This window comes from Nasonia vitripennis, chromosome 2 (assembly GCF_009193385.2).
Source record: "Nasonia vitripennis strain AsymCx chromosome 2, Nvit_psr_1.1, whole genome shotgun sequence".
In the NCBI taxonomy this organism is placed as follows: Eukaryota; Metazoa; Arthropoda; class Insecta; order Hymenoptera; family Pteromalidae; genus Nasonia; species Nasonia vitripennis.
Genome location: NC_045758.1, coordinates 11,724,511 through 11,796,599, shown reverse-complemented (window position 1 = coordinate 11,796,599; position 72,089 = coordinate 11,724,511).

The window sequence follows — 72,089 nt, the reverse complement described above, 5'->3', positions numbered from 1 at the left end:
AAGGGTTGATCCCTCGTTTTCTCTTCTTCGTATATCTTCAGGCTGGGCTGGGGGGCCGAAGATTGGTATCGAAATTTATTTGACGCTTTTATTTGCATTGGTTCGAGCTCGCGGGCGCGACGACTCGGAAATCTTCGGTGTGAAGAAGCAGCAGCGGCAGCTACCCGGAGGGATCGAGAAAAGGGCTGTGCGACTGCAGCTGCGGAAAAACTGTCGTGAAAATAATTGCGCCCGGTTTTGCGCGACTGCGCCCCCCAGATGCTGTCTCATTCTTTATCGCAATGAAAGCCTATAAATAAACTGTCTAATGCCACGGAAGACGCTGCTGGGGAAAAATGCGTCGAAGCGATGTTTGCAGGGTTCAACGATGAGAACTTTGCTGTTAATGTAGTTAAATAAAAGTGACATTTTGTTTATAATTTTTAACGCGGTCGATATACGGCGATAAAAGTTTCATTTCTATCTTCGAGCGATCAAATCGATAAACCTCTTGCAAAATTCAGCGGGAGCTTAACTGTGTCCTATTTATCTTTAATGGCCGGCATAAATCAGAAGCTGCTTAAGCGCGTCCATAGTGTGGATCTGGATTTTTCGATTATCTGGCAGAGCGCGCGAGGGCTTATAAAAGGGGTTTCAAGAGACCCTTGGGGTCGTGCGATAGACGACGACGTCGCTTCTTCCCTTGTTTTCTCAGAGGAAAGAACTTTGGAAAAAAGGGTTGTGATGTAATAAAGCGCGCGCGAAAGGGGGAGATCGAGCTACATCGGTAAGAAGACGCCAATAACTCATTGACAAGAATCTCATCGGCCGGATAATGGTTGCCGTTTTCTCGGGGTGAAAGAATCTTTCCCCTCCCCTTCTTGATTAAGGATTCGGCTCAAAAAATAATTATTTTTAATTTGTGACCGCGATAAGGAGAGCCAGCCGCCTCTTCTACTTCCACGCTCGCCACTCCATGCTAATTTTATTCGAGTCCCTTTGGCATTCTTTATCTTGTATAATTGGTATTTTAATCGCTCGCCGAGCAACTGCCATGCTCGTGAATTAAAACAGCCGTCCTAACACTCCCCTCAATGTCTCCTACCGACACGAATCGACGAAGTTTTCTTCATTTTTGGGTCAAACACAGAACTAATTGAATTCGGCATAATAAAGTACACGACGGCTAGTTATCTTGTAGGTCCATAATGTAATGCTTTTTTTCGCTGTTCCAGCGTGGCTAATATCACGGAAAAGTTGTGCCACGCCGCTCTCGACCCCTTCGACCACACAATGCACTGAGAGCGCGTGCTCCCGTGTAGAGCGGCGTAAATCCCCATTAATATTGTTTTTTTTGCCCTCCGAGCATCATAAATATTTATGCAGCCCATTTTTCATAGACGAATGGCTCATTCGTCGGTCCTTTTTACACCGAGATTCGCGCGCTAACGAAATTTATTATCCTTTCAGATTCGTCACGTACGGGTTGCCCATCATCTTTTCGCGGATGCGTAAAAAAAGCCGTATCAGCTGATTGAAATTCGACATTCATTACGCGAGCCAATCTTTTATCATTTACGCCGCAGTTTTTCGCGTGTGTGGACTCTGAAATATACCCGTCAAAAACGAGAATAATTCCATACACACAGCGAATTCATCAGGATTTAGCAGCGGTATTTAATTTAGCGGCAGCGGGTTAAAGTTTAACGGTCGGCCATACAGCACTGTAGTCCGCGGGAGCTTGCAGGTGGAAAATTTAAATAATGAAATTTCGCTATTAAAGCTCTGCGGGGTAGGGCAAACACATCAATTCCGCTGAATGTCTCGAGAGTGAGTTCCTGGAGCGGTGCGGCGCGAGGCACACTCACACACACACACACATACGGTCCGTTGCGGCGCGCATTCAAGAAAGGTCAGTCGTCAAAGTTCGTTCCGCGCGCTAACGTATGTTTGCGCGCTATCGCCATTGAAACGGCAAGTGAAGTATACGAAATAAATCTTGCAAGAGCCCATTCAGCCAAGACAATGGCGCGTCCAGTGCGGCATTGTGCGACCTCGGTACATATACGCCATCCCGAGCTTGCTTCCGCCGACTCTCTATACACCGCGCTCTCGGACATGTGCCCCTTTACTTCTTCTCTCGCGTTTTCCTATAGTCCTCCCCGCATGCACAGAGCTTTCCACACCCTTCGCACCTCTTAATTCAATACCCGCGCGCGCGCCGCCGCCGCAGCCTCAATGCTTCTTCGTCGCCCTCTTTCGACTCTCGCCCCACAATAATTCATTAGCCTCTGCGACGCGATTTAAATACTAATGGCCGATTCTTTAAGCCCAGTAGCCGCACGACGGACGATTCAGAGCTGAAAAAATACATAACCTCGAGCTCTCACGCGCGCGTCATTAATTTTACTTCCCAATATTTTTAAAAGCCCACGCAGCCTGATTAATCGTTTGTTTACCCGCGAAAATCGATTTCCGCGAGCGACCGAAGAATTTTCCGCAAAAAAGGGAGGGGAAAAGGGCTGCTCGGGGCGAGTAAACGGACCGGGCGCTTGTCGCGCGCGATCTTTGCATGGGGTGATCGTAAAGAATGGTGGCATTCAGAGGTCCGACGGCACCCCCGTCAGCGGCCTCTTTCGAACCCGTGTACCGACCGCACTGCAAAGTTTCTGAAGCGAGACAAGCCGCAATATAATGCCACCCCTCGGGCCGCGCCACGCCACTGGACCAACGCGCTTCTCTCCTTCTTTTTCTTCGCCGCCGTGTACTGCTGTATACACCCACCCCCTGCCGAAACGAATCCAACTCGCTGCCGTCGCACCTACAATTGTCATCGATGCTGCATTTTGCTGTTTTTCGGCGGTATTGGTTTTGCGTCCGACTTTTATTGCCTTATTTACGACGCTTTGACGCGAAATTACATGCCCCGGCATTGCATTTTTCATTCGAACTATTGGCTCCGGTCAGACGAGAAATCCGTCAGAGAGACCCTCTTCGGCGTATAATAGCGGCTTATCAACGACACGTGGACTCGGTCGTGCAGAAATCGCTGGAAAGTTTGGGATCGGTAGATCAGATCCACGCAGCAGCAGCTCAGGACGCTTAATGCGCATAACGAGGAGGGCAGCGCGGCGTGTCGTCGTTGCCGGAGAGAGAGAGAGAGAGAGAGAGAGAGAGAGAGAGAGAGAGAGAGAGAGAGAGAGAGAGGGGGGGAGAGAGGGAGGGAGGGAGGGAGGGAGAGCGGATGAGAGCTAATCCCCGCGAAATGTCAGGTGATAACGATTATTGGATAGGCTTCGATGGCAAGCAAGGACGGACTCGTGTCTCCGCACGACTGCAGCCGGCGCTGCTGAGTCGTGTATACGAGCTGATGCCGGCGGAGGTGGAGAGGGGTAATATTGATTAACGCGCGAAGGTCCCGGAAGGCTAATCCGACGCGGCCATAAACAGCTCAGGTCCAGACTAAATCCGGCGCAAATTGTTACTAATTCGCATCTTAATAATGTCCGCGTCAGAGGCGTCACCGTATCTCAGAACCTGGCAAATTAGCCGCGATGACTAATGACAGCGTACACGTGTGCTCGCGACGAGCTTGTATCTCCTCCTCACGGCGGCTAGCTCCTTCACCTGCCTCTTCGACTAGAGTTATATAGCAGTTGTGTATAGAGAGATTCCGGCGTGTTTGTGCGACGGCTGCACGGCTATGAATCCGCGGCTGCTGCTACCGGCTGGACATACCGCACACACGAGCGCCCGGGGCCAGGAGCTCGTCCATTCAACATGTGCAAGCGTCATCGTCGCCAGATACGATCAATCAAATCAATTAATTATCACATTGCCTAATTGCCTTCGCGACGCTTACGCTTGTAGTCATATTGCTCTCTTGATACGATTATGATTCGGGAAAGACATCTCGTCCATCGTGTCGTATTTTCCTGGCCTTATTCGAGTGCAATCAGTCGGATCATTAGAGAACCACGATTCATCAGCGCGTCATAAGACGCGAGGATATTCGGATTTCGGCGAGGCGTCAGCGTTGCAGCACGTATCCGCGGGCCCGGCGATGGCCGCCGCGAAACGTGATATCGAATGTCACTCGCAGGATATCCGTCATTTCATCGGGGCGATTTGACCGCATGTCATTGCGGTAAGATCTCCACGAGCCTCGCTCCCGCCGCTGCATAATTATGGTGCGCGTATTCCGAGCGCTACTGCTGTCTCTGATTTTCCGGCGTTTCATCGGCCTAGACGCGCGCAGCTGAATATTGCAATAACCGCATCAAGGTCCCTCGGCCTTGTCTATCACACGTGTCTGATCCATTAGCCCGCGAGTCTTTGCGTAACGGCTACCCTCCGGCGATCAGAATCGCAATCATCCCCAGCCCGCGAGCTTTTCTTAGCTTTAGTCCGCGGTACGACGGCGGGCGTGTGTGCGCCGGTGAATATTGTTACGTGTAATGCCCCTGAGTCGCAATCAATAGGTATTGTTTACCCGCGTCCTGGTATGTATACACGCGGTCGCGATTTGCATGTAACCACGTATAGCTATACGCACATAGAGGTCAGCGGCGGCGGCGGCTTCCTCCTAGCTCTCGCGCTCGTTCCTCCGTCGGCGCATGCATATCCTCAAGCTGACATTGTATAGATAGATACCTTCGCTTACAATTTGGAGCTCCGTAGCTCGGAGGCTGCCGCTATACACTACGTATCTATCTAATTATTGTCGCGCGCGCGCGGACTGCGGCCGGCCCTTGATATACCGCATGCTAATAAGCGGCTAAAGACCCGGGGACTATGCCTAGCTGGTCATAAATCTTAACGAGCGTTTCTGCATCGCGAGAGACTGCCGCTATCTGGCTCGTCGTCTACACGAGCGTCTTGGGAGACGCGCCGTAATTCGCGTGTGTGCAGCTGAATTTTCTATGACCGGCCGCTCTCTGATTGCGATAAATAAAGAGTTCCTGCGTAGGAAATCGCGCGTACGTGGCCCTGGCGTGTGCGTGCGCGTGCTATCGAATTCAAGTAGTCGTATTTCCCGTGACGGGGCGTCGAACGAGAGGGCTCGGCCGATGTATCAAGTGCCCGATACATGCGCGCTCACGCGCTTCCCTCGGACGCGCCGAGTCGAAGGGAAGCCGCGGGGATCATCGAGAGCCGCGCGTATATTTGCAGCAGCGCGTACGCACACTTGTCTCGCTCCCTCTCGTTCCGATGCAGCAGCGCGCAGTCCCCTCCGATGCCTGGAACTGCAGAATGCAACGCTGACCACACATCAATTCACTGCAAATGGACATCAATACTGATAATTAATACATCGCGCCTCTCTACCTCCGGCACTTTGTCCTCGCTTCTCCCTTCTCCCGTCCGCGTCGTTCCCCTCTGCTGCTGCTGCTGGCTCTCGTTGTCTCTCTCGTTTACGCAGCCACTTTTTTGCCCTGTTTTTTCCGGCTCTCGCTCTGTGGTTATCGGCTGCTCTCGCTTCATCTCGCATTCAGCCGCCGCTGCCCGATCGGTTCCTCCCTCTTCCTCTCTCCCTCTTGCGGGCATTCCGACTGGAAACACGTACTCGGCTCGTGCGAGGGATTTCAGCTGCGGATTTGCATGTAAGTGATACCCATGTTGGCGGATCCGATTGACGGCTCTACGGACGAGAGGTTGAGAAGTCAGGTGTGCGCTAATCGAACCTCACTGTATCACCCGCTGTCCGCTTAAATAATGCCGATTCCCGTTAGGACGCGACTGACCGGCGATTAGCGTGTTTGGCTTCCTCTCTTCTCTCGACTCCTCGTTGCCTTCTTCGCGCTTTTTCGAACAAAGCCGATAAATCACCGCTCGGCGATTAGTGCATTTGCATAAATAATGACTAATGATCGCGAGCTAGCTGCAAAAATGTGTTTAATAAATGATCCGATCCGTATGCCGCTCGCGCCCCCTCTCTCCCCTCTCGGCGGATGTATGGAACGAATGAGCGTGCAAAACAATTCAATTTCAATCCGTCGCGAGAAAAAGCTGTGCGCGAGTTCCTGGAAATGCAATTTATCTGCGTAATGCGATTTAACGCGGGGAAGAGAAAGCCCGCAATATGTATGCGGGCGATAAATAAAAATACATCAACTTCATCACTGCTTCTCTTCTTCGCGTGTAATTTTTCCATCTAAAATAGTCGGTTAAACGGTTCTAAATGAGCGTCGAGAGTCGTACTCGTGTATCGGGAGTTGAAGTGAAAACTCGCCGGGAGTGACGTAAAGCTGCAAGGCAGCTCGTGTAAATTGCTTATCAAAGGGTATTAGCACTCGATGCGCGTGTAGGCGTTGAAACCGCGGAGGCGATATACGAGTACCGCATAAAAGGAGAAAAACGCACGGGAAAACGAGAAAATATTTACTTGCACACTTCGGCTCTATCGGATTTTCCACTCGCGGCAATGGCCTTTTATTAAAAGCCCTCTTCAGTAGTAGCCGATATATGTGCGCGGTGCTCGATACGCTGCACTCGACGAACGGATATGTAGGGGGGAGGTGTACGGATACCTATAGAGCGCCGGCGGCACTGGCAGTGGAACGGGCGCGCATGGGACGCTTCGATAATTAAATTCACGTCACCTCGCCGATTCAACAGCTTCTCTCGATCCCCCCTTTTCCCCTGTGTTCCGGCGCTACTCTCTAATCCGGCGCGCTTACTCTTTCGCTTAATTGGCTTTAAGGTAAAGATTACCTTTTCAATTTTTGTCCGGCGTTCGGCTTGACTACGCGCTTCTCTTTTTTCGCGCCTCGTGCTCCCTCTCTCTACGCTTTTCGCACCCCGCGTGCTCTCGTCGTTACGCTAGATTGATGTTTATAGAGGATTCGATAGTCCCGCCCTCGCTGTTTTCGCTCGGCAATCTGCGATTTTTTAGCTCGTCACTCGATGATGTATGTTCTGCGAGTCCGACTTGTTAGAATAGAGAATCGGGATTTTTTGCTCTCAGAAACAACTTGATTTAATAATTTAAAATTTTCAGTTTCGTATAAACACTTTCAAAGCCAAATAGTTTTTTAAATGACAGTTCTTGCTCATCGATAAGACCGGTAAATCGAGAAATCATCGAGTGACGTTGAGCTGTTCCGTTGATTGTTATTAACTGGAGTAGGGGACAACGGGGCATCGAGAGACATGGCATATCCCCTTTACGCGGCAAATTCTCAGCACGATATTTGTCATAGGCCTCGGCAGCAGCAGCAGCAGCAACAGCAGCAGCAGCAACAGTAGCGAGGCAATAATCAATGATCAGTCTAATTGAGTGGGATTGATCGCATCGATGATAAGGACGCGCGCCGTCGCACATGAGAGATGTAGCGTGCGTTATCTCGTATTCGCATTAGTCGCGAATATGGTGACGTACGGGCCGGCGCTGCTGGCACGTCGTTAGATCTGGAATTATTAAATTGCGATTCCGAGGACGACGACGCCGAGAGCGAGATGGAGCCCTGTATCATACCCCCATCGACGTAGTCCCCGGGTATACCTATAGCGTTCGCGGAGGAGCAATCGAAAATCGATCGTCGTTACACGTCCGTCAGGGCAGTCCATTATTTAAGCTGCGTATCGCGTTCAATTGTTCGACATTTTTCGCGCCGAGGGGCTTTAAACGAGCCTCTATTTTAGACCCGCTTATTTATGTGTTTGCTATATCCACTTGACACGATGATCTGCCGATGACTCATCGGCATATCGGCTCCGATTCCCCTCCGAGCACTTTCGGTCGTCTGCTCACAACGAATACCTACATTAGAAGAAAGATTGATGGCAGCCGCGCGCCAGGCTTTGTGAGAAACGAGATTCTAAAAACAATGAGCGCAGCGGTATTTGATGTCGCGAGCAGCGAGAGAGAACACAATAGCAAAGTTGAAAACGCAGAGCCTCTGTCTGTGATACGCGTCGCCTCTGCGTCTGTATCCGCGAGTATAGCGGCGTAGAGTCTCTGGAAATGGATAGTGCGGACGCGCGCACATAGGCGAAAGAGAGCGGAGTAGAAATCACTGATGCACTTGTTCGTTCCGCTAAGAGCTGCGTGGCAGCGGCGGCAGCAGAAAGGCGCCTCGCATAAAGGGCCATCGGCACACGCATACCTATACACCTGCAAAGCTTTTCTTCCGCGAGCGGCAGCCCATCGTGCGCGATCAAAGGGTAAAACAATCCGGCGTGACAGAGAGAAGAGCGCAGCGCGGAGTGCAGTGTAACCGCGATATCCACCTGCCGCGTACTTTTCTCCTCGGTCCCTTTTTATCTGTGTACAGTCGGCAGCCGGTCAGCGCATAACGACACGCGTGCGTTCTACTATAGGATCGGTCTTTCTTACCGGATTTCTCGCGCGGCCACATCCTGAGGTTCGTATGACGCGGTCACGAGAGCAAAGAAGCGGGAGCCGGATGACAGATCACGTGCCAACATGATGGAAAAACCGCGTCTGCTAGCTGTTTCTTTGTGTATTATTCAGGGCTGATCTCGTTTCGTATTTATGCGCGACGACACGAGGCAAAAAATCGATGGAGGATAAATAATCGTCGCAGTGGCCTCGTTCCGATGTGTATCGATTGCGCTCTGTCTCTGGGAGAGAAAAACAGAGAGCTCTGCGAGCAAAGTATGAATCGACCTGTCTGGCATTGTTTCATCGCGTGACATTGTCCGAAGGCGGGCGGCGATTGATTTGCCATTGCGTGCGAAGGGTGCATCGGTCGGTGGATGACGGATCATCAGACGCGCGCCGGCTGGCTGCGGCGCGGGTATAGCGCGCGCAAATACGTATAGGGGGAAAACGGCCAGTAGCTCGTAATGCTCGTGCAAAGGGTGCAGTTTGGCGCGGCGCGCGGAACGACGAGCCGGGGATAGCAGATATTCGCCGATCGATGGTCAGCGTTACGAGCCACCACGTCGAACAAATGTTCTGGCCGGACTCGACCGGTATTGAGCAACCAATCATCGTGAAAACGCGATCCGTCATTGGCCACCCCCCCTACCCTTTTTGCGCGCACGCTTATGTCTCTCTCGGAAATTTACTCGCCGTGATGCTGACGCGGCTTTGCTCTCTCGCTCGCACGCGCGTTTTATGGAATTACTGCAGCTGGCTTTTTTCCTTAATCCATCAAAGGCGGAATTTTCATTTTACGCGATGAGAGATTGATTCGCTGCTGCTACAGCTGCTGGTACCTTCGTAATAAATTTCTGTATTATTGAGAGGATAATTTTATGATCAAAGCCGCGCGCGCGTTTTGATGAATCGCCGAGCGCAGTAGCTCCAATAGTTAATGTTTGTTTTTACCATCAACTCGATTCGACGCAACTCGTGCCGCGGCGAAAAAAAAACGGCGGTAGCGGCCGGAGTAACGCAGTGTACGCGCAGCAAGCATAGACGGTAATTGAGCTAGGTCAGTGTCGAGAGGGTCGCGCGTACGGCGAGCCCGCGGCGGCGACGGCTCTCCTCTCCCCTGCCCGCGCTGCACCGGGGGAGCTTGCAGCAGTCTCAGGGAGTAGTCGGCTCTCTCCTCAAGCACTCAGATAATGACGCGATGTTATGCATAGGATATTCGGCGCACATCCGCGGGCATATTCTCCCTGTTGATTTATCGTTGTCTTCATTATTAGGAATGCACGCGCGCTGCAGCAGCATTATACCGGACTGCGCACACACGACTGAGAGAGAGAGAGAGAGAGAGAAAGCGAGAGAGAAGGCATAGTATTAGGGAGCGTCTGACCGACCGTCTGTCAGGGCCCCGAAACTCCCGAGTTGCAGTCAGATCCCCCTCCGCTGCTTGGTCTCTCTCTCTCTCTCTCTCCCTCTCTCTCTCTCTCTCTCTCTGCGACAATACAATGTTGCGTATACGGGTCGCACATATACAAGAGGCCATTGAGACTCGCGCCTACCTCCGCCGCCAGATATAGATGGACAATTAGCCACAGTGTCGCGGCGTATATAATTCCTGGCTGCCGACGCCGCCGCGCATAATTAGAATAGATGTGACTGAGATACCTAAGATCGCTAATTTTCTAAGGTGCTCTGACAGCGGCATCTCATTTGCATAAATTATCGATAAATTAGCTAGAATTAATCTGCCTCGTGTGCGTGCGCGGGCGGCAATGCAGCGCCGAAACTAGAATAAATTTGTCGAGCGGAAAACGCGGCTGTCCGTCTCAATAGCGCCAGAGATTCACCAAGTCGATAGGTTTTTAAAGGAGCGGGATGAAAAAAAGCTCGCTCCCCGCGTGTTCGCCTCCTCGTGGACAGTGATAAAATATTCAGGCTGCGCTCGGGGGACTATATTTCACGAAGGAAATCGGTCGGTTGATTTTTATAATACTGGTCAAATATAGCCTGGGGAGCGGCGAGAAGCGGGGAGAGGGCAAGTGCCCGGGCCGAGAGCAGAGCGCACAAAGGGCCGTGGCATAACAAATAGACGCATAAAAGGGTCAATAAAGGCAGCGCGCGACGCGAGCGACGCCAAGGAGGAAGCCGGCCGCCCCCGAGGGGCTGTGCCTCCAACGAATAAATCTGAAGCACGCGTCTCTCTTTCGCTTTCTATGTACCGGGGATCGAAGCCCATCGCGACTCGGCGGGGAGCTTTAAACGCGCACGCGGACCCGTCGCGATGGGTTGCTGCATATCTTGAGGGATGATTGTATACGCGAGTACGTAGATTTTGCTTCTAACAACGGTAAATCATTTTTCGTGTAGTCGATGAATTTTAAAATCTGCTCGATTTTGCACATTTATCGAGGCAGGGTCTCGAAAGGGTATACGAAATCCAATCCTCGCTTTGCTCCCATCTAGTGCATCAATCAGTTCTCGCGCACGTATCCCCATTCGATTTGTGAAACACGTAGCGGGAAAATTGAGTCAGTTGCGCGGGTGGCTGGCTGGTTGGAAATATGGAAATGACGTTTTAAGGAAGGTCTTGTAAAACGACCCACGGGGAAGAGCCCGGCGCTGGTTTATTGAAAAGCCGGTGCGGCGGACCTCTGCGACGCTCCATAAACGTGATGTACCGCCACAGCTTCTTCGATATCGCCGTCGTCGCGCTCTCTCTCTCTCTCTCTCTCTCTCTCTCTCTCTCTCTCGATCTCCTCCTCTCGGATCGAGATTGGACGCCGACGCTCTGCTTCTGCTAGTCCCGCGGGAGCCTCAATATAGAATTGAAATTTTGCTCGCCTTCTCGTCGTCTATAACTGAGAGCTATACGGGCCAAATGGCCGTTTACATAACTCACTGCAGCTCTTCGATCTCAATCTCTTCCATCTATACACACGCAATAAGCCTTTTTCGCGAGGGTTTCTCTAAATTATTGTATTACGCGCCGGAGAAATAATAACAAAATCTCGCGCAGAGTAGGCGAAGCCTCGCAAAAACAAAGCTCGCGGCTGCTGGAGATAAAATTTAACGAAGGGATGAGCGGCCAGCGTGAGAGAATGAAAAAGAGAGGGAGTGTATGTAGAAGTGCGGGAGCTCACTCGTAATAATCTGCGCTAATTTAGCTTCCGGAATACGGTAACTGTATCGTTAATATTCCGGGACCGGTGAATAATGGATGTTGATGCGCCATTTGGGCCGATGAGATTTCGGAGGAGCGAGCGGGCGAGCGAGTTCGAGCGGCCGAAGTGGACCGCGGTCTCTGCAGCCGGTTGCCGCCGCCGCTGCTACTGTTCGCGCCGCTGCGGCTATATACGCTCGCCGTACTCCTCTTCGCTAAAGCTCGTTTGTAAATATTAGATCGCGCGCACCGACGCTCTCGCCGCCGTGGGAGAGCTACCTATCCGCGTCCGGTTTTCTTCGGCAGACTGCCCTTAATTCATACCAATTCGTGACTCTTTTCGAGCTATCCGCAGCACCGCGCCGATCGCTCCGTTGATAATCGCCTTTGCGTTCGCGACTCGTTCGTCGTTAATAAGCAAAGTGATCCTTAGTGCGGGCGGTCCGAGCATGCCCAGATTTTTCTACTTTGGCGATACGCAAGTGGCCGGGGCTCTCAGTTTTTAAAAATGCGCAAGCTCCCGTTTCGCCGAGCAGCAGCAGCAGAGTAGACTCGGACGGAGATAGAAGAGCGGAATTGTTGATTCGCGGGCGAGCGATTCAGCGAGAGAGTGAGCTGCTCCGCAGCAGCAGAGAAATATCCGCGTCCGATGCTTCGCCGCTGAATTATTGAGATCGCGAGCTTGCGCGCTCGCTCTCTCGTTGCGGATGAGCCATGTAAGCATAAACGCGGCTCTTTGCCCAGACAAAATATTTCTCGGGCCGGATGCGCGTTGTACTGTGCGCGCGCGTGTGTGTGCTGTGTAGCCGTGGAGCTCTGGGGAATAACCCGCTCGCTCGCTCGCACAATAGTGCCGGAGAAAGAGAGTGCATCGGGAGAGATGGAGAGGGAGAATCTATTTTACGAAAAGACGCGCCCCGGAATAGGATACATCCCGTTATATCCACGCCGAGCCGGGAAACGAGAAACTTTTGTCTATCGCGCCGCCGGAATGAGCTCGATTTTTCAGCTGCCAGTCCACCCCCCCCCCCCGTATCGTTTGCAGTAATCTTTTGCTGCTTATTTTGGGACAAGGCACTTTTTTTAATCGCCCGAGTATTCCCCGCTCTCGCTCGAAATTATACGCCAGACGCTGTCAAGATTGACGCGTGTACGCGCTCGGCGACGGAAAAAAAGGAATTGAAAATCGATGCGAGTCTTGGAACGGCGGATGAGAGAGCAGCGTATACTTTCGTCGTGAGCTAACGCAATTAGAAGACGAGTCGGTATGACGGAGGGTTAAAAAGAGCACGCGGCTTGTAGTTAAGCCACGTACGCCATGCACGACTTGTGATCCGATGCAGCATCACGTGGGGGCCGAAAATTCGGAGTTTGAAATTCGGCCGCTAAAGTATTTAAAGTGTCGGTGCTCGCTGCTGCAACTCCGTCGATCGTACGGCTCCTGCAATAAGACAGGCGGGCTTTGGACGCAGGGGGAAGCGAGAGCCGGCTCGCAAATTCAATAAGCGATAATCAATGTCAGGCCGACACGAGCGTTAGGAGCCGCTTCGAGTAAAAATCGTTCAAACACGAGTCAATCAAAAGAGCTCTTCCCCGCTCCCGAAAATCAAGCCAGCGCCGCTGCGCAGTTTCATGCGTACTCACGACGACGAAGGGGATCGAAAAAACGGCAGGCGCGAATTAAGAAGTCGGCGCCTGATTAACGAAAAATGAAATCGAAAGTCCTCCGATCGCGAAATTATCAGCCGGATCCTAACGAATTTACCTACTCTGCGCTCCTACTGCTAGATACATCTCTCGCCGCGTGTGTATAGTATACCATCGCTCGCGTCGTTTCCGGATAATAAAGGGAGGGCAGAGGGGGAGGCAGCGGCGTCGGCGGCGAGGGAGAGCGCAAATTAACCTGGCTAATGAAAACACGATGAAATTATAATAAACCAATTGCCGGCTTGATTCGGCCGGTCTCTCGGACTCTCGGACGCACAAGGAGGCCATTCAATAATAAAACGGCCGCACCTGCTCGCTCCCTCTCTCGCCTACTTGCGCGACACGGGCGTATATGTACATGTATATATGCGTGTATGAGCGCGTACCTACGTATAGCTCCAGTTCTCTCTCTACGGACTGTCGAGGCAGCGCGCAGTCAGAATTAATTTCTTGAGAGCCTTTATGTTCTCTCGGACTGGCCAAACGTTACTGCGTCTCGACCGCGTGTAAAAGCTATACCGCCGCGGCGGCGATGTATCTCCAACGTTTGCGTTGGACCACCTCGTAGTCCGCTCATTCGCTCTCCCTCTCCTTTTTTCGTCTTGCGCCGCAGCTTTATTATCTACCTTTTTCTCATTTCCATTAATTTGCACGCGCGCGCTCTCGCGCCCCTGCCTTTGTCTGAATTTTCCTTCCGCGCTCGAATCACGCCAGGCCGTATTTTTGATGTATCATTCTTTCTGAGATCGCCCTAAATCACTCGCAGTGGAATCAGCTGTTATTAAGCTGTTGAGCCGCGGTGGAATCGGCCGTTAGCACGAGAGTATCGTGCGTCTGATCGAGGGCTGTAAATCGTCGCTGCAATCGTCGAAAAGCAAGAGTCTGATTCGGGGTTTGCCGCTGCACGTATGCCACTGCCATGGAGAGAAAAGTACAAGGTAAGCTGCGTAGGTAGACACACGGCACACACGTAGATAGAGAGCTATAGATCAGGCGCAGTGGTGTAGCCTCGCTTTGTTGCGGCGCGTCGGCGGTCAGAAAAGGGGTAAGACGGAAAAGGGGGATGTGTGTTTTCGCGAATGTAGATGCGGTTCTCAAGCCCGCGAGCGTGTACCCTTTCGCCCGCCCCCGCGCAGCCCTTATGAAATTATTTCGACCCTCGCAAACTCGGCAGCGGCGGCGGGCCGCCAGAGAAAATACAACAACGCGAGTGGCAAGACTTATTAGAAAAATTAATTATTTTTCCGGTCTCTTAATTAATTTTACAATTACTCGCTTGCGTATGTGCGTACGCGCGCCTATAAATGTACACTCGCTGGCTGGAAAGGAAGAAAATGGCAGAGCTGCGAGCATAAAGGATTTCTGCGGCCGGGCTCGGAGACGACGAAAATTGCATGGACAAACAGAGAGCGGCAGCCAGTCGGTGGTCATATAAAAAAAATTGAGAGGAAGAGGAGGAAACAAAGCTGCGGCGTAGGAGCTGCGTGCAAAGCGTAGGAGTTTTCGCGTGTAAGGAAAAACCGCGCGTTCGACATCCGAATCGAGAGTTGCTGCTGCTGCTGCTGTGCTGGCTACTGCTTGATTTTGCGCGAGTCGAGCCGGTAACGCGAGACGCGACGCTTTTTCCTGCCATCTCGGAAATGCCCGGCTACTGCGGCGCTGCGTTTTTTTACTCTTTCTCTGTGCTTCCTTCTGCTGCTGCTGCTGCTAGTAGCTGAAGCGAGGAATGATGAAATTTTCCTCGGCGGCGTATCCTCTTCCCTTTTAGATTTTTTGCCGCGGTCTGCAGGCCGCGTCTCAATTATAGAAAGGCTTGCTTCGACTGCCACGGACGAATTCCAATTAGTCGCTGCTGCTGGCCGGCAGCTCGTGTCGCCCGCGTATGGGGTTTCTCGGATTCTGTACGAGTTCTTTTCATGGCCCGACTCGTTCATTTGCCTTTCCTCCGCTCTCGCTCGCCCTCCCGCGCAGCTCGTCGCTCAGTTTCTCTTTGCTGCGTACGTACGTACGTACATATCGCGGTCCTGAGCTTCGGCCCCCGCCGTTTTACACAGACTTTTTCGCTCTCTCTTTCTCTTTATTTAGCGCTTCTCCATCCCCGCCGGCTTGTATCATTCGTTTTGCGTCTTTCTACCGGCTCTCTGTCCAGAATGCTATGCTTGATGTACGTGTACGTCTGGATTATCAGGCACGTCAAAGCCCCGGAGCAACTTGCAGCGAGCGCGCGCGTGTGAGAATAAAATACCTAACTCGCTTCTGCGCCCGCGGCCAAAAAGAGATTCCCGCTAATGTGGATCCGCCGCGGCTGCCGCACAGAAAGATGCCGCTGATTATGATTTTCATGCGCGTTGGCTTGCCTCAAAAGCGTAATTTTTTTCTGAATAATAACGTATTAGATTCGACAGCTATCATTTCTTTATCGCGTGTCGTCTGCCGTATACTGGGATATAACAAAAGCTCTCTTATTCCGCGCGAAGCACAATGGGACTGAAAGGCTTTCGAGCCAATTAATCGGCTGCGGCGGTTAATCGCTCGCTACGCTGCACGTACAAACACACTGCAGCAACAGTTGGAGGGGGCCGATGTATATACGCGCGGATACGAGAGAAAAGTACACGCGCATCTGATCGCTTTCGCATTTCCGATGCGCCGCAGGCCGATAAACCGCGGAACAGAAAAATCCGAGGGGGAGTTCGAGATAGCTCTCGGATGAGAGTCGACCTTTAATATGCCGTTTGAATCTGTGCTTTATAATATACGTATAGAGAGAGAGAGAGAGAGAGAGAGAGAGAGAGAGAGAGAGGGAGAGAGAGAGAGAGAGAGAGAGAGAGAGAGAGAGAGAGAGAGAGAGAGAGAGAGAGAGAGAGAGAGAGAGAGAGAGAGACGGAGAGAACAGCGCGCGATGAGATATAGCTCCCGGCGGCTGACGTTCCAGCTACTACACAGACGCGCTGCCGCTGCCGTGCGCTGCTTTGCATCGGAGCTTCGAAGTATTGGATGCATATGTTAATCAACAATATGGCGCGGAGTAGATATTACCCCCTGGGTCGTTGTTGCCATAACCCACCGCCGCCTCCTCTCCCCCCTCCAGCGAAGCTCGCGAGCGAGTTGTTGTGTGTGCATCCTCGCGTATCTCCGATCTCTGATTTGCGATTCGCGATTCTCTGCTCTGTCCGCTGCTGGCTGCTGCCGCTGCTGCGAACTTTATCAGGCTGCCGTCGCTACCGATGGTGCGCAGTTCCGCGCGCGTATGCGATGCGACTGTTTCGACTTGCAAATATAATGCCTTCGAAATTTTGTCGTGAAAACGAAGCGAATCATTGGGAATTCCGGCTTGTGCAAATGCCCGCTACTCGTCGCGCCACAGTCGCGACGGAAGAGACAGAGAGTTTCGAAGCGTTCCAATTGGATTCCCCGATGCGACGAAGAGCGTGAGAGGGCGAGAGACTACACTGCGATTATATGCATTGTCTCGCGGAATTCGGAAGCATGCAATCTGACGTAATGTGCATTTGGGGATGCACCCGTCGGCAATGGGCTTGCATACTAAACGCAGTTATTCAGTTCCTTCTCCTCACACTTTCGTTCGCTCGCTCTCTCACTCTCTCACAGCCCGGCGCGCGCAGAGCTTCCGCTCTCTCTTTTCCCAAATTACCAGACGACGCTCGGAGGGATAATTCCCAGAAGGTTGGCCGCCGCTAAAATAAATCTTCGATAATGCAGAAGCTCGGATCTGCGGTGGCGGCGGGGAGGGTCGTCGCTCGCTGCTTGCGATTCCTTACCGCGAAATCATGCACTCCACTGCCCCCAAATTGAATCCGAATAAGAAATCCATAAGGGAGCATCCTTTGCCAGCACTCTCTCTCTCTCTCTCTCTCTCTCTCGCACGGACTTTGATCGCTCGCGCGTCAAAAGTCGCTCGAGTTCGCCTCTGACCCTACCTCCGTCGTCGCGAGCGTCCTTTGCCGCCGCCGAGTTCAATCGGAAAAGCAAATCTTCAGCCAGTCGCGAAAACCTCAGCCTCGATAAATTCGTCAGGCGCGGCGGATTACGCGGCGCTTAATTCTCGATAAGTAGGTGAATGTTTGAACGGCTGCTGCTGCTAGAAGATCAGCGATGCGATCAGCTCCGCGCGCGTCTTTCATCCTCCGGCTTTTTCCTTTGAGGCCTTTGAGCGATTTCGACGCTTCGATTGACTTTCCCGACGAGACGCCGCGGCTTTTGCCTTCTTGTCGCGCGGAACTACCCACTCAGCCACGGCTAATGCATGAATTAACAAAATTATCCATTCATCGATTAACAATTCTCCTTTGATATCACACGCGCACAAAGAAAAAATGTATCGCAATCAATATACGGATATCGCGGTAATTTATACCCCTCAAGTTTGCGAGGCCATATGTCAGGCTATTATATAGGAAAAAATAGACGGTGATTTCGAGGTAAGCTGATATTTCCTCGCTAAAGGGGGTATCCCTTCGTGCGCATCGGACGCAATGACCCGTGGAACTAGCGCCGCCCGACTCGATCATCCCCAATATGCGGCATTACGTATTCCTCGGCTGCCTCGACTCGAGCTTCTTCCCCCTTCCTCCGGGAAACTCTCGCGGGCAAAATGAAAAAACGTCTCCACTCGACTATCAATCAACGTTCGCGACACCGATCGACTCCTTGTGCTCGGGTTAATTTATTCCTCACTCTGGTGTGTATATAAAAATAGAGAGAGTCGAGCGGCGGGTCTCGTTAAAGCTCAGAAAAAAGAGATATCGGTCGGCCGCAGCATCCCTTTTATATCCCGCCCAATCGTTCGCGATACATCGGCCGCTCGGTTTACAAGCGCACAAATCTCTGCGCGGTCGGGTAACCCTCGCCACGGGTGATTTAGCGGCTTTTTCCAGGGATTCGGGGGATTTCGTGGCCCACGAACCGGGCTACAAACTCTTTTATATCAATCGACGAGGTCCACTTAACCCTAGACGGGGCGCAGTCGATCGAGGAAAAAAAGAAACACCCACATGTGTACTTTTCAAATCCCTCGGTTGTCTCTGTTTATATTGACTGCTTTGCGTGGATAATGAATCAGAAGAGAGTTTTCGGCTCCAATTTGCCTGGCATGCAGGGAAACTCGCTCTGAATAATTTCCGATACAATAAGTTCCAATAGCAATTAGCGAACTTGTCCCGAATTCGTTCAAGAAATTTCCCAGTAGCTCGCACTCGCGGCGGGGCATAGTAATACGGCAAAGTCTATTTCGAGGTGTCACGGGGAATGGCTCCTATATCATCCGCTCTTGCGAGAGATCCACTTCGAAATTCCAATTTCGCTGAAACGTGGATATATAGGTGAAGGCAGTTTGTCATGCGATTCGCGAATTTTTCCCGACCGTTTCGCCACGTTGCCGATGGCGTTTCTCCACTCTCCGTTTTCGCGTTTTGTTTTAAAGTACGAATAATGAACAATAGTACGTGAAAAAAGCATCGGTAGTAATGGGTCTATATCTCGAAGACAAGCCCGAGCATGAAGGTCGTCGCGCGCCAAGTCATCGGTTAAGTGCTTCTCGCCCACGCTGCGACAGTGTTCCTCTTTATTTTTGCGGAAGCCCGGGACAATCGTTATATAGCTAATTAATTATAATGAGCGCGAGGCGAATCGGTCCCGACACATCTCGCTCTTTCTCTCTCTCTCTCTCTCTCTCTCTCTCTCTCTCTCTCTCTCTCTCGCTCTCGCTCTGTACTCGAGCGACTGACTGACGCGAGCAGCTTTCTTTTCCTCTTCTGGCGCGCGCGGTATCGCGTTCATTAGCGGCCGCCGGCTTCCGTCGAGAGGCGAGCAGTCAATGTACCGGACGCCAAGCACGCTGACTTTTCTGTTCGTTGACGATCGCGCGACGCGAGAAATTGCCGCTAGAGCTATGGGAAATCCCGACAATTACGCGATGTGGAGCTTGACGTGTTTCGATGCGATAATTAGAGATCCCCCCACGGCGCGATGCGTGTTACGCTCGTGGACTCCGCGCGCTATCTCATGATTTATCCTGGCTGCGGTCGTCGAGCGCTCGATAATAAACGTTATTAAGAAGACAGTGCTGCGATTGCGAGGGCTTTCAAATCGCGCATGGAGTCTCACAATAGTGAACAAGTGTTATTTGAATTATTGAGCAGTGCGCCAGAGAGGACCGGAGAAATGAATCGGGCGATAGGTTTGAATGTTTCACGAGCATTGTTATTTCGAGCTGCGAAGTATAAATGTGCGCGCGGGTCGGGAGATATACGTTATCGAGCTGCGGGGCATGGCTTATTGATGCTTCGAGGGGGCGAAAATAAATTCGTCCGAGCAGCGCGCGGGGAAGCGATCAGTCCGGCAGAGATCGATCGCCGGTCATCCTATCAGCGGCGCATCCCCCGAGAGTCAATCCAATTGCCCGCGTCCAATCATCGATCTCGTTATCCTTATCGTCGGCATTAATTCATCATTTTTCTCTTATAACTTAATATAAGCACATCAGCGCAGGCCTTATGATATTTTCCGTAATCACTTCAATCAATTTTCCTCGATTCGGCTCACACGGAATCATTTTTCTTGATTTCCTTCTGAATAGTTTGTCACTTATTGATCGTTTTGGTCGCTTTGATATAACAATACGATGATCGTCAATTGTATTTCGTTGAAAAAAATCGAGTTTGACGTTTCACGTTAAACATCGTATTATAATGTAGGGTGTTGCAAAAAAGAACAGTCGCGTGTAGAACAAGAGTGGTGGCGTCAGGGAAATAAGCAGGAAGGATAATCAAGCAAAGTGTCTTGTCGGACTAGAGATAAGTTTACAACCAATCAGAGTCGCGGAGATGCATCTGTGAAAATTAATATTAGAGTCTGCAGAATGCGTCGCTCTCTCCTTAATCGTGTTATCCTTGTCTTCCGCGACACACTCTAATATCAGAAGCTTTGCTTACGTGAGACTGCCTTTCGAAAACTTAGCTAACAAATAAGGAGCGTTATATTCGTGCGTGTATGTTCTTCTTCAAATAGTTATACTGTAAAAGTGAAGCATCCATCTGGTTTAGAAATAGCGTTAAGTTCTTTTTTGCAAATAAATTTTTCTCTCAGTTTTGGTGTGGCATTTTCTTCCCCGTCTCAACTCTTTGGCTTCCTAGTCTCTGGCTGAAGATTGAATGTTTAATTATAGCGGTGTCCCGTCTATATTAAATCGCCTTATCGAGCCTGTTTGAGATACCCATGCAATAACTGTCCATTCAAAAATCATCAATACGTTCGATCCCGCCCACTGTAAATAAACCATATATGCATCGCAGCAACCTCGCAAGCATCTGTACGCTCAATACGGAAGAACTTTTGGCGACGAACGATCGGAATTTCTAGTCTCCGGAATAGGACAATATTTTAGCGGGATAGCTCGTGAGCGTATGTGTGTGTATATACAGTAGCATCAGGGCGACATATAAACATCAATTCAATGTATGAAATCTGTCAAAATGAATTTCGCCCGGGAGGCCGAGTGCGCGGAAGCCCTGGAAACGTGACGTGGCTGTCATTTTTCTTGCCGCGGTGAATGTGATCTTGATGTGAAATATCGTTGTGTTATTGCTCGGGTGCGCATCGCGTCGTGTGTGTCTGCGGCATCGGCCAGAGGTATTCGTACGCATCAAGGGGGGATCCCGCACCCTCCCTTTTATTCTTATTTCCGCGCTAAACTTCTTCGCTTGTCTTGCAGTGTTTGCTCGGGGAATCGAATTTTCCAGATACCTTGCTTAGCATAAATTATTTGAAAAAATAATAAAACGTCGAAAGCAAATTCGAAGAAAAGGAAATCGAGACATCTCCCAGACGCGCTCGCAGCGCTTCGAAAGCAATAAGCACTTAGCGCCTCAGTAAAATCAATTAGAGCTGCCGTTGCCGTCGCCGAGGGAAACGGCTTGCGCAAGAAAACTCGCATCGACCATAACTATAACGTTCGAGAGAGAGGGCGCGAGCTATAGAGATCGTTCGGCTGCTTGTTTTATTGGTCCTGATGGCTCTCGCTGTAGTTACCCGCTCCAAGTTTCTCTCGGCACTTCTTCACTCACAGACTGCCGCCGCTGCTGTACTCTCGAGTCTCTCGCGCCCCACTTCCGCTTCTTCTACGCGTTGTCGCCGCCGTATTATTTTCCGACGCGCAGCAGCATCCGGAGCGATCGCGATTTATAGATGGTTTTATTGCGCCCTCTTGCGCCGAGTGGCATCCTTTATGCTAAACAGCTCGCGGCGATCGTTATATGGCCCGCCAAAGTCGTTCGAGTCGCTCGCGCGGAAGCGAATAAGCGCCATTTCCAGCCCGGCCTCAAACTATACGATCAATTTGTCTAACACCTCGAAGCGAGGAGCATCGGCATTATTTTTCTGCTCTCTTGTCGGCTGCAGGGCTGCTGCGCGCTTTTATCGCGCTCGTGTTCAGAGTTCTGGATGAAAATAATGATGCTTCGATTTCCGCGAGTGGACGGAACGTTTCGAATCGCTTTTACACGATTAATAAATTCCGCTGCGGCGTTCTCGCGGGAATATAAAGCTACAAAAAAAGGCTGGGACGCGCCGCGGGCGGGATAATGAAAAAAATCGTTTTTCGCCTTTATTTATCGGAGTGTAAAGCCGGCGAAAAAAATCATATATCATCTGGATCGTATAAAGCAGTGGTTCACGTGTGCGCGCAAGAAAGAGTAATGTCCGGGTGACCAATTAAATGCAAATGTGTTTGTTTATAGCCGGCGCGAGATACACGGACGTTTATCGATGTGCCGTATTAGCTTACGCATCGACGTGTAGTACACAGACCGTAGCCGAGGCCAAATGAAATTGTGGGCGAAAGATAACGCGACGCTGGCTTTAAATCAACCGGACGTTCCCGCATATGTACACGCACACACTGTCGTTTCAGCGGCAGCAGCAGCAGCGCGAAACACTCATCGAAAGCTGTTTTATGGGATTGTTCGTTAATGCGCCTCTCGCTCGAAACGGCTTGTCGAAGATCTTTAGCAGAACATTAAAAGCATTTTTCTCGTCTGCATCTCTCGACTGTTATCGCCGACACATCTCATTTTATGGTTTTCGAAAGCTGCCACGCCGCGTTAATTTGATTTATTTTTCAAAGGCCGATCCGGGCTCTCGCACGATAAACCGAAACCTCGAGTCCTTCGCCGAGTCGGTACACACAGCCGGGCGTAGTAAAATTATCAGTCGCTCGCTGCACATGCACAAAGAACACTCTTCTCGACGAAAAAGGTAGTGTGTCGGCAGGCGAGATTTCTCGGAATCGAGACTCACGAGAACGCGTGCGCTGTTTGATCGTCGGGCGCAGGGGAAACAGGTGCCGCATTCAGCGTCGCGCTGCGCTCCGTGTTTGCTTAGGGCTGACGCTGCAGCGAACGCGCGACAACATGTAAACACACGCGGAAGGGAGAATCTGAAAATTTACACTGGCCCCGTAAACTCCGGCTCGATTCGAGGAAGCGATTAGTCGCCTCTGCGATAACGGAAATCCTTGGGGCGGAAGTTGCCGGGGAAAAAATCTCAAAGCCGGAAGTGGGTCAAGCGGCGAATTATTAGATTAGCTTCCGATATATAAGACGGGTCGGCCGCGATTTATGTAGTGTTAAATGCGCGAGCGGTCGAGCTACAGCAGCGGTCGAGGCTTCTCTGTGTGCGAACTGTGTGTGTGTGTGTGTATAGGTAGTAGTGGCACGGGATCTTCGCTTAATTGGAAAGCTAGGGAGTTTCCGAACAGTTTAACTGGCCTTCGGTGTAGCGACGCCGGCATCGTAATGTTACGAGGGGGTGGCGGCGGTGACTCTCTCTCCCTCGGCATTATCGCGGCCTGGACACTGGTCGCTGATCCCTTCTCAGTTCCCGACCACCGCCAACGACCTATACGGCAAATAGATCTGTCTCTGGCGCGGGCTCGGGGACGGCGGATTCCACTTTTGGTCGAAGCCTCCTCCGGGAATTACGCGAAGAAAGCCACTTTACACTCGCCTGGGTCACTCTCTCGGCTGTTTGGGTCCCGCGAAATCTTCTTCGGAGTCGAAATTTAATTGGTCGAATAATCGTTGAAATTCCCATTCGAAATGTATGTATAATAATTGCTTTTCTCTGCGGAGATGAGAATTTTCGGAAAAACGGCGGCTATGAATAAGGGATGGCGCCTTTGGTGATTCAGCAAACGAAATGTTTTAATTGTAGGAGAAAGCCGTCGGTCGAAGGCGAAATACGCCCGAGGAGAAATGCGGCGGCGAGCATTCGTCCCAAAGGTTGTATTAGGATGCTGCCGCTCGACGTATACGCTTAATCGAAGGATCCTTTGACCATTGGGGTGGACATTTGATACGATGTTGTTTCATAGGCCGTTAGCCCGAAAGCTCATTCGTCCGCTAGTGCCTGACCCTAATCACATAGAAACAAATTGCAATCGACCTACACGAAGATGCCTCTCTTCTCTATTTCGGATTTTTCATTAGTTACGCCGCTGCCTCGGAATGGATATTAGTTCCGCATACGCTCGTGTATAAACAGCAAAAAATCGCACTGGCGGTGTATTATATTAAGTCGAGGCGTGCGTCTCCGATAACGCGTCGCGACGACAGATAGCATCGAAACAATATATAGCCTAAAGAATGAAGAAGCTGCTGCTGCTGCTGCACAGAGTGAAGGAGGAAAATTGCGAGGCTTTCCTCGAATAAGAATGCGTACACGGAATCGTGGAGGGTAGTAACTCGCGATCAGGTGGCTCGCATACTTTGCGCGGCACTCGGGCGTGCGCGCCCACCTCAGCTTATAAATCTCCGCGGCACGGGATGATCGAAAAATATTACAAGAATATATCAGAGCCGTCGGCACCCCCGCGCACACACTATATACTCTCGCTGCTGTTGCTGCCGCTACTGCTGATGCTGCCCCCCTTCGTTTCTCTTACTTCCCCCGACTGTGAAGCAGCGCGTGCAGACTCGAGTTATTCGGGGGCGCGACGTCTATATCTCGGGACAATGATATGTGACCCGAGCAATATCAATAATTTTCGCATTTCTCCGCCGTATATTTCCCGCCGATACCCGCCCCGCCGCCGCTACACCTACCCCTCAAAAGAGAGAGAGAGAGAGAGAGAGAGAGAGAGAGAGAGAGAGAGAGAGAGAGAGAGAGAGAGAGCCAAGAGACTGCCAATCTCCTTAACGGACTTTTCATTCCCACTGCAGCGCGCTCTCTCACATTTACCCGTCTAATCATGCTCCCGGCCTACTCGCGTCCCAGGATTTATTGCTTTTCGAATTACATGCAAATTCGTTTAGGTCTATATGATGCAGCCAGAGCGTGAAAAAATAACTCGCAGGGGGAGCGAAATTGCATTTTTATTTCGTCCGCGTGGTCGGAATTACGTAAACATCGGCTTATTGAGTGTCTGATTTCTTTTTAATAATGCGATTTTTCTCTCGGCCTCTCATATTGGACGTTTTTGACAGCCGCAGAGAACAGTTGTTGCTCCGTCGACGCAGAGTCCAATTGATACCTCCCGTACAACTGTACGCTCCTCCTCGAAGATCGGAGAGCAGGTCGTTAATGAAGGGGAATAATAGTTCGATAGCAATTAGCGCGAGAGCGAGTTTTCGTAGACCGGCCGTAAAAAGAAAGTGCCGGTAGGTAAGTGTAGGTAGCGCCGCGGCGCGCCCCAAAGCTCGAGAGCAGAGAGAGAGAGAGGGAGAGAGAGAGAGAGAGAGAGAGAGAGAGAGAGAGAGCGAGAGAGAGAGAGAGAGAGAGCGAGAGAGAGAGAGAGAGAGAGAGAGCGAGAGAGAGAGAGAGAGAGGGCATTAACTACCCCCGCGGCGCTCGCTGGGACTGGCCGACGTTAATTGAACGCACCGCTCGTAACGGCTGCGTCGCGAAACACGCCGCGAGAGAATCTATACCACTTACTTTTATGGCCGGAGGTCTGTGCCTAGTCGAGTGCACGCGCGGTCAGTTTTCCGCAGCGGCAATAAAATCCCGGGGCAGCTACGCCGGCATACACCGACGTGGTCTGGCCATCGACGATTGGCCCCGAACTTATGACATAGCCCGGAGTGAGATAGAGAGAGAGAGAGAGAGAGAGAGAGAGAGAGAGAGAGAGAGAGAGAGAGAGAGAGAGAGAAAATTTAACGAACCCTACGAACTTTACGGCTCTCGCTTCCCGATCTGCGCTCCACTCGTTAGCCTCAAATGGCCAATAATCCCGCGGCTATTTCGCTGATCCCTCGATTACCGAAAAATGCTTTTCGAAAACGTCGCTCCGATTTCCAGATCGACTCGAGTGCATTAGCTCCGCGGAGAGGAAGAAAAAAGCCCAGTAGATATCGCGCGGTCTCGCGCTGTGTCCTTGTCTGCGCGCCTTCCAGGCTTGTTCGCGGTTTTAAGGGCTCGCCGCCGTGCTCCACACAGACAGAAAACTTTACGAGCGCTCATCCGCCCGCCTTTTTTTTGCTCGTATATCAGCCGCTGCGGTTTCGAAATTATTTTTACGCCCCGGCGTTCAAAGGCTGCGCGCAGCGCGATATCGCAAATCGACGAGACGCCGCCGCCGCCGCCGCCGTCGCGTACAGTGTGTATACATAAAGACAATATTGCGCAGCGCCGAGATATACTCGCCTTATGCAATCTCAATTTTCTCCGCGCGCCGTAAAAAAGCCATTGCGTCAGTCGGAAACGCCGCGACCGCAGCGCTTTTTAATTAAGCTTCGAGTCCTCTTTCTCTGTAAAATCGATAGATCCTATCTCCGAAGCGCTCGTAGATGGCGATCTTATTTACTTCCGTCCGCGCGTTTTGTTTGTTTATACGTATCAATTAACGACGAGAGAACGAGCGGCTGATAAAGGAAATTGCGTCTTCTGTCTACTTTCTTACGCACACACTGTCACCGAGAGAGCGAGCTAAGCCGCGCTTCCTCCCCGCCGATAAATCAGCAGTCGTAAATAACATCGAGTGTGTGCGCGGGACTTGTACTCTCGTCTCGCGCGACAGACTCACCGCCGGGGGCAAGAACGACCGACGAAATAAAGCGGCCAATGGACTAGCGAAGGGCACTACGTCTTCCGCCGTTTTAGCCAGCCTCGAGTGTGTTGGTATAGGCTACTGTGTGCTCCTGCTGCTACCGCTACTTCGTCGCAACGTGACGACGCCCCCCGTATACGCGACATCTATCAAGATGACTCGCGCGATCGGATTCCGCTTAACTCCGCTCGGATCAGCCGCTGCTGCTCTCGAAGAGAGAACGCTGTCCGAGCAAGAGAGTAGATTAGACTTTGTTTCCTGGGGATTATTATAACGCTTGGTGTGTCTTCTTCGGCGTGAAATTAAAATTGGTCACGGGTGTACATATACTATTTGGGAAAACTAAGCATTCAAAAAGCACGTCGAGGTGGCATGCCATATATCGCGAGTAAAGCTTTATTTATACCCCTCGCGCGATTCAAAATATTACTTACTTTCATCGGAATATACCTCTAGAAGCAAACGGGAGAAACAAATGTTCCCAGATGAGCAACAGCAAATCGCTCTATGTAAAGCAAAGGCTAAAAAAGCTCCAAGAATGCAAGTGAGAGAGGCGGCAAGAAACGCTAAAGACTCGGCCTATGGCTGTTATACAGCCGCGCGGCAGCCAAGTGACGCATTGCTAGGGCCCTCGGCGAGGAACACGATGCGCTCTTAAGTGGGAGCCGTGTGTCTTGCTCCTCTCGAAGCCTGGAATCGAAGGGTCGTAGTCGCAGGCTCTTACTCCCTCACTCCCTTTCGGCTGTATCTCGCGCATATACGCACACGCTGAGAGAGAGACACAGCAGAGCAGTCGCAAGATTTATGCCGAGAAGCAAGATTTATAAGGAAGAGAGCGCGGGATTGAGTCGCAACACGGCGCCGACTTATCGCGAGTGGGTAGAGACGGCGAGCTCGCACATACTTACTTTCCGCGCGCGAGAGAGACTCTTTTCCTTCGATGCATGAGAAAGAGACTGCGAGGCTCTCTCTCTCTAAATCGCCGCGCGTCGCTGTCGCACGAATCGCTCATCGAATCAACCGCGTGGATTTATCGCTTCTGCGCTCGACAAGCTTCGAGTCCATACATCTCTCGCGGCGTCGCTTATTCGAACGGAATTTATCCCCACGTGCGCGCGTGATAAATATTTTTTGCAATAATCGATCGCGCGCCATTTTTCCCCCTCGCGATGACGGATGCGCATACTGCACGCGGACTAAATGAAAAGAGTGTGTGTAATAGTCTATGGCGAGTTTATTGCCGTACGCGGCGCGCGAGGACTAATTACCGTGCGGAGAAATATTGAAGGAACGAATCGGGCGTGAAAGGCCGCGCTCGCGAGCGGAGCGACGCCGCGAGCATAATGAGCCGACCGCACGGACTATCTTTATTGGTAGTTCTGTACTTTTGCGAGACCGCATTTCGCGGTTTCCTTTGGCCGCGCGCCGCGCGCACCGACAAAGTGTCTGCAGCGTCTCTGCCTTCTATTAATCGCGATCGCGCCTGCAACGCCGTCCGGCGATAAGTATCAATTAGCCAGCGCCCACGTGACGACTGCCTAATTGAATCTTTAATGGCGCCGCAGCCACGATTTACTTTTAACTTAAGTTGCTCGCGTATACGCGTGTATGTAAGCAGCTCTTGAGAAATGACGAATCGGCCGTGGACGAAGTTGACGCAAAGATTTTTGCGCGCGATAAGGTCTCCTCATTGGCAGCTATTACTTATGGGCCGATAAGCGTTATTAACGTCGGTGTATCGCGACAAACGAGCGCCGGGTCACTCGTGGGCCCGCAGCGCGCGCGCGAGAGCGAGAGATGCCACCCCGCCGCGGACCGGTTCCCTATCGCGATTCGAACCGCGAGCTCATTAATTGTAGACGGGATACCCGGACAAATTGGTCGATAAGGCCCGACTTAATAGCATTTTCTAGATGCCTCGCTGCAGCTTCAAAGAGCCTGCTCTCGCCTTTCGAAAAAAATACCCAACGCAATTTCTCCTATTCGCTAATCAATCAATCTTCCGCTGATGCTGAATCTTACAATGCCACGCGGGAATGTCCCCGAGATGCAGAATCGATAATCGCGTTTGGGACTTTGAGTTGTACAGAGTGGGTCGCCGAGATATATCGAAGTGCTCGGAGGCTAATCGTGCGCGGCTAGTTTACATCCACCCGGCTTAAAGAAGCGTCGCGCGAAAAGCCCATTGAATTAACTTACGAGCTGCGCACGAGCTCGCACCGAGGAACAAACGATTTGAAGTGGTGCTCGTATCTTAGATCGCCCTCGCCCTGTACGCGCGATGGTCTATGGCAAGTTTTTTCTCACGTAAGCTGACCTTTGTTAACCATTCAATTAGAATATTGTATCGAGAATTACTCGCGCGGAGTCGCTTGCTGTGTATGTGCAAAAGTTTGTGTTTCGCCTTATCAGATCGGCAGCGGATAACGGACAAATAATTAAAACCCGGCGCTTTAGTTTTTGCAACGAGATAAGCAAGACAAATTTCCGATGCACACGTGCGGTGTAATCGGTCATTAATCAAATCGATAAATAAAATTCGCGCGGGCACGCGCGAGCATCTCGCGAAACTTTTATCTCGTTCGATTCGCACAATAAACTATCCTGAAACCGGAACATATCTCCGGCGCGTGTGCCTGTATGTGTGCGACAAATAAAGCATTATCGCATAGCGACCGGGCGACAAGTTCTCTCCGCGAGCTATGCTCGCTCCGTCTTTGTCTGGGCTGGCCGGGAGAGAGAGAGAGAGAGAGAGAGAGAGAGAAAAAGTGCTCGACGCGCGAGTGAATGAAAGGCGCGAACCCGGCCGAGGAATGCCTACGGACATCGAAACATAGCAATGCTTTATGGTGGTCCGCGGCTGAACCTGATTTATAAGTGCATTACCGCGCGCCGGCGGTGCGCAGAGAGAGAGAGAGAGAGAGAGAGAGAGAGAGAGAGAGAGAGAGAGAGAGAGAGAGAGAGAGGAGAGCAAAAGCCACGATGGAAAGGGACACACACACGTGCAAACTCGCCGCAAAACAACCTCCTCTTATTTCTCAGCTATCTGCGCGTTAGTTGTATTGCTCGCCCCCCCTCGCACACACCCCCGCCGCAGTCGCCGAGAACTAGTCTTTTCTGCGCGTCTTCTCAGCCGAGGAGACATACTTACCTTTCTGTATCATTGGTGCGCGTTGTTTTTCGACGTTTCGGTTTGAAAATCGAAATTTTTAAACGGTCAAGTAGAAAGCGGTGGGATCCGGTCAGACGGTGCTTACTTTTGTTTTGTTATTGCCTCGTCGTTCCCGGATTACACTGGCTCTCGGGAGATTGAAAATCCTGCATTTTACGTTAATCTTATCCTCAATTAGCCCAGATCAGTTTAAACGTCCTCAAATGTATCCCGATGTATTTCGCATCAGCCTTGAGAGTTACACGCGGCAATGAGCCATCGGTCTGATATCACAGAAAAGTGTGGAATTTCTGCTTCTCGATTTGGAGAAATCGTTGGTGGCATGCTCGAGGACAGGGCCCCACAGCAACTTCCCGATCTCTCGAGTTAGAGGGTCTTTCTCTCTCGCCTGCATATGCCTACTCGCGCGATATCAGTCTGGTATTATCGCGCGCGACATTACCCAGGCTTTGACTAATGTCCACGGACAAATGCCTACGCTTTGCCAATTTATAATGCCGGTCAACGAGATGTGGACAAACACCGCGCGCCAATATATTTCAGATTATGGCTAAGCTCTCCGGAGAGCCGACCCTCTCGCTCATTCTCCTTTCCCCGCGAGTTAAGAACGCCAAATCTCCGCGCACAGATATATGGATCGTTTATTTATCTCTAAATAATATTTATATATACGCGGCTCGCGAGAGCATACTTCAGCCGCAATTTGCGTTTCGCAACGAACAAAACGCGACGACGGAGTACTGCTCTTAATTCTTATCTCCTCCGACGCGATATACCCGCGCATATTCTGTATCGGAGCTTATATGCGAAGCGTGTTTTCGGCTTATTTCGCAAGCTGCTAAATGTACCTCGACAGGAAATTGAGGAACGCGCTCCCCCCTCGACCTCGCTGTTTTACACACATTTCTCCAAAGCGAGGAAAACGCGCAGCTTTTCCAGCGCAATAAACGGGAATTTCCACGCAGCGTTGTCCGCCGTGCGCATGTGTGCTTGGAAACATCGAAGCAGCGCGACGCACATCATCTCGCCGTCGCCCTGTGAATTCGTAAAATAGGGATTCGCGAGACACTGGTCGACGAGGCAGCTCCACTGGGTGGTGCGTCGCGGTTCTCTCTGCACCGCGAGCTGCGGGAGAAGGCATGTGTCCCAAACGACGTATGCACGCCGAGACACGTAAACGATATATCAGAGGGTTAGCCGCTGGGGACGGATGAGCCGAGCCATCTTTCTTCTACTTAGATACACACCGGCAGTGGCAGCGCGACGCTCGCTCGCGATGATTACATGCGCAAACGTGATACAGCGTATAGAGAGATCCGCCGGAGGATACGGCGCCGCGAGAAGGAAGTAGGAACGAGGCGCCGGCGCGCGAGCTGTAAATATATTAAGCTTTGACGACCGGGTTGGGACACCGACAGCCCTTTGGCCCAATCCCCGTGTAGGTGCAGCGAGTCTCCTCTTTTCTTTTTTCGCATACGATCAACGCGAGTCGGTCCTGGAAATTCCGAGAGGAAAGACCCGCCGACTCGAGCCTCTCTTTCGCGCACGCGAACATCACACCTCCCCCTTCTACTGACTTTTGTATCATTTTACCTGCGCGCGTGTACTAGCAGAATGTCTAAAAATATACGGATGCGACTATGTTTCCTCGTTTGCTTCGCGGTGAAATGCGACCTTTAATGCCCGGGAAACTTCTCCTTCTTCCAGAAATAAACAATATCGATTCGGCGAAGTATAATAGTGCAGGGCTCTTTAAAACTGGAATAACCAGTTCGCGCAATTAATTGAAAATCCCACAGTGTTCCATATTAATAGCTTACTTTACGAGGCGTCGGCGATATAAATGAAAAACTACTCGAATATAAATGCAAGTTTTATATCGCGATCGTCGCGCGAGGCCGCGGAGCAGCGATCGGTAAGCGGCGTTCGGCGAAAGCGAATTTAGGCGTCGTTTCGCAGAAAAGACCACCGCAGGTGACCTAATAGCCGGCGCCGTGGGGGTCTGGAACTTGCCGAGGGCGATGAATCGTCGGCAGCAACTGCAAGCGCCTGCATTATTGCGACCCTATATTATATTCGCGACGCAGCGCTGTACGGATACCGCGAGTCTGGCGCAAAAATTTCTAGCTCCGCACAATAATATCTGTGCTGATGAACGAGACGCATAAGCGCATACACGGCCCTCGGTCTAGCGTCTCCTCGGCTTATTCCACTTTTGCAAAGATGCATTGCGAATTTAATGCTTTACAAACGACGACGCGCTATCTCGGCCGAGACGCGCGATTCTTCAGGGAGGACGTCTAAGCTCTCTCGCCTATCAGTGACGATCTTCCAAGGACTTTAGACGACTAATTTTTTACGCGTAACTTGAGATTTTCAACGCCGGCCGTGGAATCCGCGATATTCGCTCAGATGTAATGCAGCGCGAGCAGGAGACACATTTGTCCGCGATGGGGATGTGCACAGTATACAAGTTTGCGGAGTATAAAAAGTACGCCCGATGATTGCAAGCGCAGAGGCTAAGCAGATAAGTCCCTGATGTGCATAACATGTTTTTAATACGCGCGCACACTTGGCCCGCGAGCCGATTATGGATGTATAGACGAGACTCTCAGTCGCGCGCCCATCAACATAAATATTTAGTCTTAACAGTATATTCCGAAATCTATAAAATTAGTGATGCGCCGCCGGTGTTTATAGCCGCGTAAATTCCGAGGGCAGTAAAATTAAGAATCGCTAAACTGTCTATACCCCGCGTAAAATTATCCGAAAGTATCGGTGTTTTAAGGAAAATATTTTTACGACTTACTTATAATAATGCGCGCGCGCGAGCGCTCGCTCGCATATAATAATAAAATATTCGAAAAGATGCCTCCTCCGCCCGTTTTCCAAGTCCGCGAATATATGGGCGTGTTTAATTTTGTTTCGCCGATAAGACCGCATAATTTGTCATGGCATAATGCAGATATATTGATATATTATTAACTAATGATCGTAATTTGCAATAATACCAATCGCATCGCAATAAATAACCTGCTGTCCCGCGATATTTCACTGGCGTCCATACACATTGGAGTGTGAATTTAAAAGTCTCGTCGGCCGGCTGATGCAAACCGGTTTAGCCGATTTCGACGCTCAAAACACAATAATGCGCTGCTGCTCTGCGCGTCGGCTCTCGCCTTCTCTCGTTCGCATCTCAGCTCGCGTATGATTTTGAACTTTGGGCAAATCCCCAGAAATAAGCCATCGTTCCCTGTAATAAACGAGCGGCGCGCTGGATCGAGACGTACGTCGAATAACAATGCGATCCGAATTCACCGGTGATGCATAGTCTTACGTTTCGTTATTTACGAGCGCCGCTCGCGGGATATATACTTCTCCCTTTTTTCGCTTTCCTCGCGAGCGGAGAGGCTTCCTCCGTCTCTCCTTTTTCTATACACACACTGCTCGCGCTATCTGTATTTGCGCGGAGAGCGTTTTTCGCGAAATAAGAAGCAGACGACGAGCGAACTTTTGAGTCGGGAGTGATAAAAATGAATTTATTGTTCGGCGCCCGAAATCAACGAAAGCGCGGCTTATTCGCTGTGCTGCCGAAGGATGCTCGACGAGGACGTTTTCGGTATTCTTCGCTCTTTTTTACTCTCGGCTTTTTTATTGCCGCGAAATGCTCGCAGTACTTTCCTGGCGAAGCAAGGAGAGGGAGGAAAAAAGATCCTCGGCGGTACCCAGGACGTTACAGCCGCGATATATTTTGCAAATCTTTTGCTATTTATCACGTTGAGTGCGAGCGCGGGCGCGATCCGCAGGGTCCCACGTGCACGTAGAACGTAGCTTTTCCTAACTGGAGAAAGAGAGAGGGAGAGGGAGAGAGAGAGGGAGAGAGAGAGAGAGAGAGAGAGAGAGAGAGAAAGAGAGAGAGGAGTTAGTGCGCGAGAGCGCTTTCATATTCTGTTACCATTTTGCAGCCGAGAGAGGTGACGCGAGAAGGGCTCACACGAGGCTCTGGAGATTTTCAAAATTGATCGGACGTGAAGATCTCGCTGGTGATAAAGAAGACGGGAGACTGCGCAGAGTTAGAAATTCAAAATTGCAGTACACGCTTAAAATTTAATCCCCCCTCGTTAACTTGCTCCACGCGGGCGCTTTGTCAACGAGCTCGTAATTGTTATTTACGCAATTCGTTCCCCAGCTGATTCCGTTTGAATGTTGCGCCGCGAGACTCGCCGTAAGAATATACGCTCTGCGCTGTTCGATTAATTTCTGAATATAAAGAGAAGCGCTGAACACTGTGTGCCCGCGGTCGTCATCGAGTCAATGACTGAGCGCACACGCGCGAGCGGGAGGCCGATAAATTGCGATCACGTCGAAGATTAGCCTCTATGTCACGACCCTCATAAATATCCGGGTATTTTTTGCATTACATATATTTTCGCAGCAGGTTAAGCCGATTGCCTCGCCTCGTTCTCTCCGCGTTGCTTCGATGCCTTCGAAGTCACTCTGCATCTCTCTCAGTCTCTGCTGCACATAACTGCTGCACAACTTCAGGCTCTCTTATTGCTCCGCGAAGAGATTAAAAACATTCATTGTGCGATTCTACTCGGCATCCCCGATTTTACTTCGTATACTCAATCTGCCGGTATTCTGATCGCCTCGAATCGGCTATTGTATGAATTGGATCAATTTTTTCCGTTCCATTTCTATGAAATAAAATTATTCACTTTGACAGTTTCGACGCAAAAAGGGAAAAGAGCCGGGCGACAAAGAACGCAGTTCTTTTATTTAGCAGAAGTAAGAATCAACGTCAACGAATTCGATCGACCCCACGCTAATCCTCGAAAAATCGGGGATCGCCCCCTCCTTAATCCCCGGTAAGGAGCATCGAAGCCACAGAGCTACCGGCGCCGCACTGCAGCAGCAGTCGGACTGCGGAGGCTTGCTCTTTCGAAGATTTTGCGCGAGATGTAGGTATATCTCGAATTGGTATGCGCTTCGGTCCGCCAACAATACGACAATTTATATGGATTTGGTAGAGTCCCGTGAGTTATCCCTCTCGCTCTTTCTTCGGCAGCGATCTCGAGTGTTACCTTCCGTTCGCTTTCAATAGGGCTTTGCACTTCTTTTGTCTCACATCCCTCTGTCTTCACGCATCGATTTAGACCGTCTGACAATTTTTTCTTTATATCCCACACTGTGGTGATAAAATATCTTTCGAACTTATTCTTGAAACGACAGGCAACATAAATAATGATGATTCGTTTTATTACTAAAATACAAATTTTTAATTCTTATTCGTGAGAATGCGAGAAATTTATAAATCGACTAAGTGTTATGTAAACTTTCGCGAAGAGCCTGGAAAGTTTAAAATTTACTATCGGCTATACGTAAATAGGTATAAGAAGCGCTCTATGAATGCAGTAGATACTGCAGCCTGTAAGTATGCTTTGGTAATTTAAAGGTTCAATTTTATACGGTGACAGATACCCTTTACAGTACCCAGGTGTGTATTTCCCGGCGTCTAACGATTTTGTAAACGGCTTTTCTATGCTAATATCGATAAGGTGGAGGAAAAGCTAGCATGGCGCAGTGTACAGTCGCCAAGGGATTTCTTCTTCGCATAAATACAACGAAAATCACTTGCTTTGATCAGAGCAGTCATTAAATTTTAAAAGCACTGTTTTAAAATAACATTTAATTATTTCCTAGCACGTGGTTTTATTTATACGATTACGTTATTATATCCATAAAGTTCAACTCCAGAAACAATTTATTATTGTACATTAATTATACTGTGTATCACCCCTATGAACTAATTTTTTATTATATTTTTGCATATTCGCAGTATCATGTCGATAAGAATTACAATTTAGCATTATTTACGTAGTTTACAAAGTTTAAAAGTATCCCCCAATTGAGTATCACTGACTTGGTTGAAAGTTCGGCCTTATGCCAAGAGATGGCGCCGGCAGTCTGGTTAAGCTCCTTCACCCGCGTTCTCAGCTTTCTGGCGAAACTGTAATGAATTGCAATTGAAATTTTTGCCACAGACTTAGATTTACACATATTCGAACTGATCAATCACGCGATAATATTTGTATCCAGATTTTATATAAATATCGTAGAGCAATGATTCTCATTATTTTTTTAAGCCTATATGTCCAAAAATAAATGATCAATAGTTTCGGATGAATGATTTTTCATCAAGTTTTAAAACAACTACGCATTTTCTTACCCAGGTCTATTGATTTTGCCATAACCTGCTTAATTTGCTTTAAGAAAACCGTCTGAGATTCCGCGTGTCGCGCATTATTAAAGCAGAACTACCGTAATGACTCATCTGAACTTGAAGTCTAGTTTTCCTTAAAGACCTATCGCCTGTATTTGAAAATCGTAAAAACTGTTCTTAAGCTGCTGCACGCACATATTTATCCAGCGCCACTTCTCTCGTGTACATGCACCCTTTGTCTTCGCCGCTGTGTACTTTTTAACGGCTGCATCGATGAATTGCAGATATGCAGTAGCACGCAGAAATTCCGGAACGTTGTACAACACGGCGAACTCTCGGAGGCGTTCAATTCTGCATAATCGACGACGACGAGGACGCGGGCGTGCGGCACGGCAAGAGAGAGAAAGAGGGGGAGGGAGACGAGATTCGAGCTCTACATAACGAGAAATGCAAAGTCGGTACACGATGCTTAGCTTACGTGCGCCTACACATCCGCGATCGTCCCCTAAGATCGGCACGCGCTCCGCATGGCCGATATGATTTCGCGATATTTATTGGGCCCGCGGAACAATGGATCGATATTGTTTTCTGATTGGGTAAATCGGCGGCTCTTGTATGCACCCGAAGACGCTCTTACATGCGCGCGGTCGCTGTATACGTAAGCTACAAGGGCGCATAAAGCCCGCGCCGCCGACGACGACCCCCGCGTATTATTTACCTATACGTACACACGTACACGTATACTGCGCGCTACAATGTAGTGGGAGCGTATGGGGAATGCGCGCACATAATGCTAGCGGTAGCCACTGAATGTTTATGCCGTTCGCCGGCATAAATAATATTTAATATGACAGCCCTCGCCGGCGGCCTTTGTGCGATATATTTGGTATAGAAATGTCAGCGATGCCGTATCTTTATAGGGCCGTGCGTACACTTAGCTGGCATAATGCGCCTAGTTACTATGCTCCGCAGTACCTATGTAACAACATCGCTTATCTTCGAGCCGAATGAAACGTGTACTGGCGAGAGCTCGACTCTTTCGTTGTGCAAGTACTGCACGAGTTCAGCGTGTGTATATGTGTGACGTATGTGTACGCACGTTTACGCCCATGATTCGACTAATGAGCTCGCCGGGATAAACTTTCTCGCGCGCATTGTTCTTATGCGCCTGACTGAGTATCATAGTAGTGCGGGAGAATCCGTTTAGCGCGCGCGAGAGTCGATTTATCATTTATTGCCACTTATATTGTCTCTGGGCCGCGGCGCTGGTATATACCACGACAATTACACGGCCGCACGCGAGTGGAACAAAAGGAGTATTTGAATAAATCGATTTGCCAATCGTGTGTCCGGCCTGGCGCAGCGATCGAAAAATTGTCGTCGAACAAAAGATCGCCCATTTGAATATCAAATTGATGCGCGCGTGTAGCGAGCGAGCGCGCTGCACCGATCGCCTTATCCATAATCGTATTTAAATGAAGATCGCATAAGGTATAAGAGTTTAATGGGGGTTACGTCGGTATGTGCAGCAGCAGCAGCAGTAGGAGAGTTTCTCTCTCTCTCTCTCTCTCTCTCTCTCTCTCTCTCTTTCTCTCTTTCTCTCTGTTTCTCATGCTGTCCGTAGAGCATCAGAGCAAGAGAAAAATAAAAGGCAGCGCTGGCTCTTACTGCCGAACAATAACGATAAACCATATAATGGTTAGTCGCGCGCGACAAATGCACGTTGGCATGGATGCTCTCACCGCTCGCAGCGGAGGGCAAGCGAGTCTCTCTCTCTCTCTCTCTCTCTCTCTCTCTCGTATATGCATACAATTGATACAGATATACTATCGTCGGCCTTTATGCCGCTACGTCGTTACTTTACGGCGCTGGCTCGCGTGGCTGAAAACGAAAAGAAGGAAGAAAGGCAGCTGCTGCTGATCGAGGAATAGAGGAGGATATCACGTGAAAGCGCACTAGAGTCTGCGACTTGCCGCTGCCGCAGGTATACACGAGCTCTGTGTGTGTGTGTGTGTGTGTGCGTGCGTGTGGATCGGAGGGGCTTATATGGCGCCTTCGCACAAACTAGCCGCGACAAAGCCTTGTAGACATCTGTTCTTGTCATAAACGAAGATTTAGTCGCGGCGTACAACCACCGCCGCTTACAGCAGCAGGGCAACCGACGAGTAGTGACCTCGAACTTCGACGAGAACACTCGCGCTTTCTGCCTCCAGAGACGGACGCGCTATCACGTCTTATTGCGGAACCATCTCTTGCTCACCGCGGCTTCGTTAGTGTAATACACTGGGGTCTCGGCAAATCGTGTAGAAGAGGAAAGCAACTCTGCAAACAATTCGGACAACAACAAAAGGCAATTTAGGCGTAAGCGTGCCTGATCAGCATGTAATAAAAAAATTTGTAGCGACATAAGTTTACAATTTCTATTTCGAATGTCTCCGGCTCGCGTCGATGACGTTGACTGGCACACGCGTCGCGCGAGGACACATAATAGAGCGCGGGCCGACGTGCTGCGCGCTAACAAGGCCCATTGCCACTTTATTATCGCGCGTCGGATCGGCCGGGAATAGCCACAAATCACCGGAGAACTGGTTATCCACGTACAGTCACGTGGTATACGTGCGCCCGTCTACCTGCCGGCAAAACTGCGCAGCTCTGCAGCTCGCTTTGCTTTACTTAATATGAGTTACGAGGCGCGATCGCGGCCAGAAGGATCCCCGCTAATGGTAAGCGGCTTACACGTGTTTCCCCGAACACGCCTGCCGCGTTGCGTACCGCCTGCTCGTGGCCAATAGCGGGCATTGACGACACTCTATGTGCGTGCGCGAGGAACGTTTAATTACGTGCGAGTTTTCGGGATCGCTTGTCGTGTCGGGATTCGCAAATGGGCCGCCCGTCGTCTACTTGATTTGACGTTTTCCCACGCCGTCTTGGAATGACCATTAGATAGGCATGAACTCGAGCGTTTGGAATTTTTTTCGTATATTTCAATTACTTAGATTACACGGTAGCTCATTACCGGAACCATCGACCCGAATTTGCATCTTTCCCATCAGCGGCGAGCCTGGAGATAGAGGTGGCGAAAAAAATCATCAAACCAGCCGGCTAATTTTAGCGCTACGAGGAAGCGGAGAGAAAGATCTTCGGTGCCGGAATTCCACTGGTTTTCGGTGAGTGTCGTTAAAACACCTCGTCGGCTCGTCCGCGAGGTGTTGCATCAGAGCGCGGCATCTTGATTATCGGCCGCGCGCGCTCTTTTCCAGGAGAGTCTCAAGCCACGAGCGGTAACATAACCCGGCAACGCTCGTTTGCTCGTCCTTTGATCCCGCGAGCGGCTCTCCGGACGATCTCGCGATTCCTGGGAACAGTAGCCCTCCTCCCCCCCCCCCCCCCCGCCTCGGACCATTGCTCGCGCAGCCAAGGTAAGGAGGCCAGTCTTGTATACTATTGTCCGCAGCGCTGCAAGCGTGTGTGACTCAGAACTCGCCTCGGGCGGCGCTTTGCTCTCTTTTTCCTGCTCTCCCTCCCCTCGCGCACGACACACGCACGGAACTCGTTGTTTGTCTTACTTATTAGCCGCGAAATTTACTATCGCCGCGTTTGACGATTCCGTACTTTTTGCTCTTCGCCTGCCGACCGCCTTTTTAAATCCGTGTGTAATTTCGCCGGAGATTTACCATCGCGTTACACGCTATTGCGATCGAGTTTTTTTCCTCCTGCGGAGAGAGTCTCTGGAAGTGGGAAAGAGTTAACAACCCCTCATTCCGCGCGCACGTGAGTTTCGAGGAGGCGAAAAAAGGAAGGGAAGGAAAGAGGTGCATCGGGAGCGCCAGACACAATGCAAGCTCGCGTTGTTGTATAGCTGCTCGGAGGATTCGGCGTGTGTGCGCGTGTGTGTATGAGTGTTGGTAGGCCTGGCTTCTCGCTGGTACCGCCTACCAGACTGATCCCTGTCCGGTCTCGGACGTGCATGATTCGACTGCAGCCCCACCAGCGATCGGCCGCGAGCGAACACTGCAAATAAACGACTCGAGCGTGCGCGCGCGCGAGTCCCGGATGCATCGAGATCGCATCATCACTCCCTTCAGCCACGCTTTGTGCGCTCTCTGACGTTCAATCTAATGAAGAACGTCAATCATTTTTCTGCAAACTCGCGATTACGCCTCCTTTTTTGCTTTTAAATTTCGAAAATGCGAACGTGCGCGCATTCCATCGTGGAATTTGCATTGCCGATCGAAAAGCGCCGAGAGGCAGTTGCGAGCGCGTATCAAGGAGTCGAGACACGTTCCTCGCTCCAGAGAGAGAGAGAAAGAGAGAGTCCATCTGCTACTGCCCTCGAGGAGAAGTCAGTCCCGGCGACTGTACTCTCTACTATATCTCGTGCGCATGGATCAGTAGGAGACTCTTGCGTATCCGATCGGCGCATAATCGAGGTGCTACCGCGCATTCCTGAACGTTGTATGGAAATGATTTGTCCGCTCTCGGAATGGGAATGTATACCGATGCTTCGAAATATAGTGATATAGGCACATACGTATATCCGGGCGAAATTTAGATGGATACATCCGAGCCGCGCGGATGAGAGAGAGAGAGAGAGAGAGAGAGAGAGAGAGAGAGAGAGAGAGAGAGAGAGAGAGAGAGAGAGAGAGAGAGTCTCGTTACAAAGCGGGCGTATACGTGTGCATAGTGAGCGCACACAGATCGTAAGGAATGGTGGGCATTAGTTAAGAGGATATCAAAAGCATATCCCGGCGGCCACCAAGATTCTCGGCGCGAGACGGGAGACCCCACCCAGCTGACGGTGTAGGTGCTGGCGTCCGGGAACCAAAGCCTCCGAGTTCTCCGCGGCGAGCACGGGGAATACAATGCCTCGAACCCGAGACTCTATCGCGATATCATCCGGTTATAAATTGGAACACAGCTTCGCTCTGGCATTATGATGTCTCTAATATGTCTTTTTCCCCGATGCTGCTGCTGTGTACGTGTGTGTGTACCAGCGTTCGTTCTTATTTCAGGCGCCCCCTCTATCACTGCTTCTTCTTTTTCGTATCATCTTTTCATTCATCCAATCTGCTTCGATTTTTGTTACTCATTCTCGCGCGAGTTTCAACGGGAAGTTGTTTTTGCGCGCTCGGCCGCGCGCGCACTGCGTTTATTAATTGAATATCGAGGAAAGTATATTTCGAGCACCATCAATTATACGCAGGCCGGACCAAAATTGGCTCAGGCTACGGTTTTTCGCAAATTGAAGAGGGTGTGACCAGCCGATCGTCAGTCTTGTCGTGCGCTCCTCGCTGAAATCGTTGAAAATCTAGCTCTCGAGATAAATAACTTTTACCCGCCCCCTGCGCGATGCTCTCTCTCTCACTCGCACGCGGAGCTCTTGGCGCAGCGTGGGTGCTGCCGCTGCACTCGTCGCGCTCTTTTTCGCTCTCTTTTCGGATGTTTAACATAAGGCGGGTAATCATTTACGGGAGAACCGCGGCGACCTCATAATTCAGCCGTATTTTTAGAACGTAACCCTTTCGGGGCGTCGAATTAATCTTTTTCATTCTCGGATTGATTTTTCAGGATTATCTCGGGCTCCAATCCGTCACCCGATAAAATCGCAGAGGTGATCGAGCGGGCTGCGCGTTATCGATCGACTACCGGCTATAATCTCTAGCGGCCGGTATAAAAGTGGTCGGGGCGTATAAAGTATACGGGCGGCATGGGGCCCCCCACGGCGGCGGAGCGGCTCGTGACAGTAGCCGTGTACGCGCCGCGGGGTTAAACAATGCCGCGCGCATTAATACACTTCATATTAGCCGGGCTTAATGCGTGTTCGCGTCGGCCATTGTGAATGAGCGTCACTGTTTATCACCGGCCCCCGTGAGCCGAAAGAGAGAGCGGAGAGAGAGAGAGAGAGAGAGAGAGAGAGCCACCCCTACAGTCTTAATGCGGCGCGGCCGGCAACTTCACCGCCGGGGGTCGCATTTGTCTCGAGCGCCACCGATCGCGAGGATAACGAATTCGTCGGCCGTCTCACTCTCTCTCTCTCTCTCTCTCTCTCTCTCTCTCTCTCTCTTTCTGTTTGTTACGTAGGTGTGGGTTTGCGCGTTTGTTTGTTTGGGCTTGTGTATACACCATATCCGCGGCTGTACTTCCTCCCTCGTCGTCGCAGTCGTCGTTTGCCGTTCCCTTTTTACTTCTCTCCTTCTTTCTCTCAACTACCATTAAGATTTATCAATACTCTCTCCCGCGGCATTGTTGCTTGTCGTGTGGCTCGCATCCGACAGAGGCCTCTTTTTCTCGCATTGGAAGTAATCAAGTAATCATATATTTTTTAACGAAGCTAAAACACGCAGAGAGCACAAGACAATAGCAATTAAAACGACGGCGGCGCGTATTTTTTCGCGGCAATAATGAAAACAGATAGTGTGGCATAAAATAACTGGTACGAAAATAATCATCTCAGCCGTAGACGCGCTCTCGGATCAAAAGATAATTTCTGGAGTAAGAGTGCATAAAGCAGAAGGGTATACGTACAAATCCGGAGAGAGAGGGAGACAAATATAGTTAGTTAGTCGATGATGTCTCTGGCGGCGCTGCAGCCTCCACCCTCTCTCGTCTCTCGTGCTCTTTTTCCCTCTACACCTCGCTCTCGCTGCAACTGCGCTGGCAGAGCTCGCGCATATTATTTCTGGCATTGACTCCGCCGAATATACAAGCCGACGACACCATCATCGCCTCGTGACTCACTTCGCCCGAAATATTCGCGATCGTCGTGGCGGCGGCAGTTATTTCTCTCGCTCATTGTTTTCGCACAAAGCGCGCCTTTTTCACGCACCGAAAATACAATTCAAACTCAGTGGGTGTCGTTGCGATCCGCGCGCAGCTGATCCTCCGAAAACGCGATATTGGATGTCGTTTGGCCGATTAAACGTCGACGAGCCTGTATAGAATGCATGCGTAATAATATAAAAGCGGCTCGCCGTGCGCGTAAATTCAACGTACTGTCACCCGCTTGATTTCAATGCGCGAAACAAAGACAGCGGCGGCAAATCGGCGCCGGCTGTTTTGAATAAGCTGGAAATAATCAATGCTCGGTCTGTGTGTCCCACGCGCTCCCGCCGCGACGGCGTCGGCGGCGGCTCTTCGACACCGGAGATCGCGCATACGTATATAATACGCTCCGGCGAGAGTATAATGTGTGCCTCTTTGGCTTTGTGGTCCGTCTCTCCCGCTCGAATCTGCCATATTTATGCTTTGTGTTGCTGTCGGACATAAAGAGCCGTTATACGGCCGCGCGCGTACGTGTCACCGAGTATTTCATGCCGCACTTTTCTTCTCCTTTCGTTTATCAGCGATATTAATGTTACGATTGCCGCGAGATCTTAGGGGCCGAGGGCGCCGGGAGCGACGCGCGTGCATCATCTCCGCCTCGCGGCGATTGAAACGTTCGAGCGGCTCGTTCGTCACCGAAATTTATTCCCGCCGTAAAACCCGCGGCAGTATCTGCAGCTCTTTGATTTGGTCCTCTACAATGTCGCCCTCGACGTGAACTGCGGAACTTTTTACTACTCGCTCGTCCGGGGTTCATCGCTTTGCTATTCACGTGCAGGCGGAGGAGCAACCTCTGCCTCCCGACTTTATTATTGCGCTTTATTAAGGAAAACGTTTGTAATGGCGGCTTAGGCGCGGACACTTGCGGGCATACTAATCGCCCGGCGTTTCTGTATCATTTTCTCATGCGAACCATCGCGAGTATCGGTGCAGCGCGGCCGTGGCGGCAACGGACAAAGCGCTCGCGGGTATGCGTCAGAAATAGAAGTTAGCGCAGGAGGAGGAGGGCAAAGTGGAAAGAGCGACGAGTGTATATAGCGCGTGCTCGAACGCTGCCGGAATATTAATGCGGCGCGTTCGACTCGGAACGAATTGCCGGCGCGCATCGCAGCTGTCAGCGAGCCAATCCGCGCGGCGTTTTACAAGTGCCGCTGACTTACCGCTCCGCGACGCGCAAATTTATAGAAACGTAGCACACGCGCGCGTCACTCGTCTTCTCCCTCTCTCCTCTCCACTCCTCCTCGTCTTTCGTCGCTGTCTGTACTGTTTTTTTTTCGGCTGACGCACGCTCGCCCGATCGTCCTTATTATTCAATACGCGCGCTCTTTATATCGGTGCGGGCTCTTTTGTCTTACCGACGACGATTTGGACGTTGTTTCGCGGGTATCTTTAGTTACCTCTGATACTATTGCGATCAATCGAACACGGCGTCCGAAAAGAATGCGAGCTGTACTGAATAATGCAGGTTCGATTAAAAATCGCTGTTTTTGTTTGGGGGGGGGGGGGGTCATACAGTCTTCGACGTCTCTCGGAGGTATCGGTGAAAGGAGAGCCGCAGAACAAAGGGTGAGTAAGGCCCGTAATATATCCATGGGGGTTAGAGTCACGACTCGCGTATAACCGTATAAGCGTCGAACGACGGTAGCCAGTCGGTGAAATCTCGTCGATTTACATATTTATGCCACGAAGGGAAGATTTCCTTGGACAGATGTGAAATTCCTTTCTCCTTCTGGGAAGTCGTGATTTTTTGCGGATTTTAATTGACACACGTGCACCGATGGAGCCAGGAGACTGCGAGCATATCTGTGTGCCCCGCGCGTATTATACTTCAGAGAAATGCAAACGCGAGATGTTTTTCGGGTCACGGCGGCGGGTAAGAGGAGCGGCTTGGCATCGGCTTTGAAAATGATCGTCAGCGAGTAAAAGCTGGGACGAGCGCGAGGAGCATATCGCATCGCCCGTAGCCGCGATGTATCGCGTGTCAAGGATGGCTCATGGCGGTTTTCGTGTCGGCGCTACTTAACGAACTTAGCCTGTCTGCGCGCGCAAGACTGTGTGTGCGCGCTGTGCATCTCTCTCTCTCTCTCTCTCTCTCTCTCTCTCTCTCTCTCTCTCTCTCTCTCTCTCTCTCTCTGTACGACCTGATAACAGCCGCGGCGGCAGCGAGCGAGAGGACCTGGAAATTCTTAACGCTGTTAAGATATGTTAATTTTGTTTACCTATAAGCTATTAAAGGGGCTCTAACGTGCTTAAAGCTAAACCAGTTTAGTTTTCGCAGAGAGATGTGTTCACGGCTGCGAGAGATCCTAAGGGATTCTTGCAGAGCCGGGCGGGAGAGAGTGGGAAGGGTCGCCGCCGCCTTCCAGCTTGACTCTCCCCGACGACGCTTGCGCACCACGTAAAGAGGAAAGGGTGCACGCGCGCGTGGAATTTAGGTTCCGCGGCGCAGCGGATCTTATCTCTCGCGCAAGCTCACTCGCGAATATCGAAATTCGCTAGTACAACAAAACTGTTTACACCGTACAACCCGGCGCGCTGCAGAGCGAGAGATAATGCCGCGACTAACTTTCCTCGAAGACGGCTTGACATTGAATTTCATTTGATTTAATTAACCGGCGCGTCTAATGGAAAGAAAGTGCCCGAAGCTCACCGCGCCATGTACTATACCTGGGTATATGGGAATGAAAGTGGCACTTGCTAATGAAACAGTGGAGCGAGAAAGGCATCGGGTTCGGAGTCGTTTTTACTCAATGGAATTTTCGAGAGGGTTATAGCCAATTCTGCGAGTATAATAATTTCGATTGTTTGCCATCACTAATAACCCGGGCGCTCGCGCAAGTGCAAACGCGCTATTATTAACAGGTCGGCAAACATCTGCTGTATTAGTGATCCCGCGCACACCCGCATAGTCTTTGCGTTGCATGCTGCACCTACTCTTCCTCGGGGCCCTTATTCCGATCTCTTGTTCAGATATTTGCCGTGTCTACACAGCCAAATTATCCTCGGCGATTTGCAGATAAAGGATTTTACTGGCTGCCTTCGCGAAGGGGGTGAAAGGCCCGCGATTTTCTCCTGCGAATCAAACTCCCCGTTTATGTGCACCATATCTGTGCAAACTCGCATACGAGATCCCGATCCAATACGCCAAATCGGATTTCCAGTATAATTCGTTCTCTGAAAAACGAGACGCGGTGATAATTCTATTCGTTCTCTGATTGAAATGTCTATCAAACCAAGTCACTAACCTATCAGGCGCACCGCTTAACCTCCTAGTCTTAGGCCATCGAATATAGGTGGCGCAATGTCGTTTTTCCGCTCCCCTCATCGTAATCTTCACACGAAATGTATATATACCACAATATGACACCTGTACCATAACTCACTTATCGAGTCGCTCATGCAATGACTGCCAGATTACCTACTAAATGCCAGTACATAGTTTTAACGTGCAGAGGTATATTTTTAGAATAGTCCGCTGATTCGCTGATTCTTCGCCTCGCGTTCCGCGAACAAACGACTGGAATTCGAGCTACCAGATCGGCGCGAGCCACGTTCTAAATCTCATCACGATACGATCTGAGCGTGTGTAGTTCTCTCTCGCCCGCGCGCGCACGCGGGAAACATAAAAGGTCGTAAAACCGACAGAGAGCGAGAAAGACCGGGCGCGGAAAGGAGGCAATTTTTGACGAGCTGAATTTCGACGGATTTCGCTGAATTATAAGCCGCGAGACGAATAAGCAAGTAGTAGATCGGTGTCCCGCTGAGCATGAATCTGCATTCGCGGCTTTGTTGGCCCGCGCGATGCTTCTAATCTGGAAAAGCGACGAAACAGCCTCTCGCGTCGCATGCTGCTTCGATTTCGCGAATCCTCATGCAAATACGGGGGCACTTGAACGTAAAGAGGCTCGCTCGAAAATCCGAGGCAAACGTAGCATACGTATAATGGAGGCTAAATGAATAATGTCCTCGTTGAGAGAGAAAGAGAGATGCGGAGAGGCATCGAAGGCTTTGTATTGGGAGGACGGATTAATTAAAGGCTCCTGACAGATATCCATTACGCTTGCATTGGGGCTCGCTGAATATATAAGCGTGTATTATGCATCGAGGATAATTGACACGTTGATACAGAATCCCATTATGTACTCTCGAGTGTAAAATCATAGAAAGAAACGCTCGCTCGCGTGGTCTTTGTGTCGCGTCAAAGAGAGAAAACGAATTAATTGATGAATGCAGAAATAAGCAGGTAATTCCCGATGAGGTATAACCCCCGCCTCCATCCTCTTCCCATCGAGTCGCAACCCTCGCGAGGTTCACCTGACAGCCAGACGGAGGAGCTGCTCTCTCTCTCTCTCTCTCTCTCTCTCTCTCTCTCGTGGCTCAAAATTAAAAAAAACGGCACAAACAAAAAAGCTTGGCTGCGGCAGGAGCGAGAGAGAAAAAAGTGGGTGAAGGGTGATGGGGACACGCGCTTGGGGAAGATCGACAAGCAGAAAGAGAACGAGAGCGCGCGCGCGTATTTTTATTTATTCAGATTTCGATTATCTTGCCTGTCTCGCGGAGAGCAGTTTGATGGAGACCACCTAGCGGGGGTCGTACGTCGTAACTCAGAGAGCCCGCGCCTCCGAACCCTCGGGAATATTTCGTTCGCCGGCCTCGTCGGGAACACCGAAGAGCCCGCTCGTTTTCTCTCTTTTCCACCCCTTTATCGCGTTTTCCGCGGCTGTGGACTCGCGCTAATTATTTAATCGGCTCGAACTATACGCGAGTCGAGCTTGATTAAACGGCCGACTCGGAGCTGAAAGATGTTTCGTATATGTGTCTATACGAGAAATAAGTGGAATTCGGTACTCATCAATAGGTTTATAGGTCGTGAATACAAAATAGCGGAAGAAATGTGATTTTCTGCCTGGGTAAGCGCAGGCATGGATGAAGAGAGAACGGCGACGGGGCGAGAAAGAGGGTTAGGCAAAAGACAATAAACTGCAAGAAAGAAGTCTTCTCTCGGCGGCGGGAGAGCGTATATAGCGTCATCGCCCGGCCATTTCTCGGTTCGATCGTAAAATCTAATGGCGCATAAACCGTGGAAAAAGGCTTCGTTATGCGGGAAAAAAGCGCGAGCGGGAGAGCGTTATTAGTACTTTATGTTAATCGCCGCTTCGTTTCGGACGTCGAACGGCTGTAAATTCGACTCGCGATTAAAATCAATTTTTCACCTCCTCCGCCCTTTCCCGCAGCCCCCTCTATTTCGACTATATAATAACCACCGCCTCTTCGCAGATTCTTCCATCGATAAATCGAGCGATCCGCGTAAAACTCGCCGTGCGCTCTTTCCCCGAGCAAATCCCGAAGAGAGTACGCGTTGACGGGGGACAGCGTACACAGCGTCCTCGACATCGCAGCTAAGCCGCGATACAGTGTAGGACCGTTTGACGCCCTGTGCGGGCGTCTAAGCCCGCGCGCGCGCTTTTCACGTGCGTGCACTCTCTCAAAGGGTCCGGCCGTAAAATATATATTAAAGCCTTGGCTGCATGAATATTCATACCGTCAAGTTTTCAATTTTCTGCGAATACTTTCCGGCGCTGCCTTTTAGACGTTTTATAGCCCGTAAAGAGAGCGAGCGAGAGAGAAGTCCGTCCTCGGGATTATACCGTCCGGCTTATTAGTTTCGCATACGCGTAACGTACTTTGTTTTCTCACTTAATAAAGCTCGAGCCCCGGCCTAAACCCGACGGATTTCGTCCAGAGCAGCTTTTCGCGTCCGCGCCGGCCATTAAAATTTTGATTTCCGCTATCGAGATTCCTGCGGTGGCGCCGCGGTCATAAATGCGCTCGACGCTTTTTATGAAGAAGACTGGCAGACAATTCGCGCTGGGGGAATAAGTCGGAGGTACAGCGACGGCCGGGTTGATGATCGGCAGCGGTGCGAAAGAGCAAAGTCAAGCGAGAGGCGGAGCGGCAGCGGCGCAGTGAGAGAATTTCCCGTCCGTGATAATTTAACAGTCAATTAGGTCGCGTTTCGAGAGCCGCCGAACTCGGAGCGCGGCGCGCACGATAATATTGACTGGTAAGCGTTATTTTGCTGAAATCGTTGGGCTGGCTCGACTACGCCCCGCATCAGCGCGGCAGTCCCGGGTTTCCTGGATTTCTGGATCTCCAACTTGGCTGCGTGAAACTCTGCCGAACGCCCTACACGTTTCGCTCTCTCCCTCCCGTTCCGCAGAAAAGCGACGGCGTCTCCCTGGCCGCGCGCGCCGTAATTGTTTGATTACTCAGCAGCGCTCCACCACCGCCACAGGCTCAACTCGAACCATGGAGCCCGTAAAGGCCAAGATTATCGGGTAACCTCGGATGTAAATACTTTTACTTCCACGCGCGCCTATCAGTAATTACGCCCTCAGTCTCGCACGCGAATCGATTCTTATCTTTAGCGTTTGAAGTCGTCTGCCTGAGATAAATAACCGAGGAAAACTCGAAAAGTCGAAGATAAAAATCGGGGGGAATCTATATTTTGACAGGTACACAATGTACCTCGCGCGCTCGTCTATAAGGAGGATCAAAGGGTTCGATTGGTATCGGTGTCAAATCAACAAGTGCTCGGACGGGGCCACTCGAGAAGGATTCTCACCAAGTGGCAGCCGAAAGCCGCCGAAAGACGTTGATGTCGGGCGGGCAAGGAAATCTCTCCGACAATGGAAGTGCTGTTGCGTGCGCGAGCCGTAGGAAATATCGTAGGTGGAGTGTGTGTGCCCGCGCGCTCCTTGAAGGACCTCGCTCGCAGTCCCGCTGTGTGGGCTACCATCGAAAATCGCGAGAGAGGAAGATTATTTTCTGGGGAGGACTCGATCTATCTTTTCACGCATGGCTTAGCCTCGAGAGCTCGGGAAAATCGTATATTACGTACAAAGTTCGATTATCGCTCTATGGGCTCTTTATGCGTGAAATTTTTTCTCAACACCCGACTGTTTTTTCCGAAGCTATGCACCCTGGTAGAAAATTAACGAGTGAAAACCGTTAAAAAGTTAAGTTTAGTTGACCATTATTATCAAATTTGAATGTAAAAAAATAAAGCAAAATGTTGCTAATATTTTAGTGATGCTTGTCTATTATACCAACACAGTATTATTTTTAAGTTAAAAATTGTTTTTTCCTTTTTTTCTTGCATTAAAACGTTTGCATGTTTTGTTACAAATATTTGGATTTTTCACGATTGCAAGATATTTTTCTATAATTTCTGGATTGTAACTGTCATTTGACAAATTTCAAGCAAATGTTCTGTTTTATCTTGAGTTAATGTGTATATCTATGCATTTATAATGTTTAAACTCTTATTTATTTAACTTGTTAACCACAACTTAGCTAAGTGGCCCAAAAACTTAGCTTATTAACCGTTAACGTTTCTACCAGGGCAGTCCTTAATTTATTTGAAAATTTTTCTTGTATGAGATAACGAATTGAAAATGACAAAGCAAAATTGATTCGCTTCGAATGAATATTGAGTAGGCCGTATACGAGAGAGAGGCTAAAGGAAAGCTATCAGCTGTCAAGTACGTCTCAATCAGGCAGGCTCATTCCGATAAGCGTCTGGCGGTATTGTCAGGCACACATCGCGGCCTTCGACGGTATAATATACAGCAGCACAGCGGCAGCGGCCCATTGTAAGTCGTCCGCTTATATTTATGCATTAACAATTACGGAGCGCAATCCCGCGGGGTGTGTGTGTGTGTGTGTATATATATATATATGTGTCGTGTCCCTTTGTGAACAGCGATTCGAGATAAGCGCTCAACGCGAATGGCGATGATCTCAGCGCCCGGCGGCCGGCCCTCGTCGGCGGCGGCGGTTCAACGAACATCTCGACAAAGTAAGACCGGTTATGTATCGCGCGCTCGCGTATGCGAATGCAATGATCCCCGCACAATGCAGCTGAATGCAGCGATGATAATCTACGAATAAAAATTTAGAAATATCAAGGCTGAAAAAGAAATAACAATGATAATAAAAAGAGCCTGCAGAAAATAAAACGAAAATCGCCAGCGCGTCCCGAGCATTGTCGAGAAAATCATTTGTGTATGAAGCAGGAGTTATTCTTTTACATTTCATTACTCCGTGTACCCGCAAGAAAGAGAGTGCGCACTGCACACAAAGTCGGCCATGCGAAGACGAGTGCGTGCGTTATGTGTGAAAAAACGAAGTCGCTACACTTGGTGGAAAAGGGTCTCCCTTTTTCCAGACCCACTCGATGCGTCAGATACTTATCGCGTGGCGAAAGACGGCTTCGATCGCGGATGAGTTGTCGGCGGCCGCGCGCGTGGGAGACTGGAAAGTCCCTCTCCCTCGGAATTGAGAAGTGACAATACCCGCCCTGGAAAAAGGAGGAGAAAAAAAGGAAGAAAAAAAGTCGTGCGTGCGACCGTCGTGGGCATTGTTCTCACGGCGCTTGTGGGACTCTCCTAGAGATCGCTCACGCACGAATGAAAGACCGATTACCACTGTTATTATAGAACTGCTTCTGCATTCAGAGGTAGCTGCTTCCTCGGAATTGACTGTTTTTACTGCAAAATTAGGGCGGTGATTTCTTATTCATGGCTCGCAAGAGAGCGCTTCGGCGCACATACGTTGCATGTGCAGCGCGAAATTCCGCCCAACTGTTTCCCCCCTTATTTACGCTCTCTCGCTGCTGCTTCAAACGACTTTCTCCGTTTGAATGCAGTACGGCAGCTGACTTTTGAGAAACCCGCGCGGCTAATACGGGGGCGGCACGGATTGAACATTGTTCGCGTAATTGCACGTTAAATATTGTGACATTCTTCGAAAGTTCCTTTCAAACGTGCAACGGTATCGCGCACACCGCGACTCCGCCGCGTCGTAGCGTGTTTCGCGCTGTCGGATCGCAGTTTGATCGGCCATTGGAGCGGCCGTGATTGGATCGGCTACCTCGGTTTTTCTGCATCCGTTTCTCTCGAAGCGCTCGATGCTCATCGCAGCGTGCCTGGCAAGTCTAATCGACTTTCTTTTTGTACGTTGCACACGGCGCGGCGCTGCAGCGCTGACGCTCCGTGCGAAGGGCCCGGTGATTGGTCGGCTCCGGAGAAGGGGAAGAGACGGGACCCTTAGGCCCCGTCCGAGAGATAAAGAGAGAGAGAAAGAGAGAACGATCGGAGCCGTCCTACCGCCACGGGGATGGCTTTGACGTGCCCAAGCAAGAAGAGCAAGAGTATGAAATCAGGCTCTCCCGACAGACAACGGACTCTATCAGATGGTAATTATGTGTACGGCTGATACAGCCCGATACTCCTATTCGAGCCGCCTCTATACTGGGTGATTCGCATCAAACTTATCTCTCGGTTTCCATCTCCGCGGGCCTGTCGAGCACCTTTTAATCGCGCGATTATTTTCTTTTAATTACGACCTCTCTATGCGCACGGAGATACATTTTTTTGTCATCGCGCACGTGCAGCGTTTTGATGAGAGCGCGGTGACATCGCGATAATAATTTTTATGCATCGCGAGATATGAAAACATCTATTCAAACGCAGCCGGCGTTAGTTCGCGGGAATGGTAATTTGAATTTACATTAGCGTGATTGCAGCAGTCAGTATGTGCGCGTGTGTGTGTGTGTGCATGTGGCGTACTTGTAAGACGAGGCACACAGCGCCTAAAGATCGTTTAGCGTTCACCCGTTATATCAAATACGTTCGAGACGGTACGTTATAGCGACTGCCACAGTGAGTGACGTACGACACGGGGGAAGGCATCGGGCAGTCTATAATATATTACAAAAATGCATCCCCACACGCCTCGATGAGTTGATTGTCTGCTTGTCCGGATGCCAAAACGTCCGAACTCGTGCATTTCATATCGCGTTGCATGCGCGCGCGCGCCTTTACGAATATATTGCTCCTTCTTTGTACACCGGGTGGTCGATGAATCGACCCTTGCACACTTGTGCTTTTCTTCTTCTCTTCTTACCTCTGGCCATCTGCTTCTCGAGCCACCGAAATAAAACCGTCTTGTTATTGGAAATTTTTCTCCCTCAACCCTTCACAGCTGTGTACACGTAAGACGCGACGCGCATGCTTGCGCGGCGTAACGGGCCAAGTGTGTCTGGATTTTCGATGAAATAACTAAATCATGGAAATTCGCGCGGTACCCGACAGTGGCAGTTCGCGAAGTGCATTTGCATCGCAGAGTTGGCGATACCGCGTCTTTACGCAGACCGGCAATAACACACTCGCTTAAGATTCACGGGCGCGCATGTCATATTCCCATTGTCTGTGTTGTTTCAAAGAGAGGCTGCCGCCGAGCGGAGAAAGAGGGGCACCGCGCCGCTCGCGTAAGTGCACGCTAAGTGCTGTTTTATTTGTCTAAGAAGAGCGCGCGCGGCTTTAGTGCTGCTGTCTCCATTTGTCGATATTATGCATACAAATGCGCGACAGACTACTCGTGCTCAACTTTATCAGGCTCGCTCATCTTAGCCCCGATGAATAAGCCTCCGGCGTTGATAGCGGCGTGTTGTCTGTTTCTCTGCGTGCGTGTGTGTATGCAAAGACGAGTTTTCTGGGCGCATTCTTGAGCGGAATTGAGTTGTCGAGGTCGGGATCGCTCATCTCGTCGAAATTACGAATTCCGCCATTGCTAACGGAATTGTCGAGGACACCTTGTTGCGTGGCTCGTCGAATCACCGTCTAACAACTGTGTCTTGGCTCCGCAGATACTATTGCGTTAGGCGGCGTCGGCAAAGACCTTCGTCTCACTCGATCGAGGACGAGCAGCAGCAGCAGTAGTCCTTTGCTTTGATCTCGGTCAACAGCGAAAATTTAGACCCGCCATCGGCCGGATTAATCTCGCCATTGACTAATTTTATTCCCACCGCGCGTCTAATTACCAGCCGGGCTCCGAGCGTTTGAATTAGCCGCGACTGCGCCCGAAACGTCGCTAGCTCATTGACAAATTCGATTCGAGGTTCGCTCGTGTGGCAAACGAGAAGCGAGGACAATACATGTTCTCGGGCGGAGAGTCAAAACAGCGGTAGCAGTGAGAACGGCACAAGGGACAGGAGGATGAGGGAGGCGGAGGAGTATAGTAGACTCTCTCTCTCTGTGTGATACCCGGTTGATGTCCAAAGGTGCTTCGCTCACACTCGACAAGACGGTGTGCTGCCGGCTTGGTCTTAGCAAATTGTACAATAACAATCCTAGTAGTAGCTGGCGTTGTTGGCTGGGCTGTCGTAGCCTCTCTCTCGCTCCCACTTCCCTTTCGCGTCCCACCCCGACTCCGAGCGCTCGCGCGCGCGCTGCACAGTGTTGTGTACATTAGCGGATGCTCTGAAGGCACAAGACAAGCGGAATATTACACAAATACCCTTGGAAGAGCGAGCGAGCTTGCAGTAGCAGCAGCCGACGTCCGCGGGCGCCGCCATCTTGGCTCACTAGAGCGTTTCATCTTGAAGACGCTGCGAGGGATGCTCCTCTCTCACTCTCGCCATCAGGGAGACAGAGGGTTAGAGGGAACGCGAGCAACACACACCGTGCCTTTCGCCCTGCGGAGTTCGGACAATTTCAACGGGCACGTGTGCGAGCTTTCCGATTGCTTAGCCTAATTCATCCCCGGCTACAGTCGAGAGAGAGAGAGAGAGAGAGAGAGAGAGAGAGAGAGAGAGAGAGAGAGAGAGAGAGAGAGAGAGAAAGCACGCTCGCGTGCGAGGCATCAAAGTAGCCGCCGACCTACAGCAGCAGCAGCCCTTGCCTCAGAGCGCAACCTCGTCAAGAAAGTTAGCGGGAGAGAGAGCCTCTATCCACCGACGACTACTGAATTCAAAGGCCATTAGCAGCCAAAGGCCTTGTGTTGCTGCTGCTGCTCTTGCTACTGCTGCCTCAGCAGCTACTCCTTCACGACGATAACCAAAGCAGCTGTTGCTTTCTTACAGGACCACCGCAACACTACGAGTTGGCTCTGCTTCCTCCCGATGCTCCGCAGCTCGGATTTGTTTGCTATATACCTGCGCGCATATACCTACTGCACATACGTGTATACTGTAAAAGAGCAGCAGCCGCACGTTAATTATTAAATCTCGGTGAGCGAGTACGGCTGCGCAAAGTCCTGCGTCTAAATATGCAAAGTCTCCCGGCACACGTGTAATGCGAATTATATTTCCATATTCGGGCATAAAGATCCGGTTCTTTTCCTCTGCTGCGCAGCGAGTCAGCCGTGCGAGAGCGCGAACATGAAATAATTCGAGATGAATTTGAGTTACATAAAATTTTCAAAGAAACGCCTGAATAATTTCACGTCAGGAGCGAAACATTGTCTGCCGGGGATATGCGAAAGGGATAAAGGTTTAATAAGGGATTCGCTCGTTTGTATCGTCGTAACGTTCGTTTTGTATAATCGTGCTACCGCTGCTGCCGCTGGTCCTCCTTTTCTGCTAATTTTTCTCATCAGATGCGTATCCGCTCTTTCTATCTCTCTCGAGTGCCTCTTTTGCGATCCGTCTCCCGCGGGACGCCCTGGGCAGTCCATGGTCCCTCTGTGTCCCTGATGCTTTCTGCACCTTTCGCGCGCACGTCTGCCGGTGACGGAGCTGAATTCACGGAAACATATTAATACGTAATAAGTTGAGCTCCATGCTTTTCTCCCTCTCTACCTGCGCTGCCTTTCTTCTTTTCACTCACTGCATACCGTATGCCAGTCCTCCTGTATAATGAGAATATAATTGAGTCAAATTGCCCTGCTCCGATCATCTTCGCCTCCGCAAAAAGTCGCATAAACGGAGCATCTCCTGTCGATTAGGCCTAATCCAGCTTCAAATTCGATTTTAATAATCGGTTTCACTCTCGGCAAGTGCCACCTATTGCGCTCGCCGATAAAAATCCGAGCGTCGCACGCGATCGTCGCTCCAACCGAAAAACCCGTCTTCCTTTTATTTCCTGCATCGCAGCGGTAATGTCTCAATTGAAAAAAGACTCGCTGCACGAGAGAAGACTCTCGCGGTGCAATTTCCCTATAACGTGTACGCTCGAGCCACACGTCTCGCGCGGACAAAAAGGTCAAAACGATCTCGCGAGTCAGTGTCTGAAGAGGCGCTTGCGAGCGATATTGCAGCTGCCGGTGAACGAGAACAAAAAGAAATCGGCGAGCGCACACAAGAGGAAGACTACTTGGCCTTATAAATAGAGGATAAAAAAAGACCCGTTCGCCGGGACGTGAAATCAAAACGATGCAGCGGCAGAAACGACAGAGGCATCCGACGTGCCGGTTTCCTAGGGCGCGTTATACACTGACAGAGTTGCCATAATGGGCGCGGCCGCAACCCCTTTGACGATCGCGTCGAGCTAATTCACCTCGTGCTCTCTGCGCGCGTACACACGTACACACACGGCGCGATCGGTTATTTGTTCGCAGGCCGCGAAGAGAAGAAGAGGGAAAAGGGCGCGTCTGAGGAGAGAAAGGAGAGCGGCGGCGGCCAAGTGGAGAGAGAAAGAATACACGGAGAGCTGTCGGGCGGGCGGTTTCCCGCGGGATGCACCTGCGCGATCCTTCAAAAGGGAGGAGACGTAGGAGGCTAATATTTAAATGCTGCCGCCGACGTCGTCTCGATCATCGGGCCCGGATCTCTCCTCGCGAGCTCTCCCTTTCTTTGCGGCGAGAGAGCAAAGCTTCGCTTATTCAAATGGCCGATCGCTAGATAATGCCGAGCGATCGCGTAACCCCGCGTGTGTGTGTGTATGCTTAAGCATTGTGCAACACGTCCGTTGGACTATCGCCAGCTATATACCTGCCGGCGCGCTCGCGATTGTTTGTATTCGTGGCCGAGAAATTTCGTCCGTGTGTATTCATCTACTGCCGTATATGACGTTCCCAGCCTGCGCAGATAGACTACTGCACACCGCGCTGCAGCAGAGCGGACGAGGCTATCTAAATCTATTCTCTCACGTTAACAAATCGAATTTATCACAAAGGCGCATTATTTTTTTCCTTCGCCGCGCGAGTGCTCTTTTGACTATACGGCGCACTCGCTCGGAGATTTATTGAAGCGTTTGCAAAATATCCATTCTTTCGCGGGCTCATTATGGCGTCGTCCTAAATTACGCCGCGTGACAGTTGAATATTTTTGTTGCGCGCTACTGGGAAAGAGATTCTCCGGCGATTAGAGCAATAATTGGAAGTGCGATCGGTGTGAGAAGATCCCGCGGAATGGCTCGAGCAATGCCTATTGTTTTTCGAAAACAACGCTGTCCAAATTGACAAAAGATTAGCGGCTCGTCTCTCGCCGCGACGCAAGAGCTGCGGATTAATCGGCTCCTTTTTTAATGGGATCGCTTAGGGCTGCATCGAATCAAAAGCTCATTCTCGTCAGTCGGCGCGGCCTACGGACGAGAGAGTGCGAGAGAGAAGGAAGATTTATTAATATTAATATTAGCAAGTGAGAAAAGGGCTGATGCTCTTCGAGTGGGATGATCGTCTTGGCGGGGAACTTGATAATTTTTGTTGTTTCTCAAAGGCGATTCCCGCTCTCGACTCATCTCATCGAAAATGCAATAAACGACGCCGATGCTTCAGCCAGGCAAAACGATATCCTCTCTCGTCCGACACGCCCAACCCGGAGCAAGAAAGAGCCAGCTCTCTCTCGTTCTTTTTCCTCTTCCTGAATATTGAAACGTCAATTTATAAACTTTGATCGGGTTTTAATTCGCTTGCCCCGACGGTGCGGTGTGCTCTGCGCGAACGCGCGGCAAATCGAGTCCTCCCTCTCTCTCTCTCTCTCTCTGCCTCCTTCGAGCCGTCGTCCCCCTCCCCCTGCAGTCGTTTGAAAAGTTAGCGAAAATTGATGGGTAAACGCGAGCGAGGAGCAGCGAGCAAAATAAACGATCGGTTTAAGAGCTCGCGCCGGTAATCAGTACTGAATTTTTAACGCTCACCTCAATATTTATCGCGCGCTGACTATACACGTGCAGCGTATACGGATGATTTTTAATACCTTCGGGTAGGACACGTGTTTTCTGCAACCCTTTGATCGTTTCAATGCGCCAGTGTGTAATCCGGTAGCTTAATCCGCGTGACCTCACGCGAAGAGAGCGAAAGTGTATAATAATCTTCGCGCAGCATCGGCATTCGATTTTTCCGGGCCGTGGAGCTCGCGCGGGACAAACAATGGCCGACCGAGTAGTTCTCCTTTCGCATTTCACGGGGATTTGAGTCAAAGACATTTTCACTCAATAAATAGATATATAGGCCCGGGCGAGTATCGTACATGGCCGATCCTTATTATAAACTCTAACTAGCCGGCCTCGTCTCGTGTCCCCCGTCGTAACCCTGCAGGCCTAGGACGCGCGATATATACACTTGATGGGATTCCTAGCCGATGGTGCGGACAATCCTATTTGGACCCTCTCGAAATCACTCGCCTTCACGTCTTCCGAGCCGCGATCCGTTTAGCCGAACGCGCGGCGATGTTACGCGCGCGCGCTAAGTCGTCCTCGGCCCTCCACAATCGAACCGATGCTCCCGCTGTGTGTCTCGCTCTCACTCCCTGCGCGCGCGCGCGTGTGTGTGAAATAACGAGTTCCGATCAGGACGACGCGCGGCTCCGCTCGTCTTATTCCCCTACGTAGTCTCCCTCTCGCGCGCCGCTCCTGTCTTCCACTAAGCCGATTCAGACGTAATCGTTAATTACGTTCGATTCAAAAACACGCCCCGAGCATAGTCGAACTTTTTTAATTCTCCGTCTCATTGAATTTCTAATAAAAAGCTCGTTTGCTTTTGAATTAATGTCAGCGCGATTGAAATTCAAAAGCGCTCGCCCACGTGCTCGCGGAAATTAGCTCCGACTCTCACATCCGCCGGGGAAAACGCACGTATGTGTTTCGAGGGATTTAATCATATTAATGCGTTTTATAATTATTCGCCTTTGTGCGAAAAATCCATGCAGGTACTTCAGGCCGCGCGCGGATATGCTGCGCATAAAAAAACAAAAATAGAAAAAAGGCCGCCAGAAATCCCAAAGTAAAAGCGCCCGCGCACTGCGAGAAAAAGTCGACTTGCGCGTATTTACATTCCGGGCATGAATAACGCAGCTCCGCAGCGGTAGTCTCTACGGCGTTCGCCTTTTTTCGATCTCCACTCGGATGCTCGTCGTGTGTGCGCGAGTACGTGCACGCGTTCGAGTTTCAAGGTCTCCAGCTCTAATCTCTCCGTCTCCCTCGCTCTCGCTCTCTCGCTCGGTCCATCCTGAATACGCCCACAAATTTATCATTGAGTATTATTCATTGAAGCGCGTCAATGGACTATTTGAATATGAAAAGAAGGAAGCGAGTGAATGGCGGCTCGACGAGAGAGCTCGCGTGTGCTCCTCTGTTTTTCTTCCTCTCGCCCTCGCGCGCGCGAGTATGTTTATTTGATACACGGGGGCGCGTGCACACACACGCGTCTCGCGGTTTTCGTTGCGAGGAAGCGGACACGCTGATGGCCGGGCGTTCAACGGGCTAGATAGAGGGCTTCGATTATTTAATCGATTCGAAATATTCAGGAGACCACGGGATGTATCGCGCGCGTTTTGTCTAACTTCCTGCTGAATCCCGCACTGGATGTGTGTGTCGCCCCTGACATCGGCTCCTTTACATACGCCAAGCCCGCTACGCTTCCAGCCTCTTTTCTCTTTCATCCGTCCTCCTCCTCCTCCTACCGGTTTGCATGCGGCGTATATTCGAGTGGGGCCCTTTCTCAGGCATGACTGTCGATCGTTTCCGCACGGCTTTGTTTTTTTTCACTCTCTCTTCTTTCTTCTTCGCGCTGCCTTGGCCGAGTGGCCTATACCGCGTGCACGCTACGAGAGCTATTTCAGCGACGGAACGCGTACCGCGATTGTTATTAGCCTACATTTTAATTGAAAATTTTCATGGCCCGTGTTGCGGCTTTATCTTTAATGCGCTGGCAGGACGTTAAAGTTTTTACGACTCCTGCTCGGCAGTTCCATTGATTTTTCAGTCGCGGGCGCACAAATCTTTCGTGAGATTTGACAGTTTTGTTTCGAAATTAGTTCAAGCACTACAGCGATGAAACTGTTGCTTCTTCTCTCGCTTCTGGCCTTGTTCCTCGTGGAGGAGGCGACCTGCCAGGCTGTCGATGTGAAGAACCTCCCTCAACACTTGGTAAGTCGATCGGTCGGAGGGCTTAGATGTAATGCTAAATCGCTGTTGATGCGTTTTTTTCGTTCAGGACAAAAGAGAGGAAGCCTTGTTTTGGAAATTCATACGCGATACCGCCGCGAAGAGTGGCCAGACGGTCGTGGAGACGTTAAAGGAACAGGTGCCACGATTTAAGATGGAACATCCGGAGCTCTCTACATCCCGTCGCGCTCTGAGGCTAATAACCAGTTCGCAAGAAACGCAGCGCACCCATAAGAAACGAGAAGAATAAATCTGTGAACCAATAAATACATTTCTCGCCAAAGACCGATGTCTGCACTCTATCGATCCTGTAATACACCTGTACGATGTTTGCGCAAATTAGCGCGAGGGCGAGAGAAAGAAAATTCATTTTCTGTTCACCGCACTTTCTCTCGCCGGACGAGTGTTACCGGTTATCCGCGTGTGCAGCCCGCGACTACGGAGTCGAGGAAAGTAATTAAATTATCAGCGTCGGAGCACGCACGACTGGCTTTACTGCGAGCATTATGCAAAAATGAGCTGAGGGTTTGGCTCGTTACACGCCATCGCGGACCTTTTTCACCTAACGAACTAATAATTCGTTCTCACGGAAATCATTATCCGCGCGGCGATGAGCCGATCTCCCGACGCTATAGTATCCCGACACTCACACACGCGCGCGTAAGAAATTCCTTAAACTGCAACAAACTTGCGGGTAATTACTGGTAATTATCGGAAAATATTTTGTCTCCTCCGCCGAGACAAAACACTCGTTTTTCCTTTGCTCGCTCTCGCCATAGCAATTAGTAATTGCTCCACGCGCTTGAGTAGAAAAATTCGCGATTTTTATGCTCTCCAGCGTATAGTAGGGGAGCGTAGTCTATACGCCGGAGAGAGGACGAGTAGTGGCAGCGGACGTTCCTTGGCTGGCTGCAGCTGTGTAATGGTAAATTAACCAAAGCCATATTTCTGCTTTAATTACGTGTCACGCTCGCTTTGGCTTGCTAACGACGCTGGGATATGTTTGATCAGCGCGACGGAATAGTAGTGCGCGGTTAGACGGATAATGTTTATTACTCCCCCTCGCCGCCGTCGCCGCAGCGCCACGTTCGCACGAAAAAAGCTCCGTGTATATGCGGCGGTATAGCAGCGACGCTTAAACGACTTTTTGCCCGCAGCTCGTTAGATTAAGGCGTCGGGGAAGAATGCAAAGCACGACAAATTCGCCGAGTATACGAGTATACGTGCACGCGCACTGCGGCTTCAACGATTTCCCGGGAGTTTCGGATTCGCAATATTGACACACGCAGCGTACCGTGTACACATACACGCTTAGGGAGATTGAAAATGATAATGCGCGTGGCGAGTGAGAATTAGCGCGTATATCTGGGCTCGATCGATGTCGGCTAATTGTTATTATAAACTTACCGAGTATAGGTTTAATCATAATAGCTCGGGGCTAATTGAATAGATAATTAAGGGTACAGGTAATTACGGCGGCGTACAGAGAGAGAGAGAGAGAGAGAGAGAGAGAGAGAGAGAGAGAGAGCGAGAGAGAGAGAGAGAGCGAGAGAGAGAGAGCGAGAGAGCGAGAGAGAGAGAGAGAGAGAGAGAGAGCGAGAGAGAGAGAGAGAGAGAGAGAGAGATATGCTGCTGCTATACACCGCTATGCCGTTATCAGTGCCGGGCTCTGCGGAGCCGTACACTGCTTGCTTATAGTACTCGATATGGCTCCGGGCTACGACGTGTCTATGAGCCGTGCCGATGCGCCGACGGCTGTCCGTCGAAAATTCACTCGGTTTCATCGCATTACTGGGAGCTCTGGTATCCCTGAGTTTGCTATTTTAAGAATTTTAACTTCATCGAGTATTCCCGGAAAGGCTCGACAAGAGCCCTTTGTATTGCGACTGTCTGTTGCAGAGAGGGCGAGGGTAACAAACAACAGCGCGAACAAAGCGCGAAAAAACGAAGTAAAAACAAGAGAAAGGAAGCAACAACGAAAACGAGCATCGGTGGCACTTGGCTGTAGCGGCAGCCGCATCTCGGACCGTTATTTCTCATTAAAAACAAGGGGTTCATCGCTTCGGCATTATTGCAGAAGTGTCGGATCCATGGAGGGCGCTCTCGTGTAGTAGGTAGACACGGAGAGGCGCGATAGAGAGAAAGAGTGGCGGAGCGAACGAGAGTCATTGAGAGGTGTCACTTCGTGGCATATTCGTTTGTATTCCCCGCGCGAGCGTATAGTGTCAGACTCGTCATTATCTGCTCTGCCCCCGAGCCTCCCCCCAGTCTCGACATTGTGGCTGCGCGTCGGCCCCACTCGAGTGCGCGATCCACAAAATACAAATAATCAACGCTCCCGTTTCTTTCTCGCGAGCGCCAGATCGATCCCGTCACGTGCTCCTCGCTACGCAATTTTTCAATTTAACGCTCCTCGCTCCCCCTGCCCTTTCGCGCGATGGATGCTCGGCTCTCGCGGCGCGTGAAATGCGCACAGTGCCGCGCGCGACACACATGCTCGAGAATGGAAGAATGTCGAACTGCTGTTTCGCTAGTGCTGCTGCTGCTGCTGCTGCGCATTCGAATAATATAATGACTGGCGTGTCGCTGATTTGTGCAGTAGGCCGCGCGACAGTAGACACGTCGACGGGTTCGTTATGACGACAATAATGCGCGGCGCCACGATATAGGCAGCCAACCAGCCATTGTGAGCACGCGCTGCGAGAGCGACGTGCGAGTTATTGAAAACGAAATTTCGAGTGCCAAGATCGCGCGGAGGCAGAGAAAATAATTAATTAGAGCGCGCTACCGTGCGAAATTTTTTTCAAATTTTTTTTTTTCGTGCAGCGCTATGTGGGAGCAAAAGCTGAGCAGTTGATCGGGGAGCGAAGAAGAGGCAGCAGCCTTCGAAAGGGCAACGCTGCCGCCTCCATTCGCAGACATCATCGTTAACGTAGTTACAGATTCTCGTAATCAACGACGAGGGGCTGAGTCGCGCGCAGACGTCTGTAGACATTCAATATGCCACGGTTGTTAGCATCCGCAATGTTATTCATATATTCAGACCGCCGCCGCCGCCGCCTCGCGGACGCGTGAACCCACCGAGTGTATTATACGAATACACGCGAGAAAGCAGCAAAGGAGGGAAGGATGAAGCGCTGGGTCAAAAAGGGCTGCGCGATATCGAGGCCGCCGCCGCCGCACCTCGGCCTTTTCGTCAATCTCAACGACCCACTATATGCTTTCCGGCTCTCGCAAATCTTTTCTCCTTCCGTGTATACCCGATGCGCCGCCACTTTATTGTCATATATTTTTATTGTTTTCGTGCCCATTATAATTTATTATTTTTCATGCATGAATTAATCTGGAATATTATTGTTTGTTCCAGCTGAAGAGATCTGAATAATCAATGGAATATAATATATTATTGAGAAATAAACAAGGATTATTAAATACAAAATCAGGATATGTGTGTAAAATGTTTAGCATCCAGAATATAGTGTTGTGAAAAAGGTAAGTCAATCAGATTTAATTTAACATGATCATCATTTGCAATGCATATCTCCAGTTGTCGCAATAAAACCTCCCCGTATAACCGCGTCTATCGACCGACCCATCACTACGTATAGCAAAGAGCCCGCAGCCAATACATAACAAATTGAAAAGTACAGCAAGCATTTCGGCGAGCAGTGGGATCCACTCGCAGGAGACCAAAGTGCAGTTTGTCTTGGGCCATTAAGAGAAAGGCTAGTTGGCTTGCTCGCTCTCTCTCTCTCTCTCTCTCTCTCTCTCTCTCCCGGCGGGGTGGTGGCGCGCGATATGGGGGCTCGACTGCTGCAAGAGGAAGCTGGCTGCTTGTTTTATGGCCCGGCATCTGTTCGACGATCGTCTCGTTCCGATACCACTTTATCCTTGGCGTTAGCCTCTAGCCGCCGCACTGCTACTGCTGTTTGCGAAACAACTCTCCCTCCGCGCGCAGGCCAAATCACGAGAGCGAGGAAAGCTCGCTCTCGCGATTCCGATCCCTCTTTCCGAAAGCTTCTCGCCGCCTCTCTTTTCGAAGCTTTTCCTACCGGAGCCGGCTTTCTCCGCGAGGCTCTCTTTTGCTCTTATTTCCAGCCGGCTCCTCCGAGAGATACGACCTCCTCTTCTTTTTTGCTACTCTCGGTTTGCTTTTCGAACGGGAATATATACGTTTTGTTGTTGATATTCTTATCCGCAAAGTGCAATAAATTATTCGTGTTAACTGGGGCGCGCGGCTGAAATTTATTTCTCGCCGCCATAAATCTTCGTCGGGAAGTAGTACAAAAGCTGCAGGACAGCGTCTAATCAAAGCAAATTGATCGCCGACAATTAGCGCGACCAAGTTTTTAATTACGGACAGGAGCGCGAGTTCGGAATATAGATATTTCGGCAGCGGCAGCAGTAGCGCGAGGGCGTTTTTCCCGCGGGAAAACTCGCCAATGATACACGGCCGGGTCGAGGCTGGAGGAAACTGTATGTGTGTGTGTGTGTATTTATATCGGCACAGAGGCGGGAGCTCCGCGCGCGCTCATAACTTAATGATCGCTCGTATTTCTTCGGCGGGCTTTATTTATTGGTCCCCAGCAGTTATCCGCCATTGTAGCTCGTAAAGAGCTTGGCTTGTGTACCGAGAGAGGAGAGAGATCACCCGCGCGCGCGACACGCCGCTCTCCTAAGGAACTTTCTTCCCGGCGACCTTTCATTGCGCCGAAAGCGAAAGTGCCGCGTAGTAAAACGCGAATTAGTGTGCTCCGCTCTCTCGCTGCGAATCCGGCTCGGCTTTTTCATCTTTGATTTCGATCTAGTCGAAGAGAATTGCGCTCTCTTTGCATTAGTTAGCTCGCGGGATGTATCGCGCACACCGCAGAGAGCGGCTAGCAATAAATAAGCGTACGGCGTAGTGCAGAGACTCGGCGATAATACGTGATCCCCTTGCGTTGAATGCTTAATGCTAAGTACTCGGTGTGTATCTGCATATCCACCCCGGCAATAGTAGCAGCCAGCTCCGTTGTACACCTATCGTCCCGGGCAGATCTCCCTCTCTCTCTCTCTCTCTCTTTCTTTCTCTCTCTCTCTCTCTCTCTCTCTCTCTTTCCGCTTCTTTCCTCGCTCTGGCGGAGTAGCTCTACCGCTGCAGACTCCCACTTGCGCTCTTTTTCTCCGCCGTGTATATCGAATAAGCTGCTGCTGCCGCCGCGCAATCCTTCCACCGCATCTTCCTCCCCTCCGCCGCGCGTACCAAACGTACACACATACGTACTGCCTATGCGGAATAACTCGCGCGCGCGAGAGGGAGAGAGAAGTGACTTTCGCGAGGCTGCGGAGTCGCAAGAGTGTTTTTCTCGTGCGAGCACGTAATACGCTAGAGGGAGCTACTATTGAGTCGCAGCACAATAAAATAACGCGAAATACCGGCGCGGTGGTGGAGGGAGGCCGGGCGGGCGGCGAGTTTGAAAGAGAGACGGCAAAACAAGAGGCGAGAAAGCGGAGCAGGTGGGGGAGGGACCTGCCGCGCGGGGTGGCAGAGGCGGCGCGGTGTGTGTGCGTCTGTGCATGCATTATGCACGAAGATAATGCTCTCGAATACTTTGTCTATATGGGGATAACGCGAAAATCCACCCCCGTCCGTCCGACCGGCTCCTCCTTCTCTCGCTGATGCTGCTGCTGTTGCTGCTGCTGCTTCTTCCGTCCTTCCGGGAAAAGCGTCTGCCTGTACATGACTCTCTCTCCCTCTCTCTCTTTTTCTCTGCGCAACTGGAATATTTTTCCCCGCGCTAGCAGCTTTTCAATGTGTATCTCTCTTTCCCCCGACTCGGGAATTTAGATGCCAAAGCGGAGGCGCTCGATATCATACCCGCAGCCGACTCCGCGCTGTGCGGAGAAAGAGTGGATCTCCATTAGCTTCCGAATAAAGCTCGGCAAATACATTTTTATCTTAGCTGCGCGCTCTCTCTCTATCCCTGTAATGAGGAACGGGGCAAAAACGCATTGTTCATTAAAATAGCCACGCGCTCGCGATTCCGGGGAATTATAAAGTGCGAGGGTACGCATCTTGCTAGAAGGATGTACGGCGGCGGGCATTATCGCGGTCATTTAATATGAACTGAAGCTTTTGGAAACTAGCCGGGCGCGCAGCTATCGCGAGCGCACGAAAGTCCGCACCGGTTATCGTCTATGCATTCTCGGGTGTATCAGCGCCAAGTAGCGGGGACACGTGCATGTGTGTATGTGCGATATGGAGGGGAGAAAGCAGCCACCAGCGGCAGCGAGGCCTAACCTAAATTCTGAATAAAACGAGGGCTGCATAAAGGATCAGGGACGTGATGAAAAACAAACAGCGGTTTAGGTTTGCTGTTTGATCTTTGGTCGGCGCATTCACACACGCGCGCGCGCGCTCGCGGAGCCGAGAGAGCCGTCGACTGCTCGGCATTTATACATTATCTGTCGCGCGCGGCCGCGTTCAGGTACACGAGTACCCGCTCGATGCCAGAACACACAGAGCGGAGGCGTCCTCCAGGAATACATCGCCGGCGCATTGGCTGGCAATGCACACGAGTGCTGCAGATAGAGCCTTTTTACATTCAGCTCTCGCCTTCTACTCCGGCAATCGAGAATAGCCTTTATGCGCTGCATCACCTTTCATCTCTCGTCTTGGGCATATGCACATACACAGCCATGCCGCTGTGTATCTGCACTCGCTCGGATATGCAATTGACGGCAGCACAACGAAATGGCTTCTCTCTCTCTCTCTCTCTCTCTCTCTCTCTCTCTCTCTCTGTCTCTCTCCATGAAACTTTGAAGAGAGAGGGAGCGTATCATCTTTCTTCTATCCACCCGCTGACGATTTTCATATTGAGATTTCCCTGGGACATTCAATTAGAAAGTTTCCCCGCGAGCTCGCGGCAATTATTTCGCGACGAAGCGACAGAGAGAGAGAGAGAGAGAGAGAGAGAGAGAGAGAGAGAGAGAGAGAGAGAGAGAGAGAGAGAGAGAGAGCGAAAGCTTCTCGGGGGAGCATCGAACCTCTCGAACTTCGACTTGAAAATATGTCGCGCCGCTTCTGCAGCTCGCATAATTTCATGGGAATGTATTCACGAATCGCGACGCGCGCGTAATTTTGTTTCCGCAACTCGAAACCGAATTGTGCACGCCACTTTTTTTTTAAGCATCCGCCCTCGATGACAACGAGGCTGCAAAGTTTCGATGGCGAAATTCTACGAGCGTAGTCCTGTACGGACGAGGACGAGATTATCACTGTGTGTCGGGTTTCGAGAGCTTTCGAAGGGAGCAATTCTCGATTGCTTCGAGGCATGTGTATATGCGGGATGAGAGCCGATACGGGTCGGACGGATCTGCCCCTGATTTGCGGTGCTTCTTTTTGTGTACGTGTGTATAGCGGCTGTGTAGAGACGCGTTCATCTTGTCGTCGTCGACGTCGCCTTCCACTCGAGGCCTTCCTTTTCACTGTTGCCTTATTGAATATCCCACAAGTGGAAAATCAGTTGGGTAGGCCGAGTGAAAGGCATCCGCCGCGGCTGCTGCTGCTGCTCTACTGCCTTCTTCGTCTTCGGTCGCGCGCTATTGACATGCCAGCGCGGATGCGTACAAAGAAGTGGCGCGGCAAGAGAGGGTGGGAATCGCGCAGCGGGGCAACCCTTAGATTCGAGTTATCGCATTCAATGCGATTTCCCGCTGATCAAAATCTGATTCCCCCGTTGGGCGTGTGTATTCGCGTGTGCGTATCACTTCACGACTGTGCTGCTGCTTCTTCTTCTTCTCGTGTACCTTGAAAGGCAACGGGCGCGGAAGGGCGGGGGACGCAAATTGACGTGTCTGATGTTACACACGAGCGACGGGGCTGAATGTCTGTTTTTCCTTCTTCCGGCTTCTGTCTTCGCATTGGCCTTTTCGTTGTACACAGGACGCGAGTTCGTTATGTATTGATTCTTTCTTCCAATCTCTCGCATCGATCCCCGGAAACTTAACGACTTTGTTTATCACGTCATCGCAGACATAAATTCCCCCGTCGAAACTCGGATCCTCAGACACGGATAATCTAATTAGACTGCGAGACGATTTTCATGCTATTCCCCGCAATGCCAGGCGAAAATATCTCGCGCGCACGTCGGGCTTATTCCTCATCCAGATGCTTTCTATATCCGTTTCGCGTTTTTTTTCATTTTGCAAGAGATAAGACGTTTGACGCGGCTCCATGTATCATCCGTCGCTTTCCATCACGCAGCTCGCCAATATTACCGCCGAGCTGCGCGGGGCATAAATGTATTCAAAGCGTGCACTCCTCGCGACGATCTGCGCGCCCCGGCGTCTTTTCTCTCGCGCGCGCGTGTGCAGTGTATATATGTATGTGCGTATGTGCTCTCGAAGAATAAAAACCAGCCCGCGTCTCGCGCAGTTCGCGCGGATTATTCGCAGGCAGGGGAATTCGATCGTTTGTCAAATAGACACCATCTTGCGTAAATTGCCAGCTCCGTTTTTCCCTCTTTCTTTTCTTGCGAGAGTGTAGCTCGCAGCCACTCTCGAAATTGCCTGCAGAGGCAGCCCCGCGCACAGCCGATTGGCCTCTATTCACGCAACCAAATCGAACGGGACGATTGCCTCCGCCGCGTCCTTCAATTTTCTCTCGATTCCGTCGCTCTATTGCGCGTCCTACATTGCCCGTAAATCACGATGATCTTTTAGAATCAATTTTCCTTCCCCGTACATTGTTGAGAGAATACCGTGTTTTTTTTATTCGGCCACTTCGGGGCGTACTTTTCCCTTCGTTTTCCTCGTTCTCGCGTGCGACGTGCCGGGAAGCGTTTGATCGTCAAGCTAAGAAGGAAATATAATATTAATTAAAATGTTCTTTTGCGGTGACACTCGGTAGCTCGCTTCTTCCCTCTTTTTTGCTCTCGTCGGCCTCCTTGGGAATACTTGACGCTGCACGCTCCTTGTGCCGCGATGTTTATTCGCTCGTTTGTTTTGTTCGTTTCCTTTGCTCGTTTTTACATTACTGCACTCTCCCTCGCGAGATTCGCGCTGCAGCATTTGCCTTATTTGCAGCAGCCCTTGGCGCGCCTCGAAGTGTGGCGCGGCAAAGACCCCTTTCTTTCATCGCGGCTTCGTCGGGCAAGAGCGCAGGAGCTCAACGAATACACTCTTAAATCAACTTTATTAAGTAGACAACACGCGATGCGACGCACAAAGATGCAGCAGCCCTGTACAGATACACGCGCACATCAGCCGCTTTTAATTAAAGGAGTAGCGCGCATTAGACTAATGTATCATGTCCTTTTGAGAATTCAAACGCTCCGCGCATACTCAATTAAAAGAGGAGAAGAAAAAATAATTTTCCGCGCGTGATATCGCGTTTCGCGCTGCAGCGCGGCGGAGAGCCGGCAAGCCGTGCATCAAAGCCCTTATTTACTGCGCGGCGCATAAAGGTGGGCGGCATTAACGCTCGCGTTGAAGGGAGAGAGGACGCATTGGCGTGCGGCGAAGGCCGAGAGTGCTCCGATGTGTATGCAGTGGCCGCCGCCGCTGCGGTATTAGAGACGGCGGCGCGCACGCGTAATTCGCCCATAGAGTAGTAGACTCTCGCCACGATGGGATAAAGCGTGGGCGAACAAGAGAGCGAGCGGCAGCCACATCGCAGGCATACACACAGGGCGTGCCGAATGGCAAAAGCGAGCGACTCGGACTGTGCTGTTGCGCGAAGAAAGCTGGAAAAAGGAGGAGAGTGGATGAGAAAACGGCAAAGGGGGGTGCGGGTCGTTACCAAAGAGCGATAAGAGGCGCGGAGCATCGGACGAAGAGAGCGAGAGAGAACGGGAAAAGAGGGAGGGCTACGCTGCGCTCGCGCGGGCGAGTATAAAAGGAACACTAGTAGGTATTAATATTTAGCATCCCCGAAGCCGCGGCGGCATTCAAGGCTGCGGGATTCCCATTTGCCACCCCTGCCCGCCGAAGCTTTTCTTTGCGCTATCTTTCGCTCTCTTTACCGTAAAATATGTAAATCTAACCAATATTTCTAAAGATACAGCCCCCGAGACCAGCGCCACACGCACACCCGCATACGCGCTCTTTAAGACGGGCCTGTTTTATCGACTCTCCGTCGCTCTTCCCGCCGCGCGCACATACATTGCCACTGCAGGTGTACCGCCGCCAATTTATATCTCGCTCCAAGTTCGAATCGCGCGAGCCGTTCATGAATATTTTCCGAGTGGCTGTTTAAAAAAACGCGACTATGAAAGAGCCACCCAAGGTGTAATCCCTGACGTGCATCCCTCGCGTGCCGGCTGATTCTCGTGAATCAAATAGTCGTTATGACGCTCGCCCGCGCGCCGAGTGAAAAAATTTGAGGTGCAAACTAATTTGAATACATGCAGCGAATAATCGACGGTAATAGCGCGGCACGGGCCTGCGGCTGTGTGTCGGAGGTCTAATAGATGGACGCGGGAGATTAGAGAAATAATTAATCAAAATACAGGGGGCACGCACAATGCGCTAATGAGATCGCGCGCGCAAGGTCGAGCGATTTTTGAAGCAGAAGCAAACGCCAAAGCGGGAATTCGGGTTCTTCTGATGTCGGCGAACGATTCTAAATTGCTCGCTAATGGCTGCAGCGCGAGAGACCCGCGCGCGGTTTCGCACGACGAGGGGTTTGTAATTTGTGCTCGGTGACGCGAGCCACGAAGCTGCTTTGACGCCGAGTAATTTCTCCTATTAACTTTACATCATAATTACTGATGCGCTTTTGTGGGCCAAGTCACATGTGAGCGAACGAGTGCAGCGCAATTCATTAAGACGCGAGCGCGACTCATAATTAAGCCGCGGAAAAATGCACGCGCATCGGGCGAAAGACGCTATCAAAGCAAATCGCTCGAGGTCTAGGTATAAGCTCTCTCTCTCTCTGTCTCTCTCTCTCTCTCTCTCTCTCTCTCTCTCTCTCTCTTTCTCTCTCTCAAAAATAATAATAAAGCGTAGGGCCGGGCCGCCGAGTGGGATTTTAATTGTCGCTGGCTGTGCCTTGCTACTGCCGCGCAGCTGCTAGCGATTATCGAAAGTACGCGGCGTCGGCGGAGTTTCCCTGGGAGCGGAGTAGCGAAGGTGGAACGGCAAAGAGAGACTCCCTATTTTCCCATCCTCGCCCCGCCGCCGCTGCCTTCCGCGCCGATTCGCGACAAATTGTAATTTCTAGAAACAAATTGAATATAAACGACGGCGTAATTCGAATGCCTGCTGCAGCTCGGCAGCCGGGACCGACATAATAATGACGATATGGAAGAGAGAAGCAGATAGCGAGGCAAGTTTCGAACAAGAGACGGCTGGAGAGGGAAAAAAGAGGAGGAGGAGGGAAACGCGCGAGAGGGAGATAAAAGGATAAGGGTGGAAGCGAGAGAGAGGGAGAGGAGAGAGGGAACGTAGCCATGCGCAAAACAGCAATCTTTCGAGGCAATCTCTTTAATAAATGTAGCATACGTTTCTCTCGTTCGGAATTGCATCCGCGTAATAGCTTCCTCTTACGTACATAGCGGCACATCTCGAACGGCTGCAGCGGCAGCGAAGCCACTGCTGAAAAGACTTTTCCGCTCGTCTGTGCGAAATGCAATAAACTGCAATGAAGAATGGAGTTTCCCTAGTCAGCTCGCCCGCGCACACAATGCGTAATTTCGCTTCGCCTCTCTCGCGCGCTCTATCCCCTGCGCGCAGTAATTTTCTGTTAAACCAATATACTTTTCCGAAATTAAAGCCGCCATTAGCTCCGCCATTCCCCGGAATTTACTCGGAAGAGAAGGCAGACAAGCGAAGTAGGTGTAATTGATTTCAGTCGCGGGACCGGTGTCAAATAGGTATTTTCAATAGTGCCGGACGCTGGTCAGAAAAAGAATTTGAATTTCTTGGAGCTGCAGCCGACGAAACAAGAGCGTCTTAGGAATCTCGGGGGCTAGCCTCGAGGGAAAACAGATTTCGATTGTGAATGACAAGAGGCTGAGCGCGGGAATGCGCGGCATCCGCCGTTACGCAAATACTGAGCCCGATCTCTTGCCCCGTTGCCGCCGCAGATCGAATTAGAGATCCCTCGGAAATCCAGAGCCGTGATCGCCGGCTTGGAATTCGTCTTGAGGAGGGGGAAAGCGAGCTTTGCCCTTTTCGGATGTTTCGTTGCTCGCTCTCTCGGAGATAAGGAAAACGCGGCATTTTCCGCCGAATAATCGATACGACTCTGACATCAGGGATCGCTCGGTGATAATGCCACTGCTTCTCTTCGAAAATCGAGCACGACAACGGCCGAATATGCGTGCAAGGGAGATGGAGAGAAACTCAAAGCCGAAAAGACAATGCACCTCGCATCGGTTATTTTAACCTCCAAAGTTCCTACCTCGTGAGCACGAACGGCAGCTGGTTTGTGTCTCTTATGTTTATTTGTAATCAACGATCTTGCTTAGAGGCG